The 71918-nt window shown below is 43.3% G+C and overlaps 1 protein-coding gene, 1 long non-coding RNA gene and 11 other non-coding genes across 14 annotated transcripts; 9 read left to right on the top strand and 4 right to left on the bottom strand.

Annotated features, from left to right (window-relative positions):
- Positions 1 to 17789: 17789 nt before the first annotated feature.
- TRNAI-AAU (transfer RNA isoleucine (anticodon AAU)) lies at positions 17790 to 17863 on the top strand. The gene has a single exon. It is a non-coding gene; the product is annotated as a tRNA-Ile (tRNA).
- Positions 17864 to 17925: 62 nt separating this feature from the next.
- TRNAV-AAC (transfer RNA valine (anticodon AAC)) lies at positions 17926 to 17999 on the bottom strand. The gene has a single exon. It is a non-coding gene; the product is annotated as a tRNA-Val (tRNA).
- A 2448-nt stretch (positions 18000 to 20447) lies between these two features.
- On the bottom strand, positions 20448 to 21057 carry LOC125546359 (metallothionein-like protein 2C). The gene is made up of 2 exons (XM_048710604.2): positions 20823 to 21057; positions 20448 to 20733 (listed from the first exon to the last, which is right to left on the bottom strand). Exons 1-2 carry the CDS (start codon positions 20957 to 20959, stop codon positions 20634 to 20636), a joined length of 237 nt encoding a protein of 78 aa, XP_048566561.1. The 5' UTR covers positions 20960 to 21057; the 3' UTR covers positions 20448 to 20633.
- Positions 21058 to 26524: 5467 nt separating this feature from the next.
- On the top strand, positions 26525 to 26598 carry TRNAI-AAU (transfer RNA isoleucine (anticodon AAU)). The gene has a single exon. It is a non-coding gene; the product is annotated as a tRNA-Ile (tRNA).
- An 8172-nt stretch (positions 26599 to 34770) lies between these two features.
- TRNAM-CAU (transfer RNA methionine (anticodon CAU)) lies at positions 34771 to 34857 on the top strand. Its single transcript is given in 2 exon segments — positions 34771 to 34808; positions 34822 to 34857. It is a non-coding gene; the product is annotated as a tRNA-Met (tRNA).
- Positions 34858 to 36089: 1232 nt separating this feature from the next.
- On the top strand, positions 36090 to 36163 carry TRNAI-AAU (transfer RNA isoleucine (anticodon AAU)). The gene has a single exon. It is a non-coding gene; the product is annotated as a tRNA-Ile (tRNA).
- A 3723-nt stretch (positions 36164 to 39886) lies between these two features.
- On the top strand, positions 39887 to 42046 carry LOC125526872 (uncharacterized). Of its 2 annotated transcripts, none has more exons than XR_007291920.2 (2): positions 39887 to 40459; positions 41777 to 42046. It is a non-coding gene; the product is annotated as an uncharacterized LOC125526872 (long non-coding RNA). The 2 variants fall into 2 exon arrangements; XR_007291919.1 differs by lacking the exon at positions 39887 to 40459 and adding an exon at positions 40466 to 40774.
- Positions 42047 to 50347: 8301 nt separating this feature from the next.
- On the top strand, positions 50348 to 50421 carry TRNAI-AAU (transfer RNA isoleucine (anticodon AAU)). The gene has a single exon. It is a non-coding gene; the product is annotated as a tRNA-Ile (tRNA).
- A 62-nt stretch (positions 50422 to 50483) lies between these two features.
- On the bottom strand, positions 50484 to 50557 carry TRNAV-AAC (transfer RNA valine (anticodon AAC)). Its single transcript has one exon. It is a non-coding gene; the product is annotated as a tRNA-Val (tRNA).
- Positions 50558 to 55300: 4743 nt separating this feature from the next.
- TRNAI-UAU (transfer RNA isoleucine (anticodon UAU)) lies at positions 55301 to 55387 on the top strand. Its single transcript is given in 2 exon segments — positions 55301 to 55338; positions 55352 to 55387. It is a non-coding gene; the product is annotated as a tRNA-Ile (tRNA).
- A 1840-nt stretch (positions 55388 to 57227) lies between these two features.
- On the top strand, positions 57228 to 57301 carry TRNAI-AAU (transfer RNA isoleucine (anticodon AAU)). The gene has a single exon. It is a non-coding gene; the product is annotated as a tRNA-Ile (tRNA).
- A 53-nt stretch (positions 57302 to 57354) lies between these two features.
- TRNAV-AAC (transfer RNA valine (anticodon AAC)) lies at positions 57355 to 57428 on the bottom strand. The gene has a single exon. It is a non-coding gene; the product is annotated as a tRNA-Val (tRNA).
- Positions 57429 to 59751: 2323 nt separating this feature from the next.
- TRNAM-CAU (transfer RNA methionine (anticodon CAU)) lies at positions 59752 to 59838 on the top strand. The gene is given in 2 exon segments: positions 59752 to 59789; positions 59803 to 59838. It is a non-coding gene; the product is annotated as a tRNA-Met (tRNA).
- Positions 59839 to 71918: the final 12080 nt, after the last annotated feature.

Raw genomic sequence — 71918 nt, 5'->3', positions numbered from 1 at the left:
TTCATTGGTGGTTGTGGCAGCCTCACGATTTTCATCCTCCACTTGACTAGCTGGAGGGTCGGTTACAAGCACATTCTCCTGGAGAACTGCTTCTTGGTGGGACAGGGGAGTGGGATCTTGTGGGACTTCTTCTTCCTCTTGTGGGCAATCCGCCCATGAAGCATCCTGTGCAATTGGCGTCAGTGGACGACCAATGCTGATGAGTTCACTGTTTTCATGCTGAGGAAGGACTGCACCATCTTCTACATTGTCATGTTGACCAATGTCTTCAGCAGCGATGGGATCAGCTGCTGGAATGTCTTCAGCTTCATGAGCCTCTGTGGAAGCAGGCTCATAAATTGTCAGTTGTCATTCAGCTTCAGGATAGACCATAGAAATGGGTTCAACTATCAAGGGCTCTGTGGAAGCAGCCCGAGCTTTCTTGGTCTTCCTCTTCTTCTTGGAGGGGGCAGTAGGAGAGGCTTCAGAGTGTTTCCTCTTCCTGGCTTCAGCCTCAGCAGTCCTTGTCTTCTTGAGCTCTGAAGCTGTTGACCGGCTTTTTAGCTTTGAGCCAGTCAGTCTAGTTGGGAAGACAATCAGAACTGCTTCTTGCCTTGGTGCATCAGGTTCAGCCGTAGCAGGCTTCTTCTTCTTCTTTGCGGCCATCCTGGGGTCGATGCCAAGATGCCCAAGTGCCTTGCGCTTCTCAGACTCATTATAGGCTTGCACACATCTGTCAGCCAAAGTCTTCATGCGCTCACGCGAACCCTGAGCTTCTGCACGCTTCTTCACAAAGGCTTCCTTGAGCTCGTACATCATTGTCTTGAAGTTCTTCACTCCTTGCACGCTGAGCTTAGCCATATGCTTCTTGAACTGAGTCTTTTCATAGTCAATCTTCTGCTTCAGTTCAACAATGCGCTGGGCAATAGCAAGTTCTGAAGCAATGGCGCCTTGGAAGGCGACACTGAGGCCAATGGGTAGCTGCAGATCTTCAAAGCTGATGTTTGGCATGTCAAACCACTCGTCAATGAAGTTGTGGATGATGGTGACATCAAAGAGAGGCAGATCATTGAAGATTTTTGCTTCTTCTCTTGCTCTTGATGAGTTGCTCAAGAGCGTCATCTGCAAGATCTTCATCACTTGACAGATCAATGTCATCATTGCGCAGAATGGCAACAACTGTTAGCTCTTTGCCAGTGTGAGACAGAGGCATCTTGGCCTTCTGGGGCTTGGAGACGCGTGATAAGTCTTCAGACTGCACACTGTCTTCAGGAGGTGCAGTTGCCAATGGCTTCTCCCTTGAGTTTTTTGGTGAAGGGGCCGGCTTTGAAGCTTTTGGCTTCTTCACCTGCTTTGGCTTCGGCACTGCAGGCGCGTCATCAGACTCAGTGTCAGCTGCAGGCTCATTCACTGCAGTCCCTTGAACCAAGATGTAGGTGATGAGGCCTTCAAGGTTAGCGAAAGGACCGATGACATTGGGTTCTGCATGTCGTGTGCCATCTGCCCTTGGAGATGAGGGACCAGGGTTGAAGTCTAACCCAAAAGTCTTCTTGTTCTGCTTCGCTGAGTTCTGAGCAAACTGGAAGTTGCGCTTGAACAGATTGTCGTCACAACACCATAGCAGTGACGACGAATGTGCATCAGCAGGCTATGGTCCACGGACCATGCATGGATAGAAGCCTTGAGTAATGGCTTCATCTCTGGACCTGGGTAGAAGATTCTTGAATAGGATGTCTCCCCATGGTCTCTTGATGGCGTTTTTCTCAGCATACTCCTGGGTCACAAATCTGTATTTGAACCATTGTTCTGCCCAATATCTTCGAATCCATTGGATTCGGGTCTTGCGCTGACTGTAATCCTCTTCAGGATCTGTCTTGTACATTTCTGAGAGTTCATCTGGCAGATCTCTGGAGGTCTCACCACGACGCTTTCTGCCACCCTTCCTTGCTGATTTCTCTGAAGCCATAAACTTTAACCTGAAAGGCTTCAAGACGTCCAAAGGCTTCAAAGGTTTTCGTTTGCTGGACCAACAGGAACTGGCTTCGGGAGAATTTATGTGATGCTGTAAGAATTCTGCAAATGAATGCAGACTATGAGAACCAAAGGATTCTCCCACGGACATGTACCTGTGACAGCATTAAGGTGCGAGGGAAGGGGAAGAGGTCATATGCATTCTCAGAAGATTTTGAAGATAAATCAGTTTAGAAGACATTGACCTCATCGTGCGAAGACATTCACTCATAGATAAGAAGTTGGTTCCAGATTTGTACGAATCCACAGATCAGTACAAGTGAGGAATCTAACTACTTTGTGAATCACAAGTGAATATACTAGGCATGTTATGAGATGCAGTATGAGAGAGATCTAGCTTGTGTGAACAAAAACTGCTTGTGGTAGAAAGTGACAAATCCATAGGATCAATGGTGCTGTAAAAAGAGGAAGTTTTATTTACCACACTAAGAACTGCTAGACGGAGTGTAAGATGAGGCCGAGCAGTTCGATCTTCCGTGCCCTAACTTGGCGACGGAGGACACCTACGGCGACGGTGGAGAGGACGATGTCCGCGGTCGGCGTGAAGACAGCGTCGGAGAGGTTGCGGCAGCGAAGCGCTTCGTCGCCGGCGTCGTCGAGGGCTAGCGGTGGCGCTAGGGTTCGTGCGAGGGTGGAAGAAGAGATAATGACCACTGTGAGTGTGTATTTATAGGTACAGGGGCGGCAACTGTGCTATTACATAGGTGCCCCTGGCGATTCGCATCTGAGGAACACGTGGCCATTATGCGGAATTTTGGGGTTTGTTCCACGTCCCATGCATGCCTGGATTGTCGGGTGGCCGTTCCTACTTCTCCGGATTTCATGTGGAGGAATGAGCATTGAAAACGGACTTAATGGTTGTCTCTGTATCTTCTGCTGACAAGGATGCAGAGAAGACATTCAACAGTTTCAATAGAATGCATATGACTTGGGAAGATAGAGTTTGAGATAGAAAGCATAGAGAGGTTAGGGTCCGATCACATTCACTTAGTTCAAAAGATTCAACACGAAGACATAGCTATAAGTGAATGATGTAGAGGACAGAACACTAGCATATATATATATATATATATATATATATATATATATAATCAACATAGTGAAGATAATCATGAAAATATGTTGAGATCGAAGCCAAACCAAATGTGAAGACATTGCAAGGTAACGCCATGAGTGAAACACTTTAAAATAGAACGTTTGGTGGTGGCGTTACCCACCGTATAGGAAGTATTAGACCCAGACACGGCGCACAATTATCATGGCGCTCCGAAGTCAAATTCCACATAAATGTATTCACACTTAGAATGTATGTCTTCATTGATTGAAGATATACTTTACTTCGTGTGTTGCACATCTAAGTCATCAATATGCATAAGGGTTAGGATGTGTGCCTGATCACAGGACATTTGAGGATTCCAGGATATTTATCTCACACCGTAACTTGCAAAACCTCTTCTCATCCAAGGGCTTGGTGAAGATATCTGCCAATTGCTCTTCAGTGTTGACGTGTATGATATCAATGTCTTCCTTCACTACATGATCTCTGAGAAAGTGATGACGAATTTCAATGTGCTTTGTCTTCGAGTGCTGAACTGGGTTGTTGGAAATCTTGATGGCGCTTTTGTTGTCGCAGTAAAGTGGCACTTTCTTCAGATGAATGCCATAGTCCTTGAGTGTTTGCTTCATCCACAGAAGCTGAGTGCAGCAAGATCCAGCAGCAATGTATTCAGATTCAGCAGTGGAGGGAGATACACAGTTCTGCTTCTTTGAAGACCAACATACAAGTGATCGTCCCAGAAAGTGACATGTGCCTGATGTAGACTTGCGATCAACTTTGTCACCAGCATAATCAGCATCCGAGAATCCAACCAGATCAAACTCTGAGCCCTTTGGATACCATAATCCTAGAGTTGGGGTGTGAGCCAAATATCGAAGAATTCGCTTCACAGCTAAGTGATGCGACTCCTTTGGTGCCGCTTGAAATCGAGCACACATGCAAACACTAAGCATAATATCTGGCCTAGATGCACATAGATAAAGTAAAGAACCAATCATGGAGCGGTATACCTTTTGATCGAACTCTTTACCATTGTCGTCAGGACCCAGATGATGTTTGGCTGGCATTGGTGTTGTGAAGCCTTTGCAGTCTTGCATACCGAACTTCTTCAGGCAATCTTTGAGATACTTCTCTTGAGATATGAAGATGCCATTGCGTTGTTGTCGTATTTGAAGACCGAGGAAGAACTTCAGCTCCCCCATCATGGACATCTGATATTTCTCTTGCATCATATATCCAAACTCTTCACTGTACTTCTGATTGGTGCAGCCGAAGATAATGTCATCCACATATATTTGGCACACAAACAGTTCACCATCATATGTCTTCGTGAAAAGAGTGGGATCTAGGGAACCAGGTATGAAGCCTTTGCTCTTCAGGAAGTATTTAAGTGTGTCATACCAGGCCCGAGGGGCTTGTTTGAGGCCATACAGTGCCTTGTTGAGCTTGTATACCATGTCAGGATGTTTTGGATCTTCAAAGCCAGGCAGTTGTGCAACATACACTTCTTCTTCAATCTTTCCATTGAGAAAGGCACTCTTCACATCCATTTGATATAGAAGTATGTTATGATGATTTGCATAGGCCAGCAATATGCGTATGGCTTCAAGTCTAGCCACAGGAGCAAATGTTTCATCGAAGTCAATGCCTTCCACTTGAGTATATCCTTGAGCAACGAGACGAGCTTTGTTTCTGACAACTTGACCATGCTCATCTTGCTTGTTGCGGTATATCCATTTGGTGCCTATTATATTGTGCTTCCGTGGATCAGGACGCTTAACCAGTTGCCATACATTATTCAGCTCAAACTGTTGAAGCTCTTCTTGCATAGCTTGAATCCATTCAGGTTCCATGAAGGCTTCTTCAACTTTCTTGGGTTTTGTTATTGAGACGAATGCGAAATGCCCACAGAAATTTGCTAGCTGAGTTGCCCTTGAACGAGTGAGTGGACTAGGTGCATTGATTCTATCAATTATTCTTTCAATCTGCACTTCATTGGCAACGCGAGGATGTACAGGGCGAAGACTTTGCTCTTGCTGTTCATTGTCGTTGTTGGAAGGAATGTCTTCAGGCTGAGCATTGTCTTCATGTTGATCAGGTGCTGAAATGATAAGTTCTTCTTCAGGATGAGCTTCAGAAGGTATAATTTCTCCAGTTCCCATTAGCTTGATTGATTCATTGTATGGAATTTCATCTAGCACATTTGGCAGCTGCTCTCTTTGTGAACCGTTGGTCTCATCGAACCGCACATCCACTGTTTCAACCACTTTGTAATGAAAGAGATTGAAGACTCTGTAGGAGTGCGAATCCTTTCCATATCCAAGCATAAAACCCTCATGTGCTTTTGGTCCAAATTTTGAGGTGTGATGTGGGTCCTTGATCCAGCACCTTGCGCCAAATACTTTGAAGTAACTGACATTTGGCTTCTTGCCAGTAAGGAGCTCATAAGATGTCTTGTTCAGTAGCTTGTGAAGATAAACACGATTGATTGTATGGCATGCAGTATCAATGGCTTCAGGCCAGAATTTTCTTGGGGTCTTGTATTCATCTAGCATCGTTCTGGCCATCTCAATTAGTGTTCTGTTCTTGCGTTCGACGACGCCATTCTGCTGTGGCGTGTACGGGGCTAAGAATTCATGTGTGATGCCCAAGGTATCAAGATATGTATCAAGGCCAGTGTTCTTGAATTCAGTGCCATTGTCACTTCTGATGTGCTTTATCTTGGCGCCAAAATTGTTCATAGCTCGATTGGCGAAGCGTCTGAAGACATCCTGCACTTCAGTCTTGTAAAGGATTATGTGCACCCAAGTATATCTAGAATAATCATCAACAATAACAAATTAAGCCATAGAGGCAAGCAGTAGTAGTTAGAGTTGAGTAATGAGTGGGACCGAAAAGATCCATGTGAAGCAGTTCGAAGGGTCGAGTAGTGGTCATGATTGTCTTCGAGGGATGTTTGGCCCTCGTCATCTTCCCTGCTTCACAGGCACCGCATAAGTGGTCTTTCTTGAACTTGACGCCCTCGATGCCTATGACATGCTTCTTCTTCGCAAGGGTGTGGAGGTTCCTCATGCCAGCATGTCCAAGCCTCCGATGCTAGAGCTAGCATTCTGAAGCCTTTGCTAGAAGACATACTGCAAGCTGTGGCCCTGCTGAGAAATCTACCACGTATAAATCATCTTTTCGATACCCTTCAAACACTAGAGACTTGTCATATTCCATTAGTACAAGGCAACGATATTTTCCAAACATTACGATCATGTTCAAATCGCAAAGCATTGAGACAGACATTAAGTTGAAGCCAAGGGATTCAACAAGCATGACTTTATCCATGTGTTGATCCCTTGAGATTGCAACTCTACCTAGACCCAATACCTTACTTTTACCAGTGTCAGCAAATGTGATGTGGCTCTTGTCGGATGGACGTAAGGTTGAGTCCATAAGAAGACTTCTTTTGCCAGTCATGTGATTTGTACACCCACTGTCAATAATCCATTCTGAAGACGCTGGTGTCGTACCCTACAGTGCAGTTAGGGGGATAGGCTTCACCAAGAGCATTGTGAAGCAAAAACATTTGACGAACCAGTGGGTTATGAAAGCTTAGATCCAGGTTAGGACTAATAGGGAGAGTAGCAAGCGATTCAGGTACGAAGTACATAGTAAGACCATTTGGGCATTTGATCTTGCGCCCTACAAGATGTTTAAGGTCCCCAGCAATAGCGTCAGACGATTTTGGTTTTCTGCTGGAGACCTTTCCCTGCAAAAGAGAGTTAAGCTTTCTTAGCCACCCACATCAAGGGCGGCTTAGAAGCAATAAGTCTAAGTGCAGCATCTGAGAATTTTGGCTTTGAAGCCTTAGCAAACAGTCTTGTAGGCGGACAATAGTACTCATAAGAATAAGCAAAATAGTTCTTGGTCTTATGAACATGGCGGTTTGATGAACCGCTCTCATATTCATATGCCTGAGTATGGTTTCCCTACAAAACATTTGCGTTAGTGCGACTCAGGTGAGTCCTTTGTCTGTATGAAGCCTTTGGACCGTATGAAGCCTTTGGTCTGAGGTTTGTCTTCTTCACGTGAGGTGTCATGATGACATTCACAGGAAGACTCTCCAGACACCTTTTTGGAACCCAGATCTTCTTCATAGGTGGTCCATTCCTGCAGTTAGTACCAATGTACCTGGCAAACACTTCACCATTCTGATTCTTAAACAGTATATAGTTTGCATCAAAGGATTCATCAATGATAATGGGGTTAGCACAAGTGAAGCCAGATAGATTGGATGGATCTGCTGAAGGTTCCTTTGCAGCAACCCACATGGTTTTGGGGTACTGCTCAGGTTTCCAGTAAGAGCCATCTGCATTCATTTTCCTTACGAACCCTACACCCTCTTTCCTAGGGTTTCGGTTCAGAATCTGCTTTTTCAGGACATCACATAGCGTTTGATGCCCTTTAAGACTTTTGTACACCCCTGTTTCAAGCAATGTATTCAACCTAGCATTCTCATCAGCAATAGCGGTGGTATCCTCAGCAGAGGGGTTAGTTACCACATCAACAGTTGAAGATATTGCAATAGCAGTAGCAGTAGAACATTCAGCAACAGAAGTAGCATTATCACGCTCAATGCATTTAATACATGGTGGTTCAAATCCTTCCTGAGCGGGACTGATCTGTTTGGCGCGAAGTGACTCGTTTTCCGTTTGAAGATCTTCATGAACCGCTCTCAATTTCTCAAGATCTTGCTTCCTTTGAAGATAATCATAGGAAAGCTTTTCATGAGTTGTTGAGAGAGTTTCATGACGACTTTCAAGTTCTTGATACTTAACGTGAAGATTTTTTATGTCTTCAATTAAGCATTCAGATCGAGTCATTTCAGCACCTAACAGATCATCGCTTCTGTCTAACAGTTTTTGAATATGTTCCATAGCTTTCTGTTGTTCAGTTGCAATTTTAACAAGTGTTTTGTAGCTAGGTTTTGAACCACAATCAGAGTCATCGTCACTAGATGTTTGATAGTGAGTAGTGCGTGTGTTTACCTTGGCACCGCGTGCCATGAAGCAGTAGGTAGAAGCGGAGTAGTCCTTGTCATTTGCATCGGTGTCGGTGATGAAGTCATTGTCTTCAGTGTTGAAGATGGACTTGGCAACGTATGCTGTAGCCAGACTTGCGACGCCTGAGTCGGATTCCTCCTCAGACTCCACCTCCGCCTCCTCAGAAGCAGACTCCTCCTCTGAATCCATTTCCTTGCCAACAAACGCACGTGCCTTGCCAGATGAGCTCTTCTTGTGTGATGAAGACTTTGAGGAAGACTTGGAAGAAGACTTTGAGTATTTCTTCTTCTTCTTGTCGTCAGAGTCATATTCCTTGCTCTACTTCTTCTTTTTGTTCTCATTGTCCCACTGTGGACACTCAGAGATGAAGTGGCCAAGTTTCTTGCACTTGTGACATGTTTTCTTCTTGTAGTCATGTGCAGGAGCTTCATCATTCCTAGAACTTAATCGGGAAGACTTTTTGAAGCCTTTCTTCTTGGTGAATTTTTGGAACTTCTTGACAAGCATAGCAAGTTCCCTTCCAATGTCTTCAGGATCATCAGAACTGCTGTCAGATTCTTCTTCAGATGAGGAGACAGCTTTTGCCTTCAAGGCACGAGTTCGCCCATAGTTTGGACCGTAGATATCTCTTTTCTCCGAAAGCTGAAACTCATGTGTGTTGAGCCTCTCAAGTATGTCAGACGGATCGAGTGTCTTGAAATCAGGACGTTCTTGAATCATCAGGGCCAGGATGTCAAACGAACTATCAAGTGATCTCAGCAGCGTCTTGACGACTTCGTGTTTGGTAATCTCAGTGGCGCCGAGGGCTTGAAGCTCATTTGTGATGTCAGTGAGTCGGTCAAATGTGTGCTGGACATTCTCATTGTCATTTTGCTTGAAGCGGTTGAAGAGGTTGCGAAGGACACTGATTCTCTGATCTCTCTGGGTTGAGATGCCTTCATTGACCTTGGAGAGCCAGTCCCAGACCAGCTTGGATGTCTTCAAAGCACTCACACGGCCATACTGTCCTTTGGTCAGATGACCACAGATGATATTCTTGGCAGTAGAGTCCAGTTGAACGAATTTCTTGACATCAGCAGCAGTGACACCTTCTCCAGCCTTGGGAACGCCGTTCTCGACGACATACCATAGGTCGACGTCAATGGCTTCAAGATGCATGCGCATCTTATTCTTCCAGTAGAGATATTCAGTTCCATCGAAGACGGGGCACGCAGCGAAGACTTTAATTATCCCTGCAGTTGACATAGCTAAAACTCCAGGTGGTTAAACCGAATCACACAGAACAAGGGAGCACCTTGCTCTGATACCAATTGAAAGTGCGTTATATCGACTAGAGGGGGGGTGAATAGGCGATTTTTATGGAAGTCTTCAGAACATAGAAGTTTTGAAGACAAACGATGAAATTAAACCTATTACCATGCAGCGGAAGGTAGACTACACTAGGCAAACCATAGTCAAGTATTCAATGAAGTGAAAGCACAAAGACTAATAGTAGCTAGGTAGTAAGGATCAGGTAGGAAGATATTGTGAAGCCAAACAGAACATGCAGTCACTCGGTGAAGACAAATGATAGTGCAAACATACAATGACTTCACAAGGAGTAACAGTAAGTAAAGTGAAGTGAAGATGAAACCAGTGACTCGTTGAAGACAATGATTTGTTGAACCAGTTCCAGTTGCTGTGACAACTGTATGTCTGGTTGGAGCGGCTAGGTATTTAAACCTTAGGACACACAGTCCCGGACACCCAGTCCTGAACACGCAGCTCAGGACACCCAGTCCTCACCGTATTCTCCTTGAGCTAAGGTCACATAGACCTCGCCCAATCACTCTGGTAAGTCTTCAAGGTAGACTCCCAAACCTTCACAGACTTTGTTCACCGGCAATCCACAATGTCTCTTGGATGCTCAGAATGCGACGCCTAATCGGCTGGAGGATGCACAGTCCTCAAGTGTAATAAGTCTTCAGATCACACAGACAAGAAGACTTAAGTGATGCCCAATTCTCTCTGGCTCTGGTGGTTAGGGCTTTATCCTCGCAAGGAATTCTCTCTCAAAGGCTTCGAGGTGGGTTGCTCTCAAACGACAAAAGCCATACTTTCAATCTGAGCAGCCAACCGTTTATGGTTCTAGGGGGTGGGCTATTTATAGCCACTTGGCAACCCGACCTGATTTGTCCGAAATGACCCTGGGTTACTAAGGAACTAACACGTGTTCCAACGGTCAGATTTCAAACTCACACGGCAACTTTACTTGGGCTACAAGCAAAGCTGACTTGTCCGACTCTGGACAAGATTCGCTCTCATAGTCTTCACTCAAAGACATAGGTTTTTGGTTTAGGCATCACTTCAGTCATTCTGAATGGTTCTCTTGGACCCCACTTAACAGTACGGTGGTTCCTATGACTCAACACAAAAGAAAAAGAACTACGAAAGATCTAAGTCTTCGAGCTCCATAGGCTTCATATAGTATCTTCTCTTGTCATAGTCTTCAATGTGAATATCTTCATATACCACCTTTGACTTCAATGTCTTCATACGTTTTTAGGGGTCATCTCTGGTAGTAAAACCGAATCAATTAGGGACTTCTACCTGTGTTATCCTGCAATTCTCACAAACACATTAGTCCCTCAACTAGGTTTGTCGTCAATACTCCAAAACCAACTAGGGGTGGCACTAGATGCACTTACATCTACAAATGTCTAATGTTGTTGTAAATATGGTAGGTATGATTGGGTAGCGGGCTACTTGGTGTCCATCACAATCTGCCATGACATATAGTTGCCAGCAGGAGGGCCGACGACAAAATGAATAACAAACTTAGTAGTTTATATGTGTTGTTGATGTAAATTGGATTTGTACTCCTTCCTAACATTTGTGTGATATATTTTGTCAATATATGATGTATATTATCATTTCATGGAGGATTTTATAAACTGCTAGTTGTACAAATACCTATGTATGGCTGCATGTTGAATGATTTGTGTAACGTGTATGACACTTTGGAAATACTATCTTGGGCCAAAATTGCCATTATCATTTATGTGACATGTTATGCTAAAAGCGTTTTGGGTCAAATTGGGCTGAAAGAAATGGACCAGATCATATTTAAATTGATCCTAAATCCATGACAATTTCTGTGACGAAAAGTAGCATCCACGTTGGCAGCCACATCATTCCACTTGTTCAACTGAGAATCCTACATGGCACATTGGTCCATGATGGTATGTTCCTTTACTAAGGATCGGGCCTAGTTTGGGCTTGGACAGGCCTAAGGTAAATCCATGACAGTCAAGGACCGTCAAGGAAGGTACAATGTCAAATTATGACGCGATATACATGACGGATTTCAAGTCCATGAGGCACGCATGACAGTTTTTGACTGATTTGTGACAGATCAGATCCGTCATGTATTAACAGATTTCTTGTAGTGTATAGTGCTATGTCCATGGCTCACGCTCATGTATTGCGTGAAGATTGAAAAAGTTTGAGAACACCAAAAGTATGAAACAATTGCTTGGCTTGTCATCGGGGTTGTGCATGATTTGAATATTTTGTGTGATGAAGATGGAGCATAGCCAGACTATATGATTTTGTAGGGATAACTTTCTTTGGCCATGTTATTTGAGAAGACATAATTGCTTAGTTAGTATGCTTGAAGTATTATTATTTTTATGTCAATATTAAACTTTTTTCTTGAATCTTTCGGATCTGAATATTCATACCACAATTAATAAAATTACATTGAAATTATGCCAAGTAGCATTCCACATCAAAAATTCTGTTTTTATCATTTACCTACTCGAGGAAGAACATGAATTAAGCTTGGGGATGCTTGATACGTCTCCAACGTATCTATAATTTTTGATTGTTCCATGCTATATTATATTTTGTTTTGGACATTATTGGGCTTTATTATACAATTTTATATTATTTTTGGGACTAACCTATTAACCGGAGGCCCAGCCCAGAATTGCTGTTTTTTTTGCCTATTTCAGAGTTTCGCAGAAAAAGAATATCAAACGGAGTCCAAACGGAATGAAACCATCGGGAACGTGATTTTCGGAACGAACGTGATACAGAGGACTTGGACCCTACGTCAAGAAAGCAACTAGGAAGGCACGAGGTAAGGGGCGCGCCCTCCACCCTCGTGGGCTTACATTGCTGCACCGACGTACTTCTTCCTCCTATATATACCCACGTACCCCCAAACTACCAGATACGGAGAAAAAACCCTAATTCCACCGCCACAACCTTCTATACCCGCGAGATCCCATCTTGGGGCCTTTTTTGGAGCTCCGCCGGAGGGGGCATCGATCACGGAGGGCTTCTACATCAACACCATAGCCTCTCCGATGATGTGTGAGTAGTTTATTTCAGACCTTCGCGTCCATAGTTATTAGCTAGATGGCTTCTTATCTCTTTTTGGATCTCAATACAATGTTCTCCCCCTCTCTTGTGGAGATCTATTCGAGGTAATCTTCTTTTGCGGTGTGTTTGTTGAGACCGATGAATTGTGGGTTTATGATCAAGTTTATCTATGAACAATATTTGAATCTTCTTTGAATTCTTTTATGTATGATTGGTTATCTTTGCAAGTCTCTTCGAATTATCAGTTTGCTTTGGCCTACTAGATTGATCTTTCTTGCAATGGGAGAAGTGCTTAGCTTTGGGTTCAATCTTGCGGTGTCCTTTCCAAGTGACAGTAGGGGCAGCAAGGCATGTATTGCATTGTTGTCATCGAGGATAACAAGATGGGGTTTATATCATATTGCATGAGTTTATCCCTCTACATCATGTCATCTTGCTTAAAGCGTTACTCTGTTCTTTTGAACTTAATACTCTGGATGCATGCTGGATAGCGGTCGATGTGTGGAGTAATAGTAGTAGATGCAGGCATGAGTCGGTCTACTTGTCTCGGACGTGATGCCTATATACATGATCATACCTAGATATTCTCATAACTATGCTCAATTCTGTCAATTGCTCAACAGTAATTTGTTTACCCACCGTAATACTTACGCTCTCGAGAGAAGCCACTAGTGAAACATATGGCCCCCGGGTCTATTTTCCATCATATTAATCTTCCATCAACAAGCTATTTCTTTTGCCATTTTTATTTTGCTTTATTTACTTTACATCTTTATCATAAAAATACCAAAAATATTATCTTATCATATCTATTAGATCTCACTTTATCATATCTATCATATCTATCATATCTCACTTTATCATAAAAGTGACCGTGAAGGGATTGACAACCCCTTTATTGCGTTGGTTGTGAGGACTTTATTTGTTTGTGTAGGTGCGAGGGACTCGCGCGTGGCCTCCTACTGGATTGATACCTTGATTCTAAAAAACTGAGGAAAATACTTACACTACTTTGCTGCATCACCCTGTCCTCTTTAAGGAAAAACCAACGCAGTGCTCAAGAGGTAGCAGCGGACCATATGATTGACTTGTTTATTAAGTGGGGATATTTTAAATATCACCAGTATTTTGTGTAGGGCCTCCGGCGCTCCATGTCAGCGGTATTGATCACATTTATGCTATAATTTTTTGTATTTATGCAGTAACTACATAATTAACATATCCTCACTAAAAATAATAGATCATATTCTATAGTGATGCAGGCCGGGTTTTGATTGGCTAGGAGCTTCTTGTGCTTGTTTCTTATTGCCTTGAGGAACAATGGCGAATGGCGATTGCTATTTAGAGGCAATCGAATAGGAGGAAGGAGGGATGAAATCACACACACACACACACACACACACACACACACAAACACACACACACACACATTGGCAAAAGGATGGATACGAGCAACCAAGGGATCACCGTTTATGGAAGTGGAATAAGGATAGGGCCGCCTCCTCCATCATTTGATTTCTCTCCGTCTCTAGCTAGTTACCATTTTACAATAAGTAACTAAAGCCAATATTCATTTGTTGTTGGAATTGATTTATACTCTGCAATTACAATTACATCTATCTCACGCGAGGAAGGATCTTGGTGATTTGTTCGGCTTAAATATTTGTTGGCTAGCTGTTGGAAATAATGATATTAATTGGTTAAATCTGAATATGCATTAAGTTAAGTTTGAACTAAAAAACCTTTAAAAAAACTAAGTAACTCCATTCTGTACATCAGTCGATAACCCTCAACCTTTTACGAGGCAAAAATGTATTACTCTCAGCCTGAGGTCAATGAAAGTCTCGGTACCTCTTGGGTTAGAAGGTCTAGCAACTTTCTTTTTTTCTGGTTTAGTATTACATCCTGGATTTTGGAAACATTTTCATCTCTATTATAGGTATTTCAATAACTATCGCACGTCCACTATTTTTGAACAATTTGGGCTACTCATGTTTGTGAGTTTTCAAAAACACAAGAACAGGAAAAATTAAAGTAAGTATTTGATGTCCTGGGGCGTTGAATAGGATGAGAGTTCAAAATATAGGAATGTGTAATGTATAGATGTTGATTTGTTGCACCCAATAAATATACAAGAATATTTTAAGCATTAGGTACGAGCACGAAGTTTCCGTCAAACCAATGAATTTTTTCACACAAGATTTGATTCAACAGATTTTTTTTTCTTCGAATTCATGCAAAGTAGGCCACACGAATCATTTTTGTGGTCACCATACTTATACGATCAAATAAGTCCCATATAATTTATTTATTTCTACCAAATAGAACCCTCCAATTTTTTTATATGATTTCTTTGAATGAAATACATCATAACTGTTTAGAAGTCCGAACATTGTTTTCCTTGCATATATTATTCAATCATTTGGTATTAATAAATTCCACCCGGTCTTGGGCTCATTAGCCTTGCTGGATTTCTTTTTATTTATTTATCATGCTTTGAAAAATCACAAAAACAATCCTAATATACATGCTTGAGTATTATGTATTCTTGTAGAAATTTATGATTTTTCATGCCATGTGCTATTAAATGAAACATAAATATGTGAACAAAATAATAGAATGCACGTAAGGATTTTAACACAGATCTCAATTCAACTAGTGTTTTGTTAATTTGCAGATGAAAGCAATGGGAAAGGGTGATAGGCAAACTGAGTTGGTGGTCCAATTTCTCGTCGCCCCCTGCGGAAAGCTCCATCTATGGCTATGCAGTTCTTGAATTAAACTATTTTTCTTACACAATTGTCCTCATATGATGACTTTGTGCAGTATAGTGGGGATAAATATCTCAGAAATTTCACGTGTTGTCTTGGGTGATTCTCATTGGCTGATATATTTCCATCCATGTATACCTAGAGAAGGGAGGAATATCCTCAAAATATATTTTTGTTTTGTCACGAGATATACGCCCTTACTCAAAAGAGTTTGGCTATGTGCAACATATGATGCAGTGACTGGGAATGGTTATTTTTGCCTCGGGCTCTTAGATGCAACTGTAGACATGACATGTCGATTTGAATCGAGATGCATGTTGAGAGGATTATTATTCGCACGCTTTGCATGATGATTTGCATACACATCACATCACATAAAGTTAGGCTTCGTTCGGAGTCACTCCGCTCCGTTACTCTGCCGTGAAGCGGAGCCGCATACCGTAAAAATACGGAGAGCGGCAAACAGGGCGCTCCGCGCGCTCCGCTCTCTGATGACGGAGCGGTGGATTTTTGAACACAGCCTTAGAACACATAGACAAAAAAGGTTGCAACAAAGACAAATACTTACAAGCATGGACCACGAAATAAGAAACTAGACAAGGACAAAGATTTTTCGCTGCATTATGCAGATTGTTCCATTGAGCAAATATAATCTTCCCTGCTTTCTTCTTGTGATGATTTTTCTTTTAATTTATCCTCTTCTTAATCTTTTGTTCTAATCATCAGATCGATATGCAACTTTCATCTCCATGTATATGCACATGGGTTTAAACGCCGCATACCAAAGATTACTGCGGTGATGATTGATTAATGGAGATGACCGAGGAACCCAACGGTAAGCCATTGACCAATATTTCATATGGCGCCTTGAACTCCCGACGTTATATTTCCAGCAAAGTATAGAGAAGGAAGGGATACTACAAAAAAATATAGTTATTTTTCCACGTAACGGAAAAAAAAATTTGGCTGCATGCATTCTGTGACGCAGAAGTCGAGAGTGATTCTTTTCTCTTGGAACGCTTAAATCAATGCACTATCAAATTTTATTTTTTTAGAAAAGGAGGATGACCCTGATCTCTGTATCTGGGAGATGCATACGGCCATTTTATTGATTATTCTTGAGGACCTTACAAAATAGTACAACAATATGTCTGAATCCGCCATCTTGGCAACATCTGCCGCCACTTCAATCCATATAATGAAGGGGTGCAAGCTGGGCCAAATACCCAGACATCTCATCTAAGCCTAACATCTAAAGCCGGAGGCCCCGATCGAGACACATACCGGGTCCGGGTCACAAACCGATGCGACGCACTCACATGTGTCGTCGCTGCCATCTTCCACTGGTCCATCTTCATAGCAGATTGAGGTGCCAACCTTGGCAGGTACCTCCGCCATTGACGCCACCATGACGCCAAACGACGACCTCCACATACGCGAGTCCATCTCCAAGCAACGGACGCAAATCCATACTAGGATAGGGCCGCACCACCGCCATCGCCCACCACCCACAAGCGCCACCCAGCCCCAAGGTTTCCAAAGAGGCGCCTTCAAAAAGGGAACGGCGCCGTGAGCGCCGTCGCCGCCCAACAAAGTTAGGGCTTTCGCCCGGGAGACCTAGGGGAAGGGGAAGTGAGGGAATCAGTTCATACTGACGCCTCCAAGAAGGGGAACGGCGCCCTCAGGCGTCGCCATCGACGTGGCCGGCCAGGGCCGACCAGGGATTTCGCCCGAACTAGATCCCCGCCACCAGCAGCGCCTCCTGTACATAACCGGCGACCCAAGGAAGCGCGGTCCGACGAGGATGGCCCGCACGCCGAACAGGGGAGGAGGGGAGGCACGAGATCGCGTGCACCGCCCACCACAGAAATCGCCGCCGGCCGCTAACGACCACCGGATCCCACCGCCCGCTCAGCCGGGACGCTAGATCCACCGCTCGCACGACTGCTAGCCGGCCGTGCCTTGCCAATGAAGTCGCTGCTCCAGATCCGGAGTTCCCAACGCAGAGGCAGGGCAACCGAGCTTGCCCGCCACCATCGCCCCGGGCTTGCCTGGCGGCTGCCTCAGGCGGCGGCGAGGAAGGGAAGAGGAGGAGGGGCGGCTAGGGAGGAGGAGGAGGGGTGGCTAGGGTTCTGCACTATCAAAATGACGGGTCTAAATATGCGCCTTGAGCGGGCATATACTTGTTCTTACTCGCCTGCTTCCATTGTATGGCTTTATCACTTCTTCTTTTTTTGCGGGGTATTACTGTATCACTATGAAGCTGTTGCAAGAAACAATGACAAAATGGCCCCGGCAGCCACGAATACATACAAACGTGGATAGTGACATGGCAATCTAGATAGCCACGAACCAAGATTGTTGCTGCATTTTGCAGATCGCTCTAACGAGCAAAGATGTTTTTTTTATTGTGATTATAGCATCAGCTTAATGGTCAAAAAAGGGCTCAAGTGATCTTACTCTTTTCCTCTCACCAAAAGTCTTATTCTGTTTTTCGAAGTATAGAAGAGAACTCTTTCCAAACAAGGAGAAGGCCTATTAGCTCAGTTGGTTAGAGCGTCGTGCTAATAACGCGAAGGTCACAGGTTCGAGACCTGTATGGGCCAAAATATCATTTTTCTTTTTCTAACACTATGGAAAGTGCGGAAAAAAAACAAAATTATTAGGACGGCTTCGCCCGGGTTCGAACCAGAGACCTTCAGTGTGTTAGACTGACGTGATAACCAACCACACCACGAAACCATTGATGACAGATCTGTCCAACACTTTTAGAATAACACACTAAAAAAACTGTAGAAGCTGGAAATTTTTACAACATATATATGCTTAAGTCACTGATCCACAAGAAAAGAATTCATCATGTGAACGCATGCAGAGCTTGATTGCAGGCCAACGATTATCATAATATAGTTGGCTCAACCCTAGTGTTACTGAACTGTTCTTGCAAAGAAACTCTTCCCATTTTCAGATACCAACAGAGTTTTCCGTTAAATGAACTAGAGTATGCTACTTGGGCTCATGGAAATGCACCATCTGTACAGCTAGGCATGTAAATAATAGGCCCAAGGCCGTTCGTGTGTGTACTAAAAATTAATGGGCCAAGGCAAAAAATAAAGTAAAAATGCTACTGAGCTGATTTCCATGCAACTAGAGTAGTAAATCTAAAATAAAATGCAACTAGAGTAGTATCAATCACATAGAGAACTAAGATGCATACAGCCACACACCAACAATCCGACAGAAAATAATATATGAAAACAACACAATGACAACAGTAAAGTGAAATAATAATATGTAGCATTGATCGGTTGTTTAAAATATATTGCTAATATGTTTTTTGGCAGTGGAAAAAAAGGGGAAATGTCTTGCTAATATTGTCGTGCCAGCGAAGTGCAATATTATCGTGTCGGAACCTGTGTAAAGCGAATAATTCTTGAAAAACTAACCAGCTGGTGCGCAAAGTGGCGCTCATGATTTATTTCCATCTTTTTTGGCGAAAGGATTCATTTTAGTCTTTGTTTGCTTTCCCCCAAAGGGAATATTTTTTAAAATCTTTTGTCGAGACGAGGTCCACAAGTTAACTAATTCGAAGCTAGAAACTTGATCTTCTCGTATGATTAAGTACTAGCAAACATGCCCTGCGTTGCAACGGGAGAAAACAACTCTTGCACACCCTTTATCCACTGAGCATCGCTAAAGACATCACCTAATGCCCATAACATAATAAACATGACTAATGCCTCATCCTCAGGTCCACATCCTCCATTTCAATATAACATTAGACACATGCTTCCGCTTGTCGTCTTTGCCGTCCTCGTCGCCGGTGGTCGCGGTACCAGTTGTCACTAACCAAGGTTGGCCAGGTCCAATAGCTGGATTGTTTAGTCGCTTTCGTGCCCGGCGAAGATCAAGAACGTTAAACAAAGTTTTTTTAATCATCTGGCTAATATAATACTCCCTCCTTTCCTAAATTTTTGTCTTTCTAGAGATTTCAACAGGTGACTACATCCGGAACAAAATAAGTGAATCTATGCTCTAAAATATGACTATATACATCCGTATGAGATATATAGTCCATTTGACATCTCTAAAAAGACAAATATTAGGAACAAAGGGAGTAGGAAAAAGCACTGCACATACTATATGTATGTGTCATCATATAAATTGAGTAGTTTGTATCAGATAGACCATGAAACCTTAGTTGGACTCCTCATGCATTTTGACGGGAGTCACTGGGCTGAGTGAAACTGGTCGTACGTGAAGACGCGACAGAGAAAAAGATTCCTTCCATGTCCCTAGTTTAATAAATTGAACTAAAACAATCCATCAGGTGCGCATATTTAAAATATTCGCCAATTTTTATTAATAGGTATAGATTAAAGCAATTTAGCTACAGTACCTCCCATTTTTTTTTAAAAACATGTTTTAAAAAATATTTGCCTTTACAAATTTAAAGTTCAAAACATATTTGTGTTTTTAAAATGTTTGCTAATTTCAAAAATAATCACATCAGTACCTCCTTGTTTTAAAAAATAATTAGGTTTCAAAAAATAAAATAGAAATAGAAATATTGTTTTTCTTTTAAGAAGGTTTGAGTTTCAGTTTTTTATTAACAACTTTGCAAATTTTTCGCGTTCCAAAAGATATTTACATTTAAAAATATCTTTTCCTCTCACTATCTCGCGTGACTGCTACCTAAATTCCTTGCAGCGCAGTATTTATTCTTGGATATGTTTTTGCTGGGGCGGGCTGTTGGTATGCTAATAGGCCGGCCCATTACGGATCTGTGCGTGCTGTGCTTTTTTTTTCGGACAGAAAGGAATCGGGAGAAACCGCTGGGACGTACGAAAATTATTTTGGTCCCACCGTAAACGAAAAAAACTGGAGAAACAATCCTCCCTTTAATATTAGGTAAAGATAAAGATATGGTAAAGCGGCATCCTTTTTTATTTTTCGAGCATCAGCATGCATGGTAAGATGCATCCACTGATATTTTCCGTTCAGGTACGTCTTCAACATTTATTAGATATTCATTTTCTTGGGCAAAACTCACAACATCTTAATCTTCTGCTTATGATCATTTCAAATTTTCTCAACGCTCTCAGCTCTTAAACAGTGTTTTTTGAGCCATGAAGAAGAAGAAAAAGAAAAAGAAGGTGATGATATATGCATAGCACAGACACACACGTATAGTTAAACCAGGGAGATTTTATTTAGGGGGGCCTGTTTACAACAAGCATGGCATGGCACCTGACTGCTGATGCAGGTCAGGTGCATAGATAAGGCCCTCGATCAGGTAGCGGTTACATGGTATGGTAGTAGTAGATCGATATGATCGATGCTGCACGCACGGTGCATGCATGATCGATGATCGATCTAGCAGCTGCAGCAGGAGCAGCCGCAGCTGGTGCCGCACTTGCACTGGGTGCAGCCGCAGCCGCCGTTCTCGGCCGCCATCTCCATGCCGCCGGAGCTCCTGCACGTACCCCACCCTTACCAAGATCAACATACAGTCATATTGTTACGATCGAGTGCATGATATATGAGGAAGGAGAAGGGACGTACGCCTTGTGGGTGGCGGTGGCGGAGACGAGGAGGGTGGCGCCGGCGGCCTCGGCCTCCGGGTACATGTTGCAGCCGCCGCAGCCGTTGCCGCACTTGCAGGCGGTGCCGCAGCCGCAGTTTCCTCCGCAGCAAGACATCCTCGGTTCGGTTGGAGCTTCGGAGATGGAGAGGCTTTGATTGGCTATGAGCTTCTTGTGTGCTTCTTGCTGGCTTGAGGAATAATGGAGGGGCGTGGAGGCCTATTTATAGGCAGGAGGAAGGAGGAGAAGAGATGCTGCACGCACGTATAGGTACAGGCACTTTGGCAAAGGATGGAGGCGAGCAACCGAGGGACCACCGCCTAGGGAAGAGGAATAAGGATAGGGCCGTCTCATCACCCAATTTGATTCTCTCTGTCCATATCTCTACTACACTACCTTGCTTCTTTCTTTCTTTCTTTCTTTATTTCTTTCTTTCTTTCTTTCTTTCTTTCTTACAAGGAACTATAACCAAAAGTCACCTGTGGGAATCTAGCTATACCTATTTTAATGTAATTTTATTTGTTCATGTTGTCGGTGGAAATATCAACCTCAGCCGATAACCGATGATGCCTATATGCTTCAAGATTTAGGCATTATTGCAGGAACAATCTTATCTCTTGAATGTTACTAGTATGTGAGTCAAATTTGAACCAAATTCCAAAACTTGAGGAAGAAAATACTGTTTCTAAAAGAAAAAAAAATACCAAGGGGCGCAAAGGGTGTGGTATAGTATCTCCAGCAGACCGTCCAAAATACTGTCATATGTACTACTCCCTCCGTCGAAAATACTTGTCCAAGAAATGAATGTATCTAGATGTATTTTAGTTCTAGATACATCCATTTGTATACGTTCCTACGACAAGTATTTCCAGACGGAGGGAGTATCTCCGTATGGTTTATCATGTAAAAAGATTCCACTTCTTAGTCATTTCCATCTCCATCGGAGCATCCAAATTCTCTCTTATATTTTTGATAATATCATAGAACTACCAATTCTTTTCTTGTTCGCGGGGGATATAACTACCAATTCGACTATGACTTCTAACCCAACTAAAAAAACTATGATTTCTAACAGCTATAACCACAACAGTTTTTGGTTTCACGGAAGCAGAAGCATATTGAGTTGGCGCCCGCAATCTGTTGCTCTACCATTCATCATGCTCCGAAAACTATCATTCAATTCCATGAGGCAGCTCGCAGCAAGAAAATCCAATAGAAACAACACCTAGAAGCAAGTACAGTGGCAACAAATATAGCAGCAAGCATCATATCTCTTCCCTTCATCAACTTCTCATCTTGACGGCCCCCCATTTATTCTCCTCACCGCACCGATGCCTCCAAAGGTCCCTCCTGATGCCCATTTCTCCTCACTGAGCCCACCATTTCCTTGTCGGCGCACCCTTTCTCTTCTCTCCCACAGCCGGAGCCAACTCATTATCATTGGGTTCAAGTGAACCCAATGAAATTTGCTATATCCCTTATAACATCACAGTAGCGTAAGACTAAGCAAAGAACCGAACCCATTGTTTAGCAGAGCTGAACCTAATGGTCTATATTTCTGGCTTGAGAATACAGTTTTTGAATCTTCCATAAAAACATGCACATGCCCATGCATGTCCCATTCGTTACGTGTATCTACATAAAAAAGAAAGCAAATCACATAGAGGTGAGAAGGAACCGAGTGGGTGCTGGCAATATGTCCTTGTCACCCGCCGGTGGAACGCTTGAACTAGCTACAACTATGCACTTGTTGACTTGTTTGTTATAGAAGTGAACTATATAATCGACTAGTTTCTTACGTGGAAATACACTAAATATCACTGATATTTTCTGTAGGGCCTCCGGTGCTCCACGTCAGTGGTACCGATGATCACATTATGAGACCCTTTTCCATATTCATGCAGTAATTACATAATTAACATGTCCTCGCTTAAAACGACAAATAAAATTCAGTAGTGATGCAGATCAGGCTTTCATTGGTTAGGAGCTTCTTGTGGTTCTTGGTTGATGGTTTGAGGAACAATGGTGAGGCAGAGAGGGCAAGCGAGCAGGAGGAAGGAGAGATGAGATGAGAGATGCTTTACGTACACACATACTTTGGCAAAAGGATGGACGCGGGCGACCGATGGATCGCCGTATAGGGAAGAGGAATAAGGATAGGGTCCTCCCATCATTTGATTCTCTTTGTCTCTATCTAGCTTCTTTCTTACAATAAGGAACTAGAGCCAATATCCATTTGTTGTTGGAATTGATTCATACTTTGTAATTATTATTATTTGTGCTAATCTGTAATTACAATTTGTGTTATTACAGGAGAGGAAGGATCTTGACGATGTTGGAAATAATGGTATTAACTGGTGATTTTTTAGTAAGCATTGAGTTAATTTTGAACTAACAATTTTTAAAATCTTCATAAAAAAGTAACTATATTCCATACATTGGTTGATGACCCTTGCCTTTTTGATATTACTGAGGCAAAAAAGGTTTTCCTCTTAGCCTAAGGTCGCCAAAAGTCTCAGTGCCCCTTGGTCTAGAATAGTCTGGCGGCTTTTTTTTTTCTTTTTCGGTATTACATGAGGAAGAGGAATTTTACAACCATTTTCATCTCTATTCCATTGTTATTTCAATAACTGTCACACTTCCACTATTTTTGAATAATCGTGGCCTCTTTCGTTTGCGGATTTTCAAAAGCACATAAACAAGCAATATCAACGTAGGAACTTTATGTCATGATGTATTAAATCCTATGAGAATTCAAAATATAGAACATATAATATAGCTATAGAAATGTTGTGTTGTTGATCCGTGAGAAAATTACAAGAATCTCCTTAAGCAATAGGTGCAAGCAAAGTTGTCACTGAACCAAGGAACCACAAGGTTTGATTCAACAGAAATTATCTTCCAAATTCATGGAAAGGAGGCCATATGAATATTTTATGGTTCCATACCTACAATATCAAGGAAGTCCCATAGAAAAGATTTCTGACAAATAAAACCCTCTGAAATTTCTATATGATTCCTTCGAACCAAAAGCATCATAACCGATAAATTATTCAAGGCTTGGGTATTGATAAATGCCACAATATCTCAGGCTCATTAGCCTCGCTGTTTTATTTGTATTTTCATGCTTTTGAAAAAAAAACCCGCAAAACCAATCAAAATGTACATGACTGTATTTATGTACGCTTGTAGAGATTTATGATTTTTCATGCCATGTGCAGTCAAATAGAAATAAATATGTTAATATTTTTTTCTTTCAGAAAGGAGGATTTACCCCCGGACTCTGCATCAGATGATACACATAATTATATTATTAATTATTGAAACGATGCTAAGCAAAGGTAAGCACTAAGGCCGATCAAATCGACGAACAAAAAAAAGTAAAAAAAAGGTCATCCAGATAGGACACACCTCGCGGCAGCATCTCCAAATTCTACCACAAAACCTAAAGGTTGTATAGTAGCAGACAAAGCGCACTATTGAACACACATTAAATATTTCTAACACAGATCACAGATCAACTCACTTTTTGTTAGTTTGCGGATGAAAGCAAAGCAAAAAAAGGTAAGAAGGAAACTGAGTGGGTGGTGCCAATTCTTGCCCCCAGTGGAAAGCTCCATTTAGGGCTATGCAATTCTTGACTTGATTATTTTGCTTGCACAGTTGGCCGCATATGATGACTTTGTGCACGTACTGGGGATAAAAATCTCTGATATTTCACATGTCTCCTTGAGTGCTGCACGTCGGCCGTTATTTCCCATCCAGGTATATATCTAGAGAAGGAATATTGAGGGGCGTCATGAAAACATAGTTTTTTTTTCACAGGAGCACAAAAATTGATTTTGGAGCTTGGCCTCCATGAAGCCTTTTTTGGGAAAATTCAAAAACCAGTTTTTGATGTTTCGAACAATCAAGAAGAAACACATGTATATAGGGATATACATAGACATGACGGGTCGATAGAGATGTTCCTTGAGCACTATTCGCCCGCCTGCATATATGGCTTTATTATCTTGTAGCTGTTGCAGGATGATTCGCGCGCACATCACATCACAAGAAGTCAGAAACAATGACAGAAAAAGATACCAACAGCGACGATTACTTACAAGCATGGACAACGAGATGGGAACTAGCAAGATCTATTGTCGCATTTTGCAGATTGCTTCAACGAGCAAAGATGACTTCTTCTCTTAGCTCGAACCCCTTGATGGTTTTTCTTTCTTTTGATTCATTCTCTTATTACCTTTTTCTTCTAATCATTCACCCAGGCTCGCCGATATAACATTTATTGTGGCGGAGCTTAGTTAGGGCCAAAGGGGTATGACTCCACAGCGAAATTTATTCTTTAGACTATTTCAAGTCTATTATCGAACACTATTTAGGCCAAAACTGGCATAATACACTAGGTTAACCCCTTCATCTCTGGCCAAAGCTCATTCATCTTAGTCATCTAGCACCCTCTCAAATTTGGAGGGCTGGCACTGCACATGTATTGATCGATCATGTTACACTAGAGGTTGTAAAGAAAGAGTGGACAGGAAAGTACTACACCCAGGAGCAAATGCACCTGGTGCGAACAGTAAAATCAAAAAATAGAAAAAATATTCAAAAAATTCTGATTTTTTTGTGACATACTTTCACAAATGTTTGTTGTGCATGCAAAGTTTCATCGCGAAATCACATTGGTGGAAGGCGTGCCAAAAAAACAAAATCAGAGCTCCAAAATGCTTTTGTAAGTAACATTTTCAGAGCATCGGTTTTGTTTTTTTACCACGCCTTCCACCAATGTGATTTTGCAATGAAATTTTGCATGCACAACAAATATTTGTGAAACTATGCCACAATTTTTTTTAGAATTTTAGAATTATTTTGGAATTTATCTGTTCACACCAGGAGCATTTGCTCCTGGGTGTAGAAACTCCACGTCCGAGTGGACAACATTAAAACAGAAAGAGCGGCCTATTAGCTCAGCTGGTTCCACTAGCGGTTTTAATTTATCCTCTTCTTAAACTTTTGTTCTAATCATCAGATCGATATACAACTTTTAGCCCCGTGCATATGTACATGGCTTTTAAACGCCGCAAACCAAAGATTGATGCGATAATGATTGATTACTTGAGATGACTGAACGAACCCAACGGTGAGCCGGTGACTGATATTTCATGTGGTGTCTTGAACGCCAACGTTATATTTCCATCAAAGTATAGAGAAGGAAGGGATACTGCGAAAACATAGTTCTTTTTTCCATATAATGAAAAACAAATTTTGGCTGCATGGATCCTATGACGCAGAAGTTGAGAGTGATTTTTTTTCTCTTGGAATGCTTAAATCGATGCATTATCGAAATAATGGGTCTGAATATGCGCCTTGAGCAGGCATATATACTTGCTGTTACTCACCCGCTTGCATATGTATGACTTTATCACTATGAAGCTCTTGCAAGATGATTTGTGTGCCCATCACATCACAGTAACAATGACAAGACGGCCCCAATAACCACGAATACGCGCAAACATTGATAGTGACATGGAAATTTAGATAGCCACGGACCAAGATTTGTTGCTGCATCTTGTGATTCATAATATCAGCTTGCTCTTTTCTTCTCACCACAGGGTTCTGAACAGGTGCTGCACGGGCCTATTAATGTAATATATACAAGGAAGAACACTTCACCACTAAAGAGGCCTATTAGCTCAGTTGGTTAGAGCGTCGTGCTAATAACGCGAAGGTCACAGGTTCGAGACCTGTATGGGCCATTCTCTTTTTCTTTTTCTTTTTCTTTTTTTTACACAGTAGAAAATGTGAAAACCCTTGTTAACAAGGCCCGTACCCCGGGCCAAGATGTGAGAGCCGAGGATATGTCTCGCCCGTACCTAATTCGGACAGCCCATTAGCGCAGTCGATTGCCGCTTGTTTATCTTCTCTTTTTCTTTTTCTTTTTCTTTTTTTTACACAGTAGAAAATGTGAAAACCCTTGTTAACAAGGCCCGTACCCCGGGCCAAGATGTGAGAGCCGAGGATATGTCTCGCCCGTACCTAATTCGGACAGCCCATTAGCGCAGTCGATTGCCGCTTGTTTATCGCTGTGGGTTCGCTCGTTCCTCTCCAGTTTTCTGTGTTTTTTTCTTTACCATTTTATTTTGTGTTTTTACTGGTTTCTTTGGTTTTTCTATTCCCTTTTGCTAGCCTTTGTTTTCTATTTATGTATTCACTGGTTACCTTTAGATTTTTCTTTGTTTGCATTACTTCTGTTTTTTACTTTCTTTATTTCTAGGTTTTCTTTGTATTCTTTGGTTTTCTTTGCTCTTTTACTTCTTTGTCTGTTTTTTTTATTTTTTCAACACATATCTACTTCTCAGTACACAATTTACATTTTCAGCGCACATGTGAAATATAGTTTTTTATACTTTGGACATTTTTCAAAGACATGATATACATTTTTTTAAACAAATTTCAGAATAATTTTTGAAAACAAGATAAGTTTTTTTCAAAATAGACGTCATAGTTTTAAAATTAAAATAAACATTATTTTAAACTACATGGACACCTTTAACACAGTATATATATTCCTAAAAATTTCATGGACATTTTTCAACAACGGTGAATATTTTCTTGAAATGCCATGAACATTTTTGTAATGCAAATAAACATTTTTTGGCCTATGGGAACCTTTTTACATTGTACAATATTTTTTTTAAAATTTCAAGGACTTTCTGGTTGAATCATTGGATTTTTTCTTAAAATGCCACATATATTTTTTAATGCTATTAAACATTTTTTTTGTTATGCAAACACTTTGTTTACATTGCATATACTTTTTCTGAAATTGTTTCAAACACATTTTGAAACTCATGAACCATTTTTTAAATGTATGAAATATTTGTTTTTGATTTACACAAATAATTTTGTTCACATTGTATAAACATTTCATAGATGTTAGGTATGTTTTTTTAAACGCGTGACATTTTGTAAATGTCACAAGCACTTTTCGTACACATGATTAACATTTTGTGTACATATTTATCTCTTGAAATGCATGATTAACATTTTTCAATTTTTTATGTAAATTATATTTATATATGTATACATATATTTTAATAATATTTCAAAATATAAAAATATTAAAAATAAAGCTAAAATGTGAAGATAAAATGAAAAAAACATCAATGATGTGAAAGTGGCGTCAGCCTGACACGCCCACCTTCTTACTGGGCCAGACCAACAACAGCACCGTGCATGCAACCTTGCACTAGGTTAAGAAAGCACTTTTTCAGATGGCTCCCAGAAGGCACCGGGGCCTGATGGCTTCCCAGCACAATTTTTCCGGAAGCACTGGGATATTTGTGGGGATGCGGTCACAAAGGTAGTACTGAGTATCGTTGAAGGGTTGGAGAGTGCACAAGAGATAAATAACACAATCCTAGTTTTGATCCCAAAGGTAAAAAAATCCAATGCTACTCTCTCAATTTCGCCCTATAAGTTTATGCAACGTTCTTTACAAGATTAGCTCTAAGGTTGTAGCAAACCGTCTGAAGGTTGTGATACCTGATATAATATCTGAGAAACAGTCTGCCTTTGTTCCTGGTCGTTTGATTACTGACAACATTATTGCTGCCTATGAGTGTCTGCATTTTATGAAGAGAAACAAGGCCCAGAAGCATAGACACTGTGCGCTAAAGCTTGACATGATGAAAGCCTATGATAGAGTGGAGTGGAATTATCTGAAGGCAATAATGTTAAAGTTGGGATTCACACAGAGATGGGTGGACATTGTGATGGGGATGGTTACTTCGGTTTCATTCTCAATGCTTTTCAATGGGCAGAAACTTGATGCTTTTAATCCAACACGGGGTATCCGTCAGGGGGATCCTATTTCACCGTACCTCTTTTTGCTGGCAGCAGAGGGCCTTTCGTGCCTTTTGAAATCTAGAGTTCAGTCATCCAGTCTGGCAGGAATACAACTGGCTTCATCGGCTCCACCGGTTAACCATTTGTTGTTTGCAGATGACAGCCTGCTGTTTTTTAAAGCAAATAGTGAGGGGGCTGAAGAGGTGTCTCTTCTTTTGGAAACCTATGCTAGAGCTTCAGGGCAGAGAATTAATAAAGACAAATCTTCTATCTTTTTCAGTAAAGGTTGCCCAGAAGAGGTAAGATATGCTATTAAAATTATTTTGAATGTCCCTAATGAACAACTGAAGGAGAAATACCTTGGTATGTCATCTGATGTGGGAAGTTCAAAAATGGGGTGTTTAAATATCTCAAGGATCGTTTGTGGAGCAAAATACAGGGATGGATGGAGATATTATTGTCAGCAGCTGGCAAAGAGGTCCTCATTAAATCAGTAGCCCAAGCTATCCCGGTGTATTCTATGTCCTGTTTAAAACTTCCAAGAGGATTATGCAAGAGTTTAACTTCCATGATTAATGTGTTCTGGTGGGGCAGTAAGAGAGGACAACGCAAGCCGTATTGGGTTTCATGGGACACTATGAGTATGCCCAAGTATATGGGGGGCTTAGGGTTCAAAGATTTTGAAATTTTTAACCTTGCACTCCTTGCTAGGCAGGCCTGGAGAGTTCTTCAAAACCCAGAATCCTTGAGCGCTAGAATCCTTAAGGCTGTATACTATCCGGGTGGTGATTTTGGACAGCCGAACTTGGTAATCATCCCTCTCAGATTTGGCGGTCAGTGATGGAAGGGCGAGATACCTTAAAGCTGGGTCTTATTCGCAGGGTGGGTACTGGAACTACGACGGATATTTGGAACATGAACTGGATTCCACAGACAGAAAATATGAGACCCATTGTTTCGTTGATTGCTCAACCTCCACAACTAGTGTCCGAGCTAATGGACCATGGAAATGCTAGATGGAATGCCGAGCCGATCCAGCAGGTGTTCTTACCATATGATGCAGATGCGATCTTGCAAATTCCAGTCTGTACAAGAAACGTAGACAATTTCTGGTCATGGGGTTTTGAGAAGAACGGGATTTTTTCTGTTCGCTCTGCATATAAGATGGTAGTGGAGATAAAAAAAGAGGAGGGAAAACTGGCTAGAAGAACGGCCAGGTACGTCTAATATGACCGATATGAGTAAATCTTGGACCTCCCTCTGGAATGTTATGATACCTGCAAAGATTAAAATGTTTCTATGGAGGTTAGCCAAGAATTCTATCCCCACCGAAGATGTGCAGAAAAATAGAAATATGTCGCATAAGGAGGAGTGCTATGTCTGCGGTGCTCGGGACTCATGGCGTCACAGCCTGCTCGAGTGTACGATGGCGCGCTGCGTGTGGGTGCTAGTGGATCATGACTTGTTGGAGCACATGATAGCAACAAGTGAACCATCAGCTAAAAATTGGTTGTTCGCTATGCTGAAGGTTCTCAAACATGATGAGTTTGTTCGTATGGCAGTCACTTTATGGGCAATATGGTATGCAAGAAGAAAACTGATTCATGAGTCAATTACTCAGAACCCATATGACACACATGCTTTTGTTCGGAAGTTTATCACAGAATTTGATCAGTTAAATATTGGGCAAGAAGGATGTGTGATAACAGTGCAACAAGATAGCCATGTTAGAGGAAAATGGATTGCACCAATTGAGGGATATGTTAAAATTAATGTGGATGCGGGTGTGTCCGTTCATCACAACATGGGAGCAGCGGCTGCAGTCTGCCGAAATCGAGACGGAGCATATCTTGGGTCATCTTTGTTAGCTATACGTGGTCTTGTCAACCCAGCTATACTGGAAGCTCTTGCTTGCAGGGAAGCACTTGCTTTGGCTCAAGATCTAGGAATGCAGTATATTCAAGTAGCTTCAGACTGTCAGCAATGCATCAGCCACATCCATCAAGGTGTAGGAGGAGAGGATGGAGGAGTTATAAAAGAAATTTTAGAGAGTCTTCAAGGTTTTTCTTCGTGTATTTTTTGTTTCGAACCTCGAGCTTCCAATGTTGACGCTCATAGGCTTGCTAGGTTTGGTGTTTCTCTACCTCAAGGGAGGCATCTATGGCTGGGTCTTCCTCATGACCCGGGTGCTATATCTGTAAACGTAACTGATTAATAAAGCCTAGCTTGTTTTGCTCAAAAAAAAACTAGGAGTCTCTGCGGGCGATCCCAAATGTAAGGTCCTCTCAAGCTAAACAACACAGATTTGACTCGTTTCCTTGTTAACACCTTGAAGCTGTGATATATAATTTGTTGATCAAGCGGGTCAAGGTCAAAACCTTGATGGTGCTCTAGGGCACCGGTCCATTAGGCCCCAACTGAGAATCTATCAACTTCGTTGTCCATTAATCTGTCACAACCAAGGTGATGACACAATAAGGTTTGAAGATTGAGAAGTACGACAACATGAAGAAGGGACCCGCCCGAAGTGGTGTGGCCCTGTTGTGCACTCTAGACGGGCCGACATGAAAAATAACCTAGTTGTTTTCTTAAAAGATGAATCTGGAACCTATAGATGTACTCCCTCCGTAAACTAATATAAAAGTGTTTAGATCACTAAAGTAGTGATCTAAATGCTCTTATATTAGTTTACAGAGGGAGTAGAAATTATCACATAAGGCTTCTTGTCGAACACCTCTGACCTCTTACTCCATTATCCTTCTCCGTATGAACTCACTTTACCCTGCAATGGAATCCTAGAAACTATGTCAAATCCTATGTGATTGTTAGTGTGTTGCCTCCATATATCACAAGAACGTTACATAATCCCAAGAAAACTCAATCTAGTAGCTCACCAGCTGGCTCATAGAGCATCCAGATGTACTACTCAGCTAATTCCCTTGTTTTCATCTATCAAGAACATGCAGAGGTGTTCTAACTACCCTCTTAAGTATTTTTTTAAATATCCATCTTTGTATTATCCTTCTAATACTTAGAATCCATTCGTACAATTTTTTTTACACATGACAGTGTTTTTGTCGAGTGCATGAATGCAATAGCTGATGCCCATCGCCATAGAGCTGCAGATGAGGATGTGGATGGCTCGTGCACCGCACAATTCCTAGCTAGCTTTGCGCCAACCCAGCCAGGGTCGTAGCCAGGTTTGACCAACTCCCCCTGCTACCTTCGTGCTAGTGACACAAAGTTGAAAAATCTTCACTATGGCTATAAGTCATCGAGGAGAATTGCTGCCATGCCCTGGGCCAAGGCCCTATTGCTCGGGGCCTAGCTATGCATTGAACCCTACCCATGGAGCTAGTAGGGCATTGAGTCATCCATCCCTACTTCTACAGCTATGATCCAGTAATGACATAAGTCATGATTAAAGTACTCGTCACGGGGGGACGCGGAGGGTGGGGGGGGGGGGGGGGGGGGGGGGGGGTTTATCATCTTTGTTCATGCGGAAGAAGATACTCTCTCTGTCTTAGAATGTAAGAACATTTTTGACACTATGCTAGTGTTAAAAACGTTTTTATATTTTAGGACGGAGGGAGTAGCTTTCATGCCATTATGTCTAGTATACAGATGCAGTAGCTGAACCACGTTGTCATCGAGCTGTAGAGACACACCCGGATTGCGCCTAGCACCCATTTATTTCATCTAAGCTTTGCGCCAACCAAGCCCATGGGCACATTGGACATCCATCTGTACTTCTACAACCCATCAAATTTTTTATTTTGTAGGAGAACTTTTGACAAACCAGTCACAATAGCCAAATTTCTAGAGGAAAGAGGCAGGGTCATGCAGTAAGCTATCATATGTCCAAGGTGCATCGATGGTAGAGATCCTAGCCTTGTGAGATACTCCCTTCATCCTTGAAAGAGTGTAGTTTCAACTTTGTTGGAGGGTCAAACCATCTCAAAGTTTGACCAAGTTTACGCAAAAATATATCAATATTTATGAAACCAAAAGGCATATGATGAAAATATTTTTATCATGAATCTAATGCTACTAATTTGATGGCATAAATGTTGATGTATTATTGTATAAATACGGTCAAACATAAAAAAAATTGACTTTTTAATAAAGTTGGAAGTATATTTTTTCAAGAACGGAGGTAGTAGAATAGAACTGGCACGCTACTAGGGGTGTAACCCAATCGTCATGCAATCAGATTGCTTGTAGTTCATTGTGGTCATGCAGACGGGAGGAGATATGTCTTTAACAGCGATTATTCACAACTGCATAATTTTATCAATGGAGTTTGTAGAGATATCTTATGAAAACTGGATGCCAACCCAGTTGTTCACGAGCTAGCTAAAACGTAATTCTTTTGTTGGACAAAACTTCTTTTAAAAAATTACCCCACCCATATAATACAACATCCGTATTTGTTACATTTGCCGCAAAGGTCGAAACACTATTAATAAGAACACCATCTATTAACAACACTAAACTTCGCAATCTCATGTGCCACCATATTAGCCTTCTTGTTAATCTCAGAGATTTTCAAATTCATCATAATGGAGACACTCAACACTTCTTTTTTTAGATCAATAAGGTTTGTCAAGTCCATATTATCATGTACAAGAAAGTAAGCCAAAAAAGAACAGTCAATTTCCAAAGTTATGGGCTTGTGAAGAGTGATACCGATATAAAGACCGGAGAGGGTCGCTCTAAGTTCCGCATCCTTGATGCTAAAGCACTCACCAATATAATCCCAAAAGGAAATGTTAACTTCTCTAGTATGATCTCTTCGGATGGTAAATTTCACAACTCCCTCAACGCCGTACAGAACACCCTGTAAATTCCACACCTCCCTCAACGCCATACGGAACACATTAGCCTTAGGGGCAGCCTGCCAAAACAAATATTCTAATTTCCCGAGGAACGTTAGCCTTTCAAATAATATTCCAGAGCCTCCTCTCTCCATTTACGGCCACCCTGGAATTCCCCAAATCAATCTCCTTGTCCTTGAGATTGAGGGCAACCTATACCTACTCTTCACCGAAAACAAGCCGTTTTTCTCATGGTGCTAGCCTACTAGACGATGAGATCTCCCTCACCCAAATTCAGAACACACAGAGTAAAGTAGATGCGTGATCATAGATTCTTATCCCATCTCCTTATGCCACTCATGAATAAATCAACCAACCATTAGATCTTGGTTTTGGTTTTCTTATCAGTAAATTTCAAGCCAGATTCCCTAGAAAGCCAATTATCCCTCCAAATATTTATACTAGCACCATCGACCACTCTTCATATGATACCCTTTTTCAGCAGCTCAAGCCCATGCGTAATACCTTGCCAAGTAAGCGATGTCATTTGAGGGAAGACCGTATCAATAAGATGCCCATGAGGATAATATTTAGCTTTCATCACCTTGACACACAAAAGAGTCCAGAAATAACAATAATCGCCAAGCTTGCTTCGCCAAAAGCACTTGATTGAATAGTATAAGATCACGAAAGCCCATACCCCCTTCACCTCTTGGTCTCGTCATCTTGTCACACGCGAGCCAATGAGTTCTTCTTCTATTCTCCTCATCACCCCATAAAAAATTCCCGATGATTTGGGATAACTTACCACAAAGAGAAGCTGGGAATTTAAAAATACCCATGGCATCAACTGTAAATGCAGTAAAAAGAACACTACAAGTAACAGAAATTACGTCCATGTTCACAACAATATTTCATGTAACTAGGGCGATGACCCCTCAAGTGAGATTATTTATTTGCTTGTAAACGATGTAATGACTTTTTTAAGCAATACGGCTAGCCGAATGACATTGGCCAAGAAAAAACATTAAACATGGCCATAGGTTTTTTTAAGAAAACATAGAATATCCTTTTCCTTAATCAATATTCAAAGCGGATCACAAGTTTTTCATGTAAGCTACCGGCCTCGAGCTGCTTGGCATGCGATTGCTATTGGCCGTCGGATTAATTCGATATGATAAATAGTTATCTTCGGACAGATGAGACAAAACTCATTAGCTCAGGCAACGATTAATGACGCTTTTGCTTTGAAGGGAAGACAAGGGGGCGGTGGCGCAGTTGGCTAGCGCGTAGGTCTCATAGCTAAAGCGAGTGATCCTGAGGTCGAGAGTTCGAGCCTCTCTCGCCCCATTTCTTTGTTTCTCCTATTTTCGACTAGAAAAAACTGTAAAATACTCAGAGAACAGACGCACACAAACACCTGCAATGTGTGCGCAGCAAGAGTTTCTCCACTTGTTAATTCCACAGCTCACATGATTGAATCTCCCCGTCTTGCTTGTTTAATAACTAACATAAGACGCTGACAACAATGGGGAACAATGGATGGATGAACGAACATAATATGACGATCTTTCTTTTCCTTGCAAATAATCCCTTTCTTTTCATAAAACACATGGTAACAGGATCGCACCATGACACATCCATATGAATATATTATCGAACATCAACGCAAGGGAGAAAAATTGTCACAACTCTCAATTGTACGTGGCATGCTAGCCGGTTTGTCACGAGTATCCATCTTTCGACGGAGGGATAAAAATGAAATTGAAAAGGAATTTTGTGTATTTGTTTTCCTCCTGTATAATAATAATAGTTGCTTTATTATTATACAACTGTTGCATCATGATCTGTGCACACATCACATCACATAAAGTTGGAAACGGTGACTAATAAGATTCCAACACCCCTCAATTCCTTGCCTGGTGCTCCAATATGCGGACAACACGCTTAGCATTTGCCATGGACCTCACCGCTGCTACTCACCTTAGATCCATCATTTTTCACAAGTCGTGTTCATTCCCATGCACTCCAATTCTTCCGTGGCTTCTGCCATGGCAGCGGTTCTTGGACGCCCCATCTCTTCCTTGTCTCAACCATACCTGGGTCCTCTGCTTTCCACCTTGAAACTCCCTATCTCAGCCTACGCCCCTTCGTCCACTCCTTGGACCGCTACCTCTCCAGCTTGCGGGCTCTTCTCCTCTCCTCCGGTAGGAGGCTAGTTCCCTGTAACCTGGTGGTAAATAATCTTCCAACCTACTTTATGTGTTCCTACCACCTTCCCTGTGGTGTTATTGAGCTGATCAACCATCGACGTCGTGCCTTTTTTTGGACCAACAAAGATACTTGCACAGGTGATCGCTGTCTAATTGATTAGGATAAAGTGTGTGTAGATGTGCAGCCATCCGCGATCTACGGTGGCAGAATCTGTGCTTGCTCCACAACTTCGTCCACAACCCCCCACCCCCCCCCCCCCCCCCCCCCCCCCCAAACACCCATGTGGAAACGATGGTTCCTTCACAAATCGCAACATCCAGGGAGACTGCTCCTCAGCTCCTCAGCACCCTCTTTCCAAACAAGGAGAAGGCCTATTAGCTCAGTTGGTTAGAGCGTCGTGCTAATAACGCGAAGGTCACAGGTTCGAGACCTGTATGGGCCACCAGTCTTTTACTTTTATTTTTTTTACACTATGCAAAATGCGAAAAAAAAACAAAATATAAATGGCTTCGAACCGGAGACCTTCAGTGTGTTAGACTGACGTGATAACCAACTACACCACGAAACCATTGTGTTTATTTTGTTTCATCTAATTTATATATATTAATAAATAATGTTCAGCATTCTTCCAAGACATACAGTATACATCATGTGCTGTTCATCCACTATTTTTACAAGACAAGTATCCTTTAAGTACGGATTTTTCATGGAAAAAAGTCTGCATTGTATTCCAAGATTTATGGAGATGAGCCTGCAATAAATTATATATATAAATCAAGAAAGGACCAATGAAACATGTACATGGGCAAGTGGAGAAGAAACAAAAACAAATATGTCCAACATGATGACTGGGGAAATCCCCACTGGGCACAACCTGTCTCGAACCTAGCATCAATGTTGAAAACAGCTAACCGACACCTCCGATTGAAATGGAGGAGGAAGAGTCCCCTGGTGCCATCGAAGATGCTGAAGCACATGCATCAATGATGACCATGGACTAGGGGTGAACCCAAAAAAGGGTTCGCAACATTAGATATCAAGCTCACATCAATACATTCTCTGCCGGAGGACCTCCGGAAAGGGGGTTAAAGGAAGAAATGGCAGCTTGACCGGGACGAGACCAACAACAAAAGACGGGTCTCCTGGTAGTGCACAAGAAAATCAAGAGAGAATAAACCAACACCACGAGTCTGGTAAATAGAACATGTATTGTCCCCAAACCATTCCGCTTGGACCTCCTAAATATCGAAGTCGAGCAATACAAGGTGGTCGTTTGAGAATATAAAGGGGAAACACACAATCCGGCCACCCATATTTCAAACCAACACATAGAGATTTAGCAAAAGCAGAAGAGAGGCCATGATTCGCCAGCATGGCGTCCAATGGTTCAAATCGACATTAAAGGAAGCAAACGCTACTAAAAACTACATTATCATTAAGAAATGCTTAAACCCCGCTAAGATCTAGTAACAACTATTGAATAATGGGCATCACTCACTTCTCTTTTCCTTTATTCATATCTATGAGTTTATATTAATCTAGTTTTCAGGGAATTTTATACTACCCTAGTTTGGATGGAAAGTGGAAACTGACTCGTGGCTTGGGATGAAAACAAAGTGGAAATGGATGGAACTTGGTGTTGCCACGTGTGTTTTCATATTTGCTTCGAAAATTGGAAATGAATATAGAAACCCTGCAAACGAATACTACCGGAAATGAAACCGCAGCGAATACGACAAGGACACGGAGACGAAATCGAGTATTTGCCGGAACCAAAGACCCCTTGAACCGTAGAAAAAACACAATGGAACCAACAAAGTACAATTGAACTTCCGCAACACAAAAACTTGAAAGGTATCAAAATATTAAGATACATGTTGGGTATATAATATGATATTCATTTGTGCATAAATATTTAATTGGCAACACAAAAACTTGAAAGCCATCAAACAACCAAACACTAGAGCGCAAATCACAATAGTGCTCATACGGTCATACTACTAACATATTGTTCTATAATAGAAGATAGATCACACACCACTGTTTATATAGCTGACGACTTCAATAGTAGTATATACTAGTAATATAGTAGACACTTCAACTCAGAAAGAGAAGTGTCCATGATGCATTGATAGTAGTGAAGAAGTTAGGCCATATGGGCAATTCTGCATGATATGTGGAGGGCCTAATTATGTGTTTGTCAGGCTACAAAATAGCCATATGTTCATACTCAACACAGAAAGTGTCGTATTAATAGAAATGAAAAGTTCCATTTCCTCGCATGTTCCACTGTAAAACGTTGTTCCATTTCCATTTATGTTTCCGCATACAAAATTCCAGTTTTATTTCAGTTTTGAAAATTTCAGTTTTGTTTCTGTTTTTCCTCTCTGTTTTTAATTTTTCCCTAGAAAAACAAATCATCCCTACTCGTGGCATTATAGTAGTTTTTTTCCAGTGACGAACGGATGTTGGGCCTTTTATTCACAAGCCCAGCTGCACAGGTCTGTCGCATCTTGCCAAGCCCGAGTCAACCTTTTGTTTGAAGCCTAAAAAGAAAACCTTTTGTTTGTTCTTGCTGGTAGCCTCGTCAAAAAAGAGTTTTGTACTGCCTAAAAAAAGAGTTTTGTATATTGTGATCGACTTGATTCTGGCTCCTCATTTCTTTTGTAGCATGTTTTCCTTAGGTGATGCCTCGTGTGTCTCATACACAAAATCAGCCTTGCTACGGATATAACATAAACAACATTCAGTGTTGGTAACATTTGTGTTTTTTTGCGGAAATAATTCTTGTATTACTCAATCAATGTATAATCACGCTTAACATCGTCTAATACGACATCTGGTCCCGACCCAAGCCATACAACAGTTCGACCTTGAGTCCTCCCAAAGTTTGCCGAAACATGACTAGCTAGTGGAATTACAGCCACGACGGATGTGGGTAATATAAGAACTACGATTCGGACATGCTTCCTTTATCTCTCTAACAAGAAATGTCTATCTTGATCTGTTTGTGTCTCCACTCTTCAACATGTTCACAACCTCCAAATTGTCACTTTCAATGTCAATTGGTAGATTGCCCCATTGTAGGGCTAGCATGAGTCCCTCCCGGATAGCTAAAATCTCAGCCTCCAACACATCATTGCATGAAAAAAGGTGCCTACAGGAGCTGAAAACAATACCGTCGGAGTGGTCACGGAGTATCATACCTATACCATCAACCCCATCCAATATGGAGCCATCTGTATTTAGTTTAACACGTCTAGCAGAAGGAGGTGACCAAGGGACAGGAGTAGTAAATTTATTGTCACATGTGCGTATTACCAGTGGGTAGCAGAACTGAACCGGGGATTTTCCCTTAGTATGATCATCATTTGGGCAAGTCGCAACAGACTGTAAGGAGGATAGATAGCTCTATAGAAACCTGACAGGGACATCCACAGGGGGCCGGTCTTTGAGTGCACTATGGTGGTGTTTGGTTCAATGGCAAGGTTGGATTGGCTAAGGGTGCCCCTGTCCACCTAGTTATGGATAGCCATCTTTGCATGTTTGGTTGGAAGGTTAGATAGTGGTCGGGATAGCCAATTTTATGTTTGCTTGAAAGGATGATAGGTGGATGAATTGTTATGATTACCTCTCAGGTCAGAATACCCCCAATATATTCCCCTCAAAGAAAGAGAAAATACCCAAGTAGTATATGCAGATTTTTTCCGTTTACCTTCTATGATACAAAATCGAAACAATTCGGTCATGACTATCCTTTCTACTCGCCGGGCATTAGCACGGAGGCTAGCTTCCACTGTCCAAACAATTCATCGAAATCGCCAAACTCACTAATCAGATCTGGTGTGACCGTGTTGCCTATTCATCTGTTTGTCTCTTGTCTCGGTGCTAATCACCAAGATAGGTAAGCTGAAGCAGAGCGAGCGTGGGTGGCTGCCCTTGTCCGCCAATTTTTTGCGGCTCTCGATAGCCAAGTTTTGGAGCGAATATTCGTTATCCCTGGTTATCCTCAGCCATCTCATCCTCTCTTCCAAACGTGTGGCATCCTCAAAAAATCAGGTTATCCCTATCCCATCCAGGGATAGCCTGAGAACCAAAGGCCACCTATATCATTTCGAACATGATAGATTCTCCAGAAGAGCATAAGAAGTTGAACCCTTGTTGGTTCATCTAACTCACAAAGCAGTTGAATAAACCAATCTGGACCAGTGGGCTTGATAGATATAACATCATGTAAAGTCCATTTAGAAGACATTGTCCGTCATAGCGTTCTTGCATTTATGCACGGGAAAAAAATCTTCCTCACATGTGCTACATATAGAGCATAATGTCTTGGGTTCCAAAATTCGTTTGTTTTTGTTGCACCACGTACCAAGGGAATTATTTGCTAGGCACCAACCGAAGCTCAATACCTTTGGTGATGCACTGCATGACCATAGGGCCTTCCAACCGTCACGTCGGCCGTTTGGGTGGTGGCCTGAGGAGGTCACGCGCCCATTATGAAGATCATCCGTAGCCAAACGGTACACACTTCTCACACCGTATACACCAGATTTCTTGGGCCCATGCTATCAAGTCATCGCCAAGACGATGAGAGGGGCCAATTTTTTGGATGTCACAAATGTCGATTGGGAGAAAGAATTGCTGCAGTTTAGAGTTATCCCAATTTCCATTGTGGTCCATAAGCTCAGGAGGCCATTCAAATCTACAATGTCCTTTGGGCGATATGAGTCCACCAGTAAGATCTCTTACAATCCATCTATCACGCCAAATTCTAACATTTTGGCCATTTGTGATCATCCACACTATCCCTTTCTTTAGCAATTCAAGGCCATGACATATTGCCTGCCAAGTAGGAGACGGGTTACCCGTACAAACAGTATCTTCCAACCTCCCATTTAGATAATATTTTGCTTTCAGTAGTCGGGCACGGAGACTGTCGGGGCAAGGTAGGAGACACCACGCTTGGCGTTCTAACCAAGCTTGGTTTCTGAAGCCCAAACCACCTTGGCAACATTTTTGTTCTTCCATGATCTTTCTTCTCTCCTCCAAGGTAGTGGTCCATGAGCTTAGGAGGCCATTTCTGTTGCTTAATGCTTATCCTTTTTTTTTGAGGATGCTTAATGCTTATCTTGATGCAGCGAGGTGAGATGCATACATATGGTTTAAGTTATCCATAAATATTTTACTATTGCAGCCAGCTACCACTATCTTTTTCCCTTCCTGGTATATGGTTTAGTTTGCTGGAATATGGACCTGAACTAAACACGGTGGTCCTACTAGTACTATTTGTGCCCCCAAAGTACACTTTGATGGAGTGATGGATCTAGAGTACAACTGCTTTGATCCATTATAGAAGTAGCGAGGCTCCATGTATCGTCTTGTTTACTTCTTGATAGTTGAGAACCGTCGGATTTTCTTTTTCTTTTTGGCATCTTGAACTGAGCCTCTTTTCATTGTGTCCAGAAGTGACCAAAGGTACCAGACAGATGCAAGGAGGAAATCACTAATTTTGTTGTCTACACAGACCATGCATCTGGAATCTCTGCAGGAAGATGCATATGTAAAACTTGGGGGGGGGGGGGGGGGGTGGTTTGAATACTAATATATTTATGCCTGGCTACTTGAGTCTAGAACCAATTTGAGTAGTGATAACCAACCAACCTACTTGCTGCCGTCGAAGTTTGTATCAACATATATATGTCGTCATGTTTCTGTAACACGCCTTTACCTATTTCTACCATCTGGTTAACCAACTCGGATTCTTCTATTTTTTTCACAAACATAGTATAAAATTACGTCAATTACAACACATATAAGAGATATCCAAGTACAATAAACTTTGATTTAAGAAAATAACACAAGGGGGCAGTGGCGCAGTTGGCTAGCGCGTAGGTCTCATAGCTAAAGCGAGTGATCCTGAGGTCGAGAGTTCGAGCCTCTCTCGCCCCAATTTTTTCTTTTGCTCCTATATTTCCTGTAACCATTCTTTCTGGAACAAAATTATTCCACTTGCTGTTCCTAGCGTTGAATTTCAATTTTCTGCCCTGTGCAGCAGGTCGGGTCTGCACGAATTCCTTGCAAATTGAAGCTGGCAAGAACACCTGCACTCCCATCAGGCATGACTCAGGTCTTCAGAGCCAAAGCTGAAGCCACCAGACTGGCATGAAAGTATGAAACACAAACCAAGCAGCAACAGCTGCTCCAATTGTTAATTCCACAGCTCACATGATTGATTCGCCTCGCCCAGATTGTTTAATCAAGCACTCTCTGACAACAACAGGGAACAATTGATGGATGGATGGACAAATATCATCCATATGTACCTTTCTTTTCTCGCAAATCTTCCCTTCTTTTAGTTAAGCACCCCACTCTAGTTAAATCATCAGATAGGCAATAGTATTCATATAGCACACACCGCTGCTGCTGCTGCTGCTTCTTTCGCATGGAAAGATTTGTGTGTTTTTCTTCCGCAAAGGACATAATTAGTTCGAGGGGACAAGAGGATGCATGATAGAAAGGGTTAGAACATTCCAATCTTGGTACATACCCTTTTCTTCAGAACCAAACCAGGCACAACAACATACACTACATAATTCTTCAAAACACATACACACTTGGTAACAGGAACGCCGCATGACACATCCATTGTTGGAAATATGAGCAATTTATCGGATGATTTTATTAACAGAAATACTAGATAAAGCATGACTAATATAGTAGAGATAAAACAAGTCATGCGTTCTGACAGAGAGAAGGAAAATAGCTTCTGCATATATGAACCGTAGCTTATCATATCTATAGCAGACAGTAGAACTAGTTGCATATATGAGGTAGAACCTAACATATTTAGGGCAAGTACTAGTACGAGAAACTGTGGCAGGATATCTAACAGAAAGAAGAACACATACGGGACAACAACATCAGTAGCACTGGACTTGGGGTCGGTGTCCTCGCCAGCCATGTCGTCGAGGAGGTTGTCGACGTCGGGGAAGAAGTCGTTGGAGTCCGGGACGTCCGTGACGAAGGAGTCAGTCAGTAGTCGCGCAGAACGCTCCCCAAAAACCTTATCACCCTTCTCCCGTACAGGACTCAAAGAGGTGCGGTTCCGGAGGCGTACTGTCCCAATCTGCAGTGCACGCCGCAAGCCGGGATGAGGAAGACAGCAGCAGCTCAGAGATTGAAACCGGTGGCGAGAGGAAGGAGAAGTTCTGGTGCGTCTTTCTGAAAGGAGCGACCTCCCTTTTATAGGCGCAAGAGAAGGAGGCGAAGGGTGCAGCATTCGTATTCAATATCCCCAAAAACCTTATCACCCTTCTCGCGTACAGGACTCAAAGAGGTGCGGTTCCGGAGGCGTACTGTCCCGACCTGCGGTGCACGCCGCAAGCCGGGGTGAGGAAGACAGCAGCAGCTCAGAGATTGAAACCGGTGGCGAGAGGAAGGAGAAGTTCTGGTGCGTCTCTCTGAGAGGAGCGACCTCCCTTTTATAGGCGTAAGAGAAGGAGGCGAAGGGTGCAGCGTTCGTATTCAATATCCACTATAGCAAAAACTTTCCAGCTCCCGAGTGACCTTTCGTATACCCGTAGTGCCTCCACTATAGCAAAAACTTTCCAGCTCCCGAGTGACCTTTCGTATACCCGTAGTGCGTGGCAAAAATTTAGACATCGGCTCGGCTCATTCCCGCAACCCGCGGCGCGTCGTGACGAGGCGTGGCGTGGCGTGGCGAGGCGGGCGGCGAAGGAGGAGCGCGCGTGGATATCCCTCTTGTTCTCATACTCGTACAAGTGGGGAAAGAACCTCCCTTATAAGGAGGTTCAACTCCCACTAAACTAGCAATGTGGGACTAAACTTTAGTAGTATCCCTTGCCTTGCACAGATGGGCTAAGTGGGCCTCTAGGATTTATTAGGAATTTCTGAAATAGTTATTGGGCTGCCCAAAATGGACTAAATTCCAGCAATCCCCCACCAGATCCCAGAGACACACAGAAATTTTCCTTTGGTTCCAAAACACTGTTTTATATACCGGTATTGCAGTGGAGACTGTTAAGTTGAACTTCCACCTAGAACTCTATGCTACACTAGTAAGCAACTTGAACAGTGGACTGGGCCTTGAACTGCAAGTTTTCTGCTAATCTAGCTTCACATAAAGCCTTGACCGATACGTGGCTACCGTGGGTCTTCCCCGTGGATGGAGCTTATGCGTCATACTCCGAGACCTTTCATGAGTTTACTAGAGAGAACCCTACTCTCATAGATTGCGACGTTTAACAATCAGACTCATATAGGTGCGTTCTTCAAAAGATGTTCTGCAGGACAACATCTCTGCTTCAAAGAGCCACTTAGAACACATTACGATATACATCAATCTGCCATGCAGATTAGGAGAGTATTGCATCTTTATGGAGTGGTATTTTAACAGTAAGGGTACTCTCCTCCCAGTTGACCAACAGCTTGTCTTCCACATCTAATTCACGGGATCTCCGATCACAAAGAATAGGTTACCACTGTGAACAACTCATATTGTGGGTCTCATACCCATCTCCCTCGATGCATTATCTATCACATTACGTGATAGACCCTTGGTAAAAGGATCTGCCAGATTTTTAGACGTTTGGATATAATCCAACGCAATAACTCCGGAGTTTTTCATTTTCCTGACAGACTTTAACCTTCTCTGAACGTGTCTTGATGACTTCATGTTATCCTTTGAACTCCTCACTTTCGTGATCACAATTTGATTGTCGCAGTTCATAAGGACACCCGGTACATGTTTCTCAACAACCGACAAGTCATTCAAGAGCCGGCGAAGCCAATCTGCTTCAACCGTAGCTGTATCTAGTGCTGTGAGTTCTGCTTTCATTGCTGACCTCGTTAAGATGGTTTGCTTGCAAGACTTCCAAGAAACAGCGCCACCTCCATGAGTGAATACATAACCGCTCGTGGCCTTTATCTCATCAGCATCTGAGATCTAGTTTGAGTCACTATACCCTTCAAGCATCTTTGGGTGCCCGGTGTAGTGAATTCCATAATTTGCAGTGCCTTTCAAATAACGCAAAACTCTCTCTAGAGCTTTCCAATGCACATCTCCTGGTTTTGAGACAAACCGACTCAGTTTGCTAACAGCAAAAGAGATGTCAGGTCTTGTAGCACTTGCTAAGTACATAAGCGAGCCAATAATCTGAGAATATTTCAATTGATCTCTAGCAATTCTTCGATTCTTTCGAAGTAACACACTCGCATCATATGGTGTTGGAGAGGGCTTGCAGTCACTATAGCCAAAGCGACACAAGATCTTTTCCACATAGTGAGATTGAAAATGTAATCCCACCATCATCGTCTCTCAACAACTTGATGTTCAGAATGACATCAGCCACTCCTAAATCCTTCATCTCAAAACAACAAGATAGGAAATCCTTGACCTCCTTAATAACATTCAGATTTGTTCCGAAAATCAGTATGTCATCAACATACAAGCACAGGATAACTCCCTCGCCCCCACCATGGCGATAGTACACACATTTGTCAGCTTCGTTCACAACAAAGCCTGCAGCTGTTAAAGTTCTTTCAAACTTCTCATGCCACTGTTTGGGTGCTTGCTTAAGTCCGTACAAAGACTTCAGCAACTTGCATACTTTCCCTTCCTGACCATCTAGTACAAACCCATCTGGTTGTTCCATATAAATTTCCTCGTCCAACTCTCCATTTAGGAAAGCAGTCTTAACATCCATTTGATGAACGAGAAGACCATGCGAGGCAGCTAGTGAAAGTAGAACTCGAATAGTGGTCAGTCAAGCCACAGGTGAGTAAGTATCAAAGAAGTCTTCACCTTCCTTTTGGGTATAACCCTTAGCCACGAGCCGAGCCTTGTACTTTTCAATAGTACCATCAGGCCTAAGCTTCTTCTTGAATACCCATTTGCATCCTATAGGTTTGCACCCATAAGGACGATCAATTATCTCCCAAGTTTCATTCGCCAAGATGGAATCCATCTCGCTATGAACCGCTTCCTTCCAGTAGTCAGCATCTTCAAATGCATAGGCCTCTGAAATAGAACTGGGAGTGTCATCTATGAGGTACACAAGAAAATCATCACCAAAGGACTTTGCAGTCCTCTGTCTCTTGCTCCTAATAGGAACTTCATTGTTCTCCTCCACAGGACTTTCAAAGTGTTCCATCGAAATTGTAGGTTCGGTAATTGTAACTGGTTCCTGATTCGATGAACTAGGCATCTCCTGATTAGATGAGGTAGCCATATCCTTCATGGGAAAGATATCTTCAAAGAAAGTCGCATCATTCGACTCCATGATCGTACCGACATGCATGTCAGGTACCTCAGATTTTACAACTAAGAATCTATAGCCAATGCTATGAAAAGCATATCCCAGGAAAACACAATCCACAGTGTTTGGTCCAAGCTTCCGCTTCTTTGAAATTGGAGCATTGACTTTCGCCAAACAACCCCATGTTCGCAGATAAGAGAGTTTTAACCTTTTCTTCTCCCATTCCTCGAATGAAGTTATCTCTTTGTTCTTTGTGGGGACTCGGTTCAGGACATGACATGCTGTCAATATCGCCTCCCCCCACCATGCCTTGGAGAGACCCGATGTGTCTAACATGGCGTTAACCAAATCAGTTAGAGTACGGTTCTTTCTTTCGGCCACCCCATTTGACTGAGGTGAGTAGGGAGGCGTCCTCTCATGGATTATACCATGTTCCGCACAAAAAGCATCAAACTCATTGGAAAAATACTCTCCACCACGGTCAGACCTAAGCCTCTTGATTTTCCGATCAAGTTGGTTTTCCACTTCAGCTTTATAGATCTTGAAAAAATTCAAAGCCTCATCCTTAGATTTTAGAAGATACACACGGCAGTATCTAGTGGAGTCATCAATTAACGTCATGAAATATTTCTTTCCACCTTTTGTCAACACACCATTCATTTCACACAGATCTGAATGTATGAGCTCTAGTGGTGCAAGATTTCTTATTTCCGCAGTCGTGTGAGACTTACGAGGTTGCTTAGCTTGCACACACACTTGACACTTAGATCCCTTGACGGTGGTGAAACTAGGGATTAAGTTCAACTTCGCTAGTCACGACATGCAACCAAAGTTAACATGACAAAGACGTGAATGCCACACACTGGATTCACTATTGTTGCAAATATGATTAACAACTTTATTGCAAACGTCTGATAAGGATAAACGAAACAAGCCTCCCGACTCACAGCCTTTACCAACAAAGGTTCCATACTTGGATATTACAAATTTATTCGACTCAAAGACAAGCTTGTAGCCATCTCTACACAGAAGAGATCCGCTAACAAGATTTTTATTGACGGAGGGGACATAATGCACGTTCTTCAGCCACACGATCTTTCCCGAAGTAAACTTCAGATCGACCGTGCCAACACCACGAACAGAAGCACTTGAACCGTTGCCCATCAGCACGGTTGAAGTCCCCGTGGTCTGATAAGACGAAAACATGGAAATATCACCGCATACATGCACATTAGCACCCGTGTCAATAACCAGTCAGGAGAATGACATACTGAAAGAATAGTGGGAAATATACCATACCCAGCATCCTTCATGTCAGTGTCTCTAATGACAACATTAGCGGTCTTGCCGCCTTTCCCAGGATGACGCTTGTCATAGTGATTAGGGCAACTAGGAGCCCAATGATCAGGATCCCCACACACATGACAAGCACCTTTCTTCTTGCCATTCTTCTTCTTGAAATTCGTGTGTTGCACAGCCTTGTTCTTCCCATCAAACTTTGCTTTTCCATCAAACTTGCCCTTGTTCTTGAACTTGTGGGGCTAGAAGTTCTGCTTCTGTACCACATTGGCACTAGATCCTCCCTCAATACCTCGAGCACGTGTGTCCTTTGCTCTCGCCTTTTCTTCCACATCAAGAGTGCCAATGAGATCCGGGACGGAAAACTCCTGCCTCTTATGCTTCAGCAAGGTAGCAAAGTTCCTCCATGAAGGAGGAAGCTTAGTGATGATACCTCCGGCAACAAACTTGTCCGGTAGCATACAACTGAAGTGCTCAAATTCTCTAGCAAATGACTGTATCTCATGAGCTTGCTCAACCACGGAGCGCTCTTCAGTCATCCTGTAATCATAGAATTGCTCCATGATGTACAACTCAGTGCCAGCATCCGAGACCCCAAACTTGGCCTCGAGTGCATCCCACATATCTTTTTCATTATCAATTGACGCATAAGCATCAACTATGTTCTCACCAAGAACACTCAAGAGAGCAGCCTTAAACAGAGTATCCATTTTCTGAAAAGCTTGTGCCTGTTGAGCATCAGGCTCTCCTTCAGGTTTGCCGAGAGTGGCGTCATAGCAACTCATGGTTTGAAACCATAAGACTGCTCTCACGCGCCACATCTTATAGTGGATACCCTCAAACATAGGAGGTCTCATGGAAGCAGCAAAACCACTCGGGGTAAATTGCCTATAATAAGGTTTTTGGATTGTTGGAAATATGAGCAATTTACCAGATGATTTTATTAACAGAAATACTAGATAAAGCATGACTAATATAGTAGAGATAAAACAAGTCATGTGTTCTAACAGAGAGAAGGAAAATAGCTTCCGCATATATGAACTGTAGCTTATCATATCTATAGCAGACAGTAGAACTAGTTGCATATATGAGGTAGAACCTAACATATTTAGGGCAAGTACTAGTACGAGAAACTGTGGCAGGATATCTAACAGAAAGAAGAACACATACGGGACAGCAGCAGCAGTAGCACTGGACTTGGGGTCGGCGTCCTCGCCAGCCATGTCGTCGAGGAGGTTGTCGACGTCGGGGAAGAAATCGTCGTCGGGGAAGTAGTCGTTGGAGTCCGGGGCGTCCGTGACGAAGGAGTCAGTCAGTAGTCGCGCAGAACGCTCCCCAAAAACCTTATCACCCTTCTCCCATACAGGACTCAAAGAGGTGCGGTTCCGGAGGCCTACTGTCCCGACCTGCGGTGCATGCCGCAAGCCGGGATGAGGAAGACAGCAGCAGCTCAGAGATTGGAACCGGTGGCGAGAGGAACGAGAAGTTCTGGTGCGTCTCTCTGAGAGGAGCGACCTCCCTTTTATAGGCGTAAGAGAAGAAGGCGTGAGGCTGCGCCGGGAGCTGAAGGGAATGCAGGAGATGAAACGAACAGACAGCAGCCGAAGGGGGCAGCGTTCGTATTCAATATCCACTACAGCAAAAACTTTCCAGCTCCCGAGTGACCTTTCGTATACCCGTAGTGCGTGGCAAAAATTTAGACATCGGCTCATTCCCGCAACCCGCGGCGCAGCGCGTCATGCCGAGGCGGGCGGCGGAGGAGGAGCGCGCGTGGATATCCCTCTTGTTTTCATGCTCGTACAAGTGGGGAAAGAACCTCCCTTATAAGGAGGTCCAACTCCCACTAAACTAGCAATGTGTGACTAAACTTTAGTAGTATCCCTTGCCTTGCACAGATGGGCTAAGTGGGCCTCTAGAATTTATTAGGAATTTCTGAAATAGTTATTGGACTGCCTAAAATGGACTAAATTCCAGCATCCATAACATCAAAAATTGACGTGAGGGAGAAAAATTGTGACAACTCAGTTGTACACGGCATGCTAGCGCGTTCATCAACAGCATCCATCTTTCACCGAAGAAACAAAAAATGAAAACGAAAAAGAATCTTGCGTATTTTTTTTCCTTTTGTATAGTAGCAGATGACTTTATTGTTATGTAGCTGTTGCATGATGATTTGCGCACACATCACATCACATAAAGTCGGAAACAGTGACAAAAAAGATTCCAACAAAGACAAATATTTGCATGCAAAGATAGCGAAATGGGAAACTAGACAAGGACGAAGATTTATTGGTGTATTGTGTGGATGGCTCCTATGAGCAAAGATGATTTTCCTACTTGCTCCTTGTGATGATTTTTCTTCTCATCATAAGATGGATATACGACTTTTATCCCCGTTTATACTCCCATGGCTTTAAACGTCGCAAACCCTGACAACGATCAATTAAGTGAGGTGGCCAGTATTTCATATGGCGTCTTGGTTGATCCATGCATGCCAGCCGTTATTTTCGTATCCAGGTATAGAGAAGGGAGGGATACCACGAAAAACATAGTTCTTCTTCCAAAAGATAGTGTCCTCGGTCCAAAAGAATTGAACAAAATTTGGCTATGTGCATCCTATGATACAGAAGTCGAGAGTGATTATTTTCTCTTGGAGGGCTTAGATCGGGTATATATAGTTGCCATTAATTACCCGCTTGCGCATATGCTTTTCATCACTATGTAGCTGTTGCAAGATGATTTGCATACCCATCCCATCACAGACACAATGACAAAAAGGCTCCAACAGCTACGAATACTTCCCAACGTCGACAGTCAAATGAGAATCTTGATAGCCAAGAATTTTGCTGATGGCTCCAACGAACAAAGATGGCTTTACCTCTGGTTCATATTATCAGTATAAGAAAGGCAAAAAAAAAAAAGAGCTCCGGTGATCTGCTTACTCTTTTCATCACATCACAAGGGAGATACCGTGCAAGCCATATTCAGTTTGAGCGTCCAGCAATACGCAGTGAATTATAATACGACAAAATATGAATTTCGCACCCGGCCTATTAGCTCAGCTGGTTAGAGCGTCGTGCTAATAACGCGAAGGTCACAGGTTCGAGACCTGTATGGGCCAAAATATCATTTTTCTTTTTCTAACACTATGGAAAGTGCGGAAAAAAAACAAAATTATTAGGACGGCTTCGCCCGGGTTCGAACCAGAGACCTTCAGTGTGTTAGACTGACGTGATAACCAACCACACCACGAAACCATTGATGACAGATCTGTCACCGTCCAGCAAGCCTATGATGAAATTACTCACGCACGTCGGTGAGCATCATGAAATTTGTGATGGAGGAAGGTTGATAATGACGATGGCGAGGAATTCCCCTCTCCGGAGCCCCGAACGGACTCTAGATCAGCCCTCCCGGGAGAGTTTAGGGCTTGGCGGCGGCTCCGTATCGTAAAACGCGATGAATCCTTCTCTCTTATTTTTTTCTCCCTGAACACGAATATATAGAGTTGGAGTTGAGGTCGGAGGAGCACCAGGGGGCCCACGAGGCAGGGGCGCGCCCAGGGGGGTAGGCGTGCCCCCGACCCTCGTGGACAGGGTGTGGGCCCCCTGATGTGGATTCTTCCGCAGTATTTTTTTTATATATTCCAAAAATAATCTCCGTTGATTTTCAGGTCATTCCAAGAACTTTTATTTCTGCACAAAAATAACACCATGGCAATTCTGCTAAAAACAGTGTCAGTCTGGGTTAGTTTCATTCAAATCATGCAAGTTAGAGTCCAAAACAAGGGCAAAAGTGTTTGTCAAAGTAGATACGACAGAGACGTATCAGCCACCTCCTCTTTAGTACCGGATCGTGGCACGAACCGGTACTAAAGGTTCACCACGAACCGGTACTAATGAGCGCCGCCCGCCTAGTCGTTGGAACCGGCACTATTGGTCACATTAGTGCCGGCTCAAATACAAACCGGGACTAATGAGCTAAACATTTGACCCTTTTTCTACTAGTGGAGGGTCGGAAGCAAGACGTCGAAAGAAAGAGAGGGATTTGGGACCGCGTACCTGCCCCTACCGATGCATGGTGGGCCTGGGACAAGAGCGCCGATGCCCTTTTTCGGGCATTGAGATTCGCAATGTCGCCGCCATCCAGGCAAGTTTCCAGGCTATCAAGGCCCAAGTTGCCGAATTTCTCACCAATCCCGCCCCAGCCACCGTATTCATGGCCACAGCTAGTTAGTGTTGTAGTGCGACTAATTTACTACCCTATTTATAGGGATGGAATCGATGCTTCTTTATGTGTTCTTTAGAAATTTGGATTATTGCCGAAGAATCTATGACCCAATGACATGTGGGCTTTACTTGGGGGGAATTTATGCATGCTGATTTATGGTGACTATGTGTTTGCGCACAGCCTCCGTAGCCTCCTAAACATTATGTAGCGTGCTCCATATGTGTTACGAAGGCTGCCAATATGATAACTCTGCTAGAGTTGCTCTTAGCTGCGACTTGGGGGTGAACGAGCGCTCAAAAGGAAAGGCGGCGAGAAGGAGGTGGGAAGTCATTAGGGGCCAAGAAATCGGTGTAGGTAAATGGCAAAAAAACAACGTATAATGTAAAAACAGTAATAAAAGCTAGAAATGGGGAGGATGTGCGATGTCAGTTTGAAAAAAACGATGTGGGTAAGGAGACCGTGTGAGGTAGTAGAGGGCCTGGAGGCAACAAAAACAAATATACCAACTGTGTTAAGTTTACTCTTAATGCTTGGCTCTTATTAGCATGTTTGCATAGGCAAAATGATGATATGGCATTGTAGTTATGGAAAAGAAAAAGGAGTGTTGTATGGGTCACTCTCAATGCTTTCCTCTTAGCATGTTCTAATGGGCAAAATGATGGCATGACACTGTAACTATGGAAAACAGGAAGGGGTATTGTATGTTGGTGGAGGTAAGGCTCTTGGGCTTGTTTCCCTATGAAGTGTAATTAGTGCTCTGATAATTTCTCGCTTATCTCCCTACTATTTTTCTCTTCTTCCCTTCTATCCATAACTAGGCCACAATACTAAGATTCAAAAAGATACCTACACTAATTAAATGCAATATTATCTAGATACGACATTAAGAGACAATGCATTGAAGTGGTTGTCTCTAAGAAAAAGGATTGCTACATATGAGGACACATTAAGAGATAATGCATTGGGAGTGCGCTAATACGTATTCTATAACATTTACAATAACAAATGTATATGATACGGAAAAATAATCAATGATGAATCTAATAGTATTGGTTTGGTATTGTATATGTTAATAACTATTTTATAAACTTGATTAATAAATGTGACTTTAGGCAAAACTAATACGCAGAGTACTTAAAAATGGAAGGAGATAATGATTGACGGGCGCAAAATCCGCCACTGATCAATTTCCTTAGTAATTATTGAACTTCAGTATAAGTAATGTCCAAAAAAGGCCTCCGGTTTTCCTGTGACCAGGAGGGAGATAATGTATTCAGTTCTTTCTAATGTATAAGTTGAAAAAATTTCATAAGAACAAGAGGCCTATTAGCTCAGCTGGTTAGAGCGTCGTGCTAACCAAATACACCACGAAACCTTTATGCCTCTAAATTTTACGACAGCTATGTGTTCAGTAATCTTCCAATACATCACAGAAATTTGAAAAAGAAGTTTTCAGTGGATTGTAATTGAGACCTGGGAGCAGCCACACCTTTCCCCTCTTCACTCTCAAGTTCATGGTGGATGTCCAAGTATTCCAAAGCATTGACACCTGCACTCTGAACATAAGCATAAAACAATAAAAAAATCAGAGTCTCACGCATAGCGGAGTTCCCAGACCAATAAAACAAATATTGTCGAAGCACAAAATCATTCCGACCGGCGAGCTCCTCCTCTAAATCGACAGAACAACCCAAAATCGGAGCTTCCTGCCGCTTGATTCGTAGTCGTACCCGAGGCCCGACACAGAGCTGTCGTCCCACGAGTGGTGCGACACCATCCTCGGTGCTGCGTCAGATCGATTTTTTCAACGTTGGCAAGGGTCAAACAGCGTGTCCAACTTACATCAGGGCCCACTACTTACCTGGATGTTTCAAGCAGGTAGATGAATCAACGCTTCATGCTACTTGACTTGTTTCCAATAATTCTGCTGCTCCTCCTAATAGCCCTAGCCCAACCATCAAATCAATATATTCAGGTGGGGGAAACTCCCCCCCCCCCCCCCCCCCCCCCCCCCGCGTGAACATTCAAAAAAAAATCTGCTGCTCCTAAGAGCATCTCCAGCCGTTGGCCACCCAGGGGGCGTCTAAAAGCGCCGCCTAGGGATGAGCCGGCGCAAAAAATGACCCTGTGGGCGAGTCGGTCCCCAACCGTCGGCCCCAGGGCCGCCCCAGGCGCGTATTAAAATAAAAAAAGGACTGTTCGGCAAAGTTATGATAAAAACTAGTTAAATTTCGGCCAAACATGGCAAATTTCGATGAAATTCGCGCATTTTCATTACATTAACCTAATCTAAAAAAGAAAGGGGCTGAAGTCGTCGCCGCCATCGTCGTCGTCGGCCTTCTCCTCCTTGACGCGGGCGCCCCTGCTGGACCCCTGCCCGGCGTCGCCATGGCGGACTGGCGGCGGCGCGTCGTCGTCGCTGTCGCATAAGACAATGACCCCGTCTTCATCGCGGCCGCGTCGGCGCTCCTCGAAGCGGCGCAGGGCGGCGCGCTGGCGCTCCTTCTCCTTCTCCCGGCACGCCTTCTCCATCGCAATGGAGTTCTGGCGCGCCCATTCTAGGGCCGCGTCGTCGTCGTCGAACTCCGCCTTCACCAGCGCCAGCCCCGGCTCCGTCTTCACCGGCGCCAGCCCCGGCTCCATCTTTGACTTGACGAAGCGCGGAGGAGCCGACGAGGAGGAGGCACGCCGGCCGCCCTCGTTGATGACGATGCCGACGCTGCGAGTGCGCCGACCGATTGGCGTCTCCGTCGCGGGCTCGGCCTTGACGCCGAGAAGCGCCGGAGAACCGGAGGAGTGGGAAGATGAGCGAGAGGAGGAAGACGAGGAGGAGGCGAACCTCCTTGGCGCCCATGCGGGTCGGTGTTGCGACGGGGCGGCCCCATCGCAGGATAGGTCAACGGCGGGTTGTTGTCGCCGTCGAGGTACGCCAGCACGCCATCCAGCGTGCGGCCGAGGACGCCCCACCACAGGTAATTTATACTATCTTCTCCTGCCGAACGGAGACAGCCTGAATTAAGGCCTCTTTGATTCATATGATTTTATTGTCATGACATCTTTAATCCTACAAGATTGTACTCCCTTTATTCCAAATTACTCGTCGTGGTTTTAGTTCAAATTTCGTCATGGTTTTAGTTCAAACACAACGAGTAATTTGGAACGGAGGGAGTAGCTAGTAGGAATCAGCAAGTAATGTTTGATGCATCATAGGGAAGTCACAGAAATTTGAAAAAGAAGTTTTGAGTGGATTGTAATTCGAGACTGGATTTCCTACTCCCGGGAGCAGCCACACCTCTCCCCCTCTTCAATCTCAAGTTGATGGTGGATGTCCAAGTACTTCAAAGCATTGACGACTGCACTCTGAACATAAGCATAAAACTATAAAAATTCAGAATCTCACGCATAGCGGAGTTCCCAGACCAATAAAACAAAGGATTGTCGAAGCACAACCCAAATCATTCCGAGCTCCTCCTCTAAATCGACAGAACAACCCTAAATCGAAGCTCCCTGCCGCTTCCAGGTGAGTATCGTGTCGTTGCTTAATGTTTATCTTGATGTGGCGAGGTGAGATGGGATCGATGTATCCACAAATGGATCATGTTATGAGCAAATATTTTGTTATTGCAGCCTGCCGGCCACTATCTGTTTTAATTTGCTGGGACGTGAAACTGAACACCTGATCTGTATCGAAGCAGGCTCCATGCCTCCATGAACTGATCGACCAAGCAATTTAAAGGTACAATAAGGATAGATTTGAAAATCTATGACAAGGGGCGGTGGCGCAGTTGGCTAGCGCGTAGGTCTTATAGCTAAAGCGAGTGATCCTGAGGTCGAGAGTTCGAGCCTCTCTCGCCCTAAACTTTTTGAAGGTTTCCCTTTTATTGAGTTTTTTTATTTAAACTTTTTTCCTCCAACCATCCTTTCTTCTGAAATAAAAATTTCCGCTCGCTGAATTTTGTAAACCTGTAGCAGGTTGAAATTTTCCATTTTTGGACATTTTTTATTTATTTTTCTTCTGGTTCTGGAATAAAAAGATTTCACTCGCTGATTTTTGTAAACCTGTAGCAGGTTGAAATTTTCCATTTTTGGACATTTTTTATTTATTTTTCTTCTGGTTCTGGAATAAAAAGATTTCACTCGCTGATTTTTCTAAACCTGTAGCAGGTCTGGTGCTTGTTCGTGTGTAATTGCACGAATTTCGCACCATTCATGCTGCTCTGTAGCAGGGCGAGTCTTTTCCTTGCAAACTGAAGCTGGCAAGACAACACCCGCATAGCTGCACCCACTCAGGCAGGCCTCAGGTCTTGACAACCAAGTTGAAACCTCCAGATTGCAGGTTGGCAAGCTGGCTGGCATGAACACCGATTGATTCGCCTCGCTCTGCTTGTTTAACTCTAGAACACGCGCTCCCGGTGCTGCTTCTTTCTCATGGAAAGATTATCGTGTTTTTCAATCGCAAAGACATCATTAGAGGGGACACAACGATGACGGGAAGGGCTAGAGCATTGGATCTTGATACATATGGGGTATCCCTTCTCTTCAGAATCAAACCGAGCACAACAACATATACAATGCATAATTTTTCAAAATACATACACACATGGTAAGACTTTGAGCGCCACATGACACATCAGTATATGATCAAAAATCAATGTAAGGGAGAAAATTTGTAACAATTCTCAGTTGTACATGACATGCTAGCTGGCTCATCACCGCCAGAGAAACAAAAATGAAATTAAAAAAGGAATCTTGTGTATTTGTTTTCTTTTTGTATAATAATATATGGCTTTATTATTATGTAATGGTTGCATAATGATTTGCGCACACATCACATTAAAATAAAAAACAGTGACAAAAAAGATTCCAACAAAGACAAAAATTCACAAGCATGGGCAATGAAATGGGAAACAAGACAAGGACGAAGATTTATTGCTATATTTTGTAGATGGCTCCTACAAGCAAATATGATTCTCCTACTTGCTCCCTCCGGTGATTTTTCTTTTGGTTCATCCTCTTAATTTTTTCTTCTCATCATAAGATCGATATAATTGTTTTTATCCCCATGCATACGTCCATGATTTTAAACGGCGCAAACAAAAAATTGACATGATGATGGTCGATTAAGTGAGGTGACCAGTATTCCATATAGTGTCTTGGGTGCTCCATGCCAGCCGTTATATTCCTGTCCAGGAATACAAATGGAGAAATACCGCGAAAAAGGTTGCTCTTCTTCCATAAAAGTGTACTCAGTCAAAAAATAATAATAATGCAATTTGGCTATGTGCATCGTGTGATGCAGAAGTCGAGAATTATTATTTTCTGTTGAATCACTTATAGTGGGCATATATAGTTGCTTTTATCACTACGTAGCTGTTCCAAGATGATTTGCATACCCATCCCATCACAAAAACAATGACAAAAATGCCACAACAGCTAGGAATACTTACAAACGTGGGCAGTGAAAATGGGAATCTAGATAGCCAAAGGCCAAGATTTGTTTTTGCGTTACGCAGATCGGTTTGGATCAAAGATGTTTTCTTTCCTGGTGATTCATAAGATCCCAAAAGAGTCTCTAGTGATTTTCTTACTCCCTTCTTCTCACCACGGGGGTGTACGAGTTTTACTCAGGTTATACAAATATAAATGTCTACAAGTAATGTATAATATAGCCCTTGAATAAAATTTAAAGGAGCAAAAGGCCTATTAGCTCAGCTGGTTAGAGCGTCGTGCTAATAACGCGAAGGTCACAGGTTCGAGACCTGTATGGGCCATTTTCTTTTTCTAACACTATGGAAAGTGCGGAAAAAAAACAAAATTATTAGGATGGCTTCGCCCGGGTTCGAACCGGAGACCTTCAGTGTGTTAGACTGACGTGATAACCAACTACACCACGAAACCAGTTGACGTCTTGATCGGTAAAGCTTATAAGATCGGTATAAGCGTCCAGCAATCTCCAAAGACATGCACAACATCATTCACTGTTGGTCCACTATTTTTACGAGACGGTTGTCCTTTAAATTTTGGGGGCAGCTATGCGTCCGCCGGCGGATCGTTTTAAAAGATCGGTTGGGTCGCCAGCCATCGGATCTGGTGCATGGAGTGGCCAACGGCACTCTCCATTATTGCAACACAAGCCTTGTTGTGGAAATATTTTGCAACCAGCATCGCCCTTCATTATTGCAACGCATGCCTTGTTGCACATTTTTTTTACACCCTTCATTATTGCAACACAAGCCTTATTGCGGAATTTTTTTGCAACCAAGATCTTGTTGCAGATTTTATTTTTTTGCAACTAGCAACATCCTCCATTATTGCAACACAAGCCTTGTTGCAGAATTTTTTCGCACCATAGATTTTGTTGCAGAATTCTTTTGCCATGTTATTGAAGAAGGAGCTTTTGCAACACACAGGATATTGCAGAAAAAATTGCAACAAAGATGATGTTTCAGAAACACCGCCGCCGTTGCTGACAACACCGTCGCTATTCGCACGGCCGGTGATGGTCAGGGGCGGCAAGGACGAGGTCTTGCATGCAGTCGCAGTTCCCTGAACCACGCACTAGCTGCAAAAAACAACATCATCTAGTAAGAGATTTGGGTGGGAGATTGAGAGAAGGCTTGAGAGAGACAAAACGCCATGGAAGAAAGGAAAAGGTTGAGTGATTGGTGTGGGTGAGATAAAGATGAAGGAAACTACTCCATACAGATAATGCTGGACGGGTCCCACGCAACACGCACATCGCACGGGAGAGGCGGCGGATGCTCGCGCTGGATCGGCCATCTGATCTGAATCGTTTTCCTTAAGTTTTCCATGGCAATAATTCACTGCATTATGTTCTAAGATTTATGGAGACAAACCTGCAATAAATTATAAATCGGTGCCAATGAAAGCAGAAAGCACATGGAAAAGACACACACACCCGTCCAACATGAATACATGATGCTTCAGAAATTCCCTTCTACCATGATGTATCTGGGATAGTAGTCATTAGTGAAAGAACAATAGTTATACAAACGAGTGAAGTGAAACCATCTCCAATAGTTCAACGATTCTTATCTTCAGACCATTCTGGGCGATTTATGAACATTATGGCGAATATGATTGCGACATTTATGGCTCCCACATAAATAAGAAGTTGTGCGACAGCTACAAAGTACAAATTAAATAATAAAATGGAATACGGATATATAAACAAGAATTAATCCCAATGAAAAGGCAGAATAAATAGGGTCGGTAACTAATACTACTTGTAAACCCCCTAGTAGAAGAAGAAATCCCCCAAATAGCATAAGAATCTGATATATTGGTCTAGATAAATCCACTATGGATAATACTAAATTAATAGTTTTAAATTTTTCATGAGCTAACTAAAACTAAAGGATTCAAGAGGAAAAACGGATCAAGATAAATTTTATGTGTATAAGCTGTATATAGTTAGAAATTATATTATATCACGAAAATCTAGTATGATTCGGACTAAGAAATAATTTCCAATAAGCAGTAGTTATTTTTAGTTTAATAAATAATAATTATTTTTTATAACAAAAAAGGCAAAATCAAAGTTTAGTAATCAGTAGTTGTTCTTGAATTCAAAGATTTTTCTTTGTTTATTTTACGTTCAGAAAAATTCCTAATTGTTTGAACTATGTAATCTCCCACTATGGAGAGGCGAGACTACGAACCAACTTTGTGTTTATCGATACGTACAGTACACCCATATATGGATTCTCATCACAACCTGCTATTATCTGTTTTTATATCGGATGGATTGGTTTGCTGGCCAATGAACCTGCATAAAAGAAGTGCAAGGGCTGGATCAGATGGTGGTCCATTTGTGCCCCCAAAGTACACTTTGATGGAATGATGGATCCTTGAGAAGTAGGCTCCATATTTTTGCATTTTTCTTTTCTTTTCTTGAGAACCATGGGGTCGTTGGAATCATTAACTGATTGGTTGATAGTTATTATCACTGTGTCGGCCATGAAATGAACAAGATGAGCTTGCTGCTGTTGCATGAGCTTTGCTGAAATCGAAATGTACAGACACCGTTTAGAATCTCTCGCGGTTGCATACGTAAAACTGGTGCTGGGAATGAACATGAGTAGAATCAGATCACTAACTGATGCCTCGCAGCTGGAGACTGGACCGTGACACCACACTATTTTACTGGCTTCAGAGATAACATTTATAACTAACTTTTGATAAAAAGAAATATCACAATGGGGCGGTGGCGCAGTTGGCTAGCGCGTAGGTCTCATAGCTAAAGCGAGTGATCCTGAGGTCGAGAGTTCGAGCCTCTCTCGCCCCATTTTTTATTTAATATTTTGCTGGCATTAAATTATTTCCCTTTTGGCTCCTAGTTAAAAATCTTTTGGTGGCTTAAAAAATAAGCCGCTTTCCCCAGCTTTTTTCATAAGCCGTCTCTCTTATACATTGAGAATTTTAAACTAGTTATGGGATAATTAAATTAGAAGCCTCGTCAAGTTGGCCCTATGTCTGACCTTGTTACGACTTTTGCTGTTGCTTAGCTCGTATGCAACCACGAAACTTCTTGCCAGCTTTTTTCTTTTTTCATTTTCCCGTACGATGGATTAGGCAGGCGGTACTGCAATCAAGAGATAACGGAACATCAAAACTAAAGATTAAAAAAAGATGATAAAGGAACAACACCTAGGAAGGATAAAACTTCAGGCCATGCTTCCACGGTTCTTGTACCAAATCCAGTCCTTGGTGCCCTCTTAAGTTCTTATGTTTTGCCGTCGAGTTAAATATATATATAACCCCCTAGACTTCCAGATTTCGACCATATCACCCCCTCAATTCAAAAACGGGTACTTAATCGCTTGAAATACCGGACAAAACACCCCCAAGGCACTTCTTAAGCGGTTTCTGACGGTGATGTTGGTAACGTGGCGCGAACCAAGACAGAGAACACGGCTAGACCGGCCACATCGAGCGCATCCGCTCAGCCTCCTGTTAAAGAACTCAACTATAAATAACTATTAAATAAATAGAAGTGGTGAAGTGCCCTAAGGAGGGAAGGGGGGGCATATGCCCCTTTTCATGTTGATTTTGTGTTCTGCAAATCAATTTTTTTGTAATTTATTTAATATGTAGATATATTGGACCCTTAATTAAGATGGGCCTTAGGCCGCCACACCTTTTGCCATAGACATTCAGATTTCGACCATATGACCCCCTCAATTCAAAAACCGGGTACTTAACCTCCCAAACTTTGAAATACTGGATAAAACACCCCCAAGACACTGCTTAAGCGGTTTCTGACGGTGGTTTTGTGACGTGGCGCGAACCAAGACAGAGAATATGGCTGCACCGGCCACATCGAGCGCACACGCTCAGCCTCCTGTTAAAGAACTTAACTATAAATAACTATTAAATAAATAGAACATGACAAAGTGCCCTAAGGAGGGGGGGATATGCCCCTGTTCGTGTTGATTTTTTGTTCTGCAAATCAAATATTTTGTAATTTATTTAACATGTAGATATATTGGACCCTTAATCAAGATGGGCCTTAGGCAGCTGCACCTTTTGCCATGGCCTAGGGGCAACCCTGGCGTCCGAATGGCGAGGACGGGCAGCGCGCGCTCTTATGGTCGATAGCGTTGGCCGGGAATAGACGGGGCATGTGTGGAAGCAGTGCGCTCAGCGCGGCCACCACCATGATGAGGAGTGGTTGGGAGAGACCCAATGCAAGCGGTCGGTGCAGTGACGTTTTCGGCCTTACCTCATGGCCACATTAGCGCAACGGTCGTCAAAACCACTTAGCAGGGTATCATGGGGTGTTTTATCCGGCATTTCAAATTTTGGGGCACTAAGTACCTGGTATTTGAGTTGAGGGGGGTGATGTGATCGAAATCTGGAAGTCTAGGGGGGCTATATACATTTAACTCTTTTGTCGCCCCACCTGCTACTCTGTTCCTGAACCACAAAGGTGTGAGAAGGACAAGGTAACACTTGTGTGTTCATCCCTCATGTGCCTAGGATCAAGTCGAAATCGCACATATATTCCCTCATGTGTGTTCATCCCTCTCTCAGTAAAGCACCCACTCCAGTCTAGTAACTAGAACACGTCACATGATAACACATACAACAAATGTTGTCGGTCGCTTGTTTCACATGCAAAGATTCTCCTATTTTTCAATCATAAATTTTATTAGAGAGGACAAGAGGATGAAGACTTTGCTTCACAGGCAGTTGTTCAGACTTGGCTTGTACGAGTTCCTGTGAACCTGTTGGCACGTGACTTGTAGTAGTAGCCTGCGCAAGTGGGCTGGCAACATCAGATGACTTCTTTGTTGGTGATGCTCCTTTGAGTACCGAGTTGTCATTTCCACGATGCAAACCCAAGGTCTTGCTTTTATTGGTTGTGTCTGACAGTGACCTTGTTGAAGACATTGTTTTGGGAACGTAGTCTTTCTCCAGGGTGAAAACCTATGATATTTGATCAGGCGCCGACAAACGTTCGTGCATTGTTTCCTTCCTGGCTTCCTGGAGGCATTGCTTTTGAAGAACCTTCTTTGTAGTATGGGTGCTGTCTTTGGTGGTGGTTAGAGTACTGCTACTGTGGGTGATTGATCATCATGGCAGGGTATTTTTTTTTTCGTTTCTCAATCTTTTTTGGTTGTGTGCATGCTAGATGTCCTTTTTAGACATCTTGTTGATGCAGAGACTAGATGTAATTGGTATCTACTTAATATTAATATATTCCCCTTTTGAAAAATGATGGAAAGGGTTATGAGCATTTGATCTTGTTACATATGGGGGTATCCCTTTTCTCAAGAACCAAACCAGGTACAACAACATACAGTACACAATTCTTCAAAATGCATACGCACGTGTAAGACTTTGAACGCCACATAACACATCCGTACGTATATGCTCAAATATCTTTACTTCTAATGGAGCAGTTGGTAGTCTCCGCCGGTCAATTTTCGTCCCACTAGAGATGGTTTTTTTCGTCCTCGATCCCACCTCCCGCATCCCATCGATTCCCCCCTCCGCCCTCGAACCAGAAAAAAACGGTATGCTCCCACAATGTCCAGTGCTAAACCCTCCGGTTGATAAAAGAACTCGTTCTGAAAATAATCTACGAAAATAAACCTACAAAAATTAGCCAGACGCTCGCACCCAAATCCTTGTGCCCTCGATGCACTTGCCCACCGCCGCTCTCCTCTGCACCAACCCCAACCCCGCTGCCGCCTCAATCCCACCGCCGCCGGGTTCCTCCTCCTCTAGCGCCGCCGCTCTAGCCCCTCACCTTCTTAGCCTGGATCCGCGCGACAAGGTGTTGGGGCTATGGGAGAGAAGGCTCCATATCGCGCGACAAGGTGAGGGGCGCCCAGATCCGCAGCGGCACCACCACGCCCTCGTCCACCTGGCCCTCGAGGTCAGCCATGAAGGTCCGGCCCGACCAATGGATGGATGGGGATGAAACCCTAGCCCAAAACCCACCCATGGATGGATGGGGATGGGGTGACGACAACGGCGGCGACGGCCTTCTCTCGGTGCTTGCTGATGTGGTGGACATCGACGTTGGTGACGGGTTGCAGCACGTAGACATCAAAGGTACTGACGCCCTCCATCCTCCTGTTGGGGATCGTAGCAGAAATTTAAAATTTTCTACGCATCACCAAGATCAATCTATGGAGTAATCTAGCAACGAGGGGAAGGGGAGTGCATCTACATACCCTTGTAGATCGCTAAGCGGAAGCGTTGCAAGAACACGGATGAAGGAGTCGTACTCGCAGCGATTCAGATCGCGGTTGATTCCGATCTAAGCGCCGAACAACGGCGCCTCCGCGTTCAACACACGTGCAGCCTGGTGACGTCTCCCACGCCTTGATCCAGCAAGGGGAGAAGGAGTGGTTGGGGAAGACTCCATCCAGTAGCAGCACGACGGCGTGGTGGTGAAGGAGGAGCGTGGCAATCCTGCAGGGCTTCGCCAAGCACCGCGGGAGAGGAGGAGCACTTGGGAGAGGGGGAGGGCTGCGCCAGAACTTGGGTTGCGGCTGCCCTCCCACCCCCCACATATATATAGGGGCAAGGGAGAGGGGGGCCGCTCCCCTCAGATCCAATCTGAGGAGGGGGCGCCGGCCAGGGGGGTTGCCTTGCCCCCCAAGGCAAGTGGGGCGCCCCCCTTTAGGGTTCCCCCAAACCCTAGGCGCATGGGCCCTAGGGGGGAGGCGCCCAGCCCACTAAGGGGCTGGTCCCTCTCCACACACAGCCCATAGGGCCCTCCAGGGCAGGTGGACCCTCCCGGTGGACCCCCGGAACCCCTTCGGTGGTCCCGGTACAATACCGGTAACCCCCCGAATTGTTCTGGTGACCGTATGATGACTTCCCATATATAAATCTTTACCTTCGGACCATTTCGGAACTCCTCGTGACGTCCGGGATCTCATCCGGGACTCCAAACAACATTCGGTAACCACGTACATCTATTCCCTATAACCCTAGCGTCATCGAACCTTAAGTGTGTAGACCCTACGGGCTCGGGAGTCATGCAGACATGGCCGAGACAACTCTCCGGTCAATAACCAACAGCGGGATCTGGATACCCATGTTGGTTCCCACATGCTCCACGATGATCTCATCGGATGAACCACGATGTCAAGGATTCAATCAATCCCGTATACAATTCCCTTTGTCTATCGGTACGATACTTGCCCGAGATTCGATCGTCGGTATCCCGATACCTTGTTCAATCTCGTTACCGGCAAGTCTCTTTACTCGTTCCGTAACACATCATCCCGTGATCAACTCCTTGGTCACATTGTGCACATTATGATGATGTCCTACCGAGTGGGCCCAGAGATACCTCTCTGTTACACGGAGTGACAAATCCTAGTCTCGATTCGTGCCAACCCAACAGACACTTTCGGAGATACCAGTAGTGCACCTTTATAGCCACCCAGTTACGTTGTGACATTTGGCACACCCAAAGCACTCCTACGGTATCCGGGAGTTGCACAATCTCATGGTCTAAGGAAATGATACTTGACATTAGAAAAGCTTTAGCATACGAACTACACGATCTTGTGCTAGGCTTAGGATTGAGTCTTGTCCATCACATCATTCTCCTAATGATGTGATCCCGTTATCAACGACATCCAATGTCCATGGTCAGGAAGCGTAACCATCTATTGATCAACGAGCTAGTCAACTAGAGGCTTACTAGGGACATGGTGTTGTCTATGTATCCACACATGTATCTGAGTTTCCTATTAATACAATTCTAGCATGGATAATAAACGATTATCATGAACAATGAAATATAATTTATTATTGCCTCTAGGGCATATTTCCAACAGTCTCCCACTTGCACTAGAGTCAATAATCTAGTTCACATCGCCATGTGATTAACACTCGCAGGTCACATCGCCATGTGATCAACATCCAAAGAGTTTACTAGAGTCAATAATCTAGTTCACATCACTGTGTGATTAACACTCAATGAGTTCTGGGTTTGATCATGTTATGCTTGTGAGAGAGGTTGTAGTCAACGGGTCTGCCATATTCAGATCCCTATGTATTTCGCAAAACTTTATGTCAATATCGTAGATGCTGCTACCACGTTCCACTTGGAGCTATTCCAAATTGTTGCTCCATTATACGTATCCAGTATCTCTACTCAGAGCTATCCGGATAGGTGTTAAGCTTGCATCGACGTAACTCTTTACGTCGAACTCTTCATCACCTCCATAATCGAGAAACATTTCCTTATTCCTCTAAGGATAATTTTGACTGCTATCTGGTGATCCACTCCTAGATCACCTTTGTACCCTCTTCCCAGACATGTGGCAAGGCACACATCCGGTGCGGTACTCAGCATGGCATACCGTATAGAGCCGAAGCATAGGGGACGACCTTCGTCCTTCCTCTTGCTTCTGCCGTGGTCAATCTTTGAGTCTTACTCAACTTCACACCTTACAACTCAGGTAATAACCCCTTCTTTGACTGATCTATTTTGAACTCCTTCAAAATCATGTCAAGGTGTGCGTTCTTTGAAAGTATCATCAGGCGTCTTGATCTATCTCTATAGATCTTGATGCCCAATATGTAAGCAGCTTTATCCAGGTCTTCCTTTGAAAAACACTCTTCAAACAACCGTTTATGCTTTCCAGAAATTCTACATTATTTCGGATCAACAATATGTCATCCACATATACTTATCAGAAATGTTGTAGTGCTCCCACTCATTTTCTTGTAAATACAAGTTTCTAGCAAACATTGTATAAACCTAAAAGCTTTGATCCCTCCATCAAAGCATATATTCTGACTTCGAGATGCTTGCTCTAGTCCATAGAAGGATCACTGGAGCCAGCATACCTTTTAGCATCCTTAGGATCGACAAAACTTTGATTGTATCACATACAACTCTTTCTTACAAAAACTGGTAAGAAAACTTGTTTTTGACATCCATCTGTCAGATTTCATAATCGAAAAATACAGCCAATGCTAACATGACTTAAGCATCGCTATGGGTGAGAAATTCTCATCGTAGTCAACTCCTTGAACTTGTGAAAAGACTCTTTCCCACAAGTCGAGCTTCATAGATGGTAACATTACCGCCCACGTCCGTCTTCTTCTTAAAGATTGATTTATCTCAATGGCTTGCCGATCATCGGGCAAGTCCACCAAAGTCCATACTTTGTTCTGATACATGGATCCTATCTCGGATTTCATGGCTTCTAACCATTTGTCGGAATACGGGCCCACCATCGCTTCTCCATAGCTCGTAAGTTCATTATTGTCTAACAACATGATATCTAAGATACGATTACCGTATGAGGGAGTCCTGGATTAGGGGGTGTTCGGATGGCCGGACTATACCTTCAGCCGGACTCCTGGACTATGAAGATACAAGATTGAAGACTTCGTCCCGTGTCCGGATGGGACTTTCCTTGGCGTGGAAGGCAAGCTTGGCGATGCGGATATTCAAGATCTCCTACCATTGTAACCGACTTTGTGTAACCCTAACCCTCTTCGGTGTCTATATAAACCGGAGGGTTTTAGTCTGTAGGACAATTTCATCATACAACAATCATACCATAGGCTAGCTTCTAGGGTTTAGCCTCTCTGATCTCGTGGTAGATCTACTCTTGTACTACCCATATCATCAATATTAATCAAGCAGGACGTAGGGTTTTACCTCCATCAAGAGGGCCCGATCCTGGGTAAACATTTTGTCCCTCGTCTCCTGTTACCATCCGGCCTAGACGCACAGTTCGGGACCCCCTACCCGAGATCCGCTGGTTTTGACACCGACATTGGTGCTTTCATTGGGAGTTCCTCTGTGTCGTCGCTTTTAGGCCCGATGGCTCCTTCGATCATCAACAACGATGCAGTCTAGGGCGAGACTTTTCTCCCCGGACAGATCTTCGTCTTCGGCGGCTTCGCACTGCGGGCCAACTCGCTTGGCCACCTTGAGAAGATCGAAAGCTATGCCCCCGGCCATCAGGTCAGGTTTGGAAGCCTAAACTACACGGCTGACATCCGCGGGGACTTGATCTTCGACGGATTCGAGTCATAGCCAAGCACGCCGCATTGTCTCGATGGGCATGATATAGCTCTGCCGCCGAGCAACACTTTGGAGGCCGCACACGCACCGGTTCCGACCATTGATTCGGAGCCCACTGCGCCGATTGAGGATCAACGGTTAGACGCTGCCTTAGGGGCTGCGATCTCAGAGGCGATCGAGCCGAACTCCAGCCCCGCACTCCGCATAGTCCGTGACTCCGAAGAGTCGGATTCCTCTCCGAACTCCGTGCCCCCCGCGCCCCTGCCGATCGAATCCGATTGGGCGCCGATAATGGAGTTCACCGCCGCGGACATCTTTCAGCACTCGCCCTTCGGCGACATCCTAAATTCTCTAAAGTGTCTCTCTTTATCAGGAGAGCCCTGGCCGGACTACGATCAGCAAGGTTGGGATGCGGACGATGAAGAAATTCAAAACCCACCCACCACCCACTTCGTAGCCACTGTCGACAACTTAACCGACATGCTTGACTTCGACTCCGAAGACATCGACGCCATGGACGACGATGCAGGAGACGAACAAGAACCAGCACCTGTAGGGCGCTGGAAGGCCACCTCGTCATATGACATATATATGGTGGACACTCCAAAGGATGGCGAAGGCGATGGAACAGTGGGGGACGATACCTCTAAGAAACAGCCCAAGCGCCGCTGTCAGCGGCGCCGCTCTAAATCCCGCCAAAGCAAAAACGGTGATTCCAACACGGGAGATAATACTACTCTGGATAGCGCCGAAGAACACCCCCTCCAGCAAAATTTAGCACAGGAGGACAGAGAAGCCAGCCCTCACGAGAGAGCGGCGTCCCAAGAGGTTGAGGACGATAATTATACGCCCCCCCTCTGAAGACGAGGCAAGCCTCGACGACGACGAGTTCGTCGTGCCAGAGGATCTCGCCGAACAAGAGCGTTTTAAACGCAGGCTTATGGCCACGACAAGCAGCCTCAAGAAAAAGCAGCAACATCTTAGAGCTGATCAGGATTTGCTAGCTGACAGATGGACCGAAGTCCTTGCGGCCAAAGAGTATGAACTCGAACGCCCCTCCAAGAGTTACCCAAAGCGCAGACTGCTACCCCGACTAGAGGAGGAAGCACCTACATCACCAGCGCATGACATGGCCGACCGGCCACCTCGTGGCCGCGACAGAGAGGCCTCTTGGCCCTACACTCAAGCCATGCCCCGACACCGCGTTAAGCATACTAAGGCATGGGAAAACACGCCCGACCTGCGCGACATACTGGAGGACAAGGCAAGAAAAACAAGATCGATCTACGGATCGCGCAGGTGCCCCACGACACGTGACGGTGATCGTCACTCCGGATGCAATAAATCCGGTCGGGCCGAACTCAACAGACAAAGCTCCTTCGAGCTGCGTCGTGATATAGCCCAATACAGAGGCACCGCACACCCACTATGCTTCACAGATGAAGTAATGGATCATAAAATCCCTGAGGGCTTCAAACCCGTAAACATCGAATCGTACGATGGCACAACAGATCCTGCAGTATGGATCAAGGATTATCTCCTTCATATCCACATGGCCCGCGGTGACGATCTACACGCCATCAAATACCTCCCACTCAAACTTAAGGGACCGGCCCGGCATTGGCTTAACAGCTTGCCAGTAGACTCAATCGGTTCTTGGGAGGACCTGGAAGCCGCATTCCTCGACAACTTCCAGGGCACTTACGTGTGACCACTGGACGCCGATGACCTAAGCCACATAATTCAGCAGCCAGAGGAATCGGCCAGGCAATTCTGGACACGGTTCCTAACGAAGAAAAACCAGATAGTCGATTGTCCGGACACAGAGGCCATACCGGCCTTCAAGCATAATATCCGTGACGAGTGGCTTGCCTGGCACCTGGGACAGGAAAAGCCGAAATCTATGGCAGCCCTCACGACACTCGTGACCCGCTTTTGCGCGGGAGAAGATAGCTGGCTAGCTCGCAGCAACAACTTAACAAAGAACCCTGGTAATTCGAATACCAAGGACAAAAGTGACAGGTCGCGTCAGAACAAACAAAAGCGCCGCGTTAACAGCGACACCAACGAGGATACGGCAGTTAATGCCGGATTTCGAGGCTACAAATCCGGTCAACGGAAAAAGCCATTCAAAATAAATACTCAGGGCCCGTCTAGTTTGGAATGAATACTCGACCGGTTGTGCCAGATACATGGCACCCCCGAAAAGCCAGCCAATCACACCAACAGGGATTGTTGGTGTAGGGTAACGCAGCAGAAAACAAAAATATTCCAACCTACGCACCAGCCCAGGACCACTATGGAGACTGCATACATGGTTTGATCCTTTTCGTTACCAACTCGTAGCGCAGCGGAAGTAGAGTCGATGACGAACAGCGGTGCAGATCCCCGCAGCTAGGATTTACAACCTCCCAACCGCGAGGATGCATACCCTCATCCGCCCCACGGACAGCCCTCCGGGAGGCGGTCGGGCAGTCCCTCGGACGGTGTCGCGGACAGCCCTTCGGGAGGACCCTCAAAACTAGGACGGTCACTCGGGCAGCCCTTCGGGAGGATTCACAGAACTCGGACCGTCACTTGGACAGCCCTTCGGGAGGCACTCTCAAAACATCCCCTCGGGCAAAAGGATCGAAACTATGACCTCTCTACGGGGTTGCACACATACGGTGTCATCTATCCGGTAGGGCTTCGCCGTCCAGAACTAGTTCCTGCCGGAACCCAGACAGCCTTACGGCTCTACGAAACTCTTTTCGTGGGAGGGAGAGAAGAAGCCAGATAATGCATGACATGTGTATGAGAGCAAGGGATCATCCTTTAGGCAGCCCCCTCCACCCCTATTTATAGGCCAAGCCCAAGGGTGGCTTCTCCAAGAAGCCAAGGGGGGAAATACCAAAAAGGCCCTAAAGGCGGCTTCTCCAAGAAGCCAAGCAAAAAGCACTTTCACTATTCATGACGACATTTTTCAGCATCCGTTCGAACTGAAAATATTTATGTGGGCTCAGAACATTTCCAGTACCCACTAAAACTATTTTCAATGTGTTCTGAAACAATTTCAGTTTAGTGATTTTCATCTGTGAAAAGCAAACAAGAATGCGTTTTCACTATTCATGAAGACAATTTTTCGCGTCCATTAAATCCTAAAATATTTCTGTGGGTCTTAGAATAATTCCAGTACCCACTAAAATGATTTTGGATTCGTTCCGAAACAATTTCAGATAAGTAAATTTGACCTGGTGACGAAGATACTATTATCTTGTCAAGTTTGCACTATCCTCCCACTCACCCTTTTTGAAAGAACCATTCTCTTTAAAAGCATACCGTTTCGTGGCAAAACTATTTGCCTCAGTATAGTGAGGGAGGAATACCCAATTGCTTGGGATAACCTACAAAGTAGCACTTGTCTGATTTGGAATAGGTTTGTAACCTTTACACAAACCCCATATTCCAAATGTTAAGAAAAGATATAACATGGTTGGGCGTACCATACCATGGTGTCATTTCAACAGACCCGATGGAGCTCTTTTCAGTGTAAAAGCTGCAGTCTCTAAAGCATCACTCTTTTAAAAGGGATAATGGCAAATTTATTTATGTCATCTTTGATCTTACCATGTCATAAATGGTTTGATTACATCTTCACAGACTTTCCACTTTGCAGTGGTGTTCCGGGAAGTGCAAGTTATGAAACCCCTTTCACAACTCATCAGACATTCGCTAAACTTGTAACTCAAATATTCCTTTCTGCAATTGAATTGTAGAAATATAATTTTCTTGTTACAATAACTTCTACTTCATTTTTGAAAACCTTTCAAATGATTTCAAAAGATCCAGACTTACGTCTCATCAAGTAAATATCCATATATCTACTTGAGTCATTTCTGAAGATAGATAAATCCACTACTAACAACCTATATCGGACTACACACATCAAATGTATGATCACCAATAAGTTTGTTACGCGTTCCTTATGGCCTGTGAACGGTATTTTAGTCACTTCACTTTTCGGAGGAAAGTTGCAAGTGTCAGGCGATTCAAAATCAAATGACTTCAAAATCCATCATAATGGAATTTTCCATGCGGGTTTCTCCAATGTGACCAAATGCAGTGCCACACTTGTGTGGTATTCTTTTAGTCTTGCGACATTTAGCGTCAGTGTTATGGATGTATCATATTACCATCAATATTCATAACATACATCCCATCTTGGATGGAAGTATGGCCCTTCATGTTATTCATAATACTGAACAACAATTGTTCCTTTTGTGAACAACTCTTTTGCAACAAACATTGTGCAATGGGCTAGAGTGTATGAAATTCTAAAATGAAACAAGAAAGTACACCCAGAGGTAATGTATTATTATCAATATTCATAACATACATCTCATTCATAATGAAAGTATGACCCTTATGTTATTCATAACATCGAACATTAAAAGTTCTCTTATGAACAACCTTCCTGCAAGATACCTTATGCAATGAGCTAGAGTGTGTAAAACTCTAAATGAATTATGAAAATAAATACAGACGGTAATACACCGATGGAAGGTATAGTAACATTTACTATGTTCCCTGTGTATACCTAAACCTCATTTCTGGCTAGTCTTTTAGGCCATAGTAGTTCTTACATCGATTTGCAACAGAATGCAATCGAGCAGGTATCTTTGTGATTTAACTCACAATACCCAAGAATCAGTGATCAACAATTTAATCATAATTCCCAAGGACTATATCTTTGACCAGCCTTCTATACATCAAAAACTTGTATGACATTCATACATGAGCTGGATATTTCAGTCTTCTTTCTATTTGCCTTTATACTTCTAACAGTTTAACTTTTAGTATTTCTCCTA

The sequence above is a fragment of the Triticum urartu genome, chromosome 3A (assembly GCF_056163025.1).
Source record: "Triticum urartu cultivar PI428250 chromosome 3A, HENAU_Tu73, whole genome shotgun sequence".
NCBI lineage: Eukaryota > Viridiplantae > Streptophyta > Magnoliopsida > Poales > Poaceae > Triticum > Triticum urartu.
Note: the sequence above shows the minus strand (reverse complement) of the source record. Positions and strands in the feature narration are given on the sequence as shown.

Coding starts and splice junctions, on each gene's coding strand:
- LOC125546359 (XM_048710604.2), bottom strand. CDS start 20,959: ATGTCTTGCTGCGGAGGAAACTGCGGCTGCGGCACCGCCTGCAAGTGC. Junction 20,734..20,822: donor GCCACCGCCACCCACAAGGC/GTACGTCCCTTC, acceptor GGGTACGTGCAG/GAGCTCCGGCGGCATGGAGA.